The sequence below is a fragment of the Lotus japonicus genome, chromosome 1 (genome assembly GCF_012489685.1).
Source record: "Lotus japonicus ecotype B-129 chromosome 1, LjGifu_v1.2".
Lineage (NCBI taxonomy): Eukaryota > Viridiplantae > Streptophyta > Magnoliopsida > Fabales > Fabaceae > Lotus > Lotus japonicus.
The window spans coordinates 70,555,170-70,627,258 of NC_080041.1; the positions used below are offsets into that span (position 1 = coordinate 70,555,170).

The window sequence follows — 72,089 nt, forward strand, 5'->3', positions numbered from 1 at the left end:
TATCCTCTTAATATCCAACAATCCATTATTGTCGTCTTCATTGTAACACCCCGATTTCGGTGGCGTCACTTTAGTAACCGAAAAGAAAGTTTAAGCGGAAAAACGTGAATATTTTTTTTTTCGATAATACAAAATTAAATCTGAAAGAAATAGAACCTGACAACATAAGATAACAGAACTAATATACAATAATAATTACAGCCCCCGCTGTAAGTAGTAAACCACGTCACGAGTAACCCTCCAGTGACGGACAGCAAAATAGAGTAACGCCCGAAGGCAAAAGGTACAATCCAAAAGAAAAGGTTAAGTGTCTGCAACACAAACCCTCAAAATGAGAATAAGTCAGCCCAGATGGCCTAAAACAAGACCCCCTAGTCCAACCAACTCTCTGTGATTTCCGTAAAGAGAACCACAAGAAAAGCTAAAGGTCGGGGACCTACCCTGCCCAAAACGAAAGACTGAACATAAGAGCCAAGACGCTACTCCTACACTAATCCCAACTATGCATCCCCAAGATCGTCGTCTGAATCTAAATCCAAGACGACTATGTCGATGACTGCATCGGTCTCCACAGCTGGTCGAGCGGGTTCTGCACCCGATCCCAAGTCTATAGCAGCCGCGACAGTGGGTGAACTAGTGCCTGAAGAAGTCCCTCCCACAGGCACCTCCTCCGAGGGGTACTCGTCGTCCGAAGGCGACGGTGGTGGTGGCACTCCCAGTCCAGGTCCGCAGTGTACACCCGGTGGCAAGTTGAAGCTGATAGTGTAGTGCCTCCAGACTCCGTGCGTCAGGCTTGGCATCCGGTCAATGCGATCCTCCATTATTCGCCCTGAATAGATAGCTCGGTGGCCGGCGGGGTCGACCACCCATGAGCTTGGGGTGTCTTGGTCCAACATCTCAAACCTGGTCCCCCCCGAAGGGACGACCGTCTCGTACCAGTCCGCCATACTCAACTGACAATGGCGTAGTCCGCCCAAACACACACAGAAGACGCGAGGGTCAACTCCAAAGAATTATATAAATAATAAAACCAGATATATAGGGTAATAATTATTTAGCCTCTCAGGCTTATACGTTTAGGGATAACATCCTAGGGTTGCATATATCACAATGAATATAAAGATCATAATAACAATTAGCATGCCTCAAGTAGGATAAACAGGTACCAATCACACTCAACAACTAAGTCAGCATGTATGTTGCATGAAATGCAATGCTGGGTAACAAAATGCATTCCGGAAGAAGGATGGACACCATCGAGTCAACCCTAACACCGGCCAAAGTGGGACCATTCCGCTCGGGCGCCTCTTACACCACACAAAAGTAGTCAGATCAGCAGTGAACCCGTAGGTCTGCCATTCCGTCTGCTACTAAGGACCACCGTAGTGTCCTAAATATGGAAATCCGGGTCTTATGACCATTTTGGAATCCACCGAGGTCCGGTAATCCGCCGTGTATTAACCTCAAAATGAGTGCATGAATGCAAGTGATTAGCCAAACAACGTCTCCGACCTCACTCGACACGTCGTCACGTGTTCTAGCTAACTTATTGTCTCTAAAAAGCCTACCCTAAGGCAAATGTCGATTCTGCGACAAAATGAATTAATCAAAAGAAGAAGAATGTACTTGGGAACTCATGGTTCCCGGCTAAACTTTAGATAGCCAATCAATAAACTGCTCATCGAGCGAAAAGGTACCGAAGTACTTGGAAACTTATAGTTTCCGGCTAAACTTTAGATAGACAAACATTAAACTGCTCATCGAGCGAAAGAGTATAAGCATATTCGGAAACTTGTAAGTTTCCTCAAGACTTGGACTCGACGACACTTCTCATTTTTCAAAACTAATATTCGAGCCCTAAACTTTCGTCTGAGTCTTTTATCATTATATTAAGGGTTTTGAGGTTGTTTAATACATTATGGAGGTTCATTATGAAATTGTTTAAGTTTCGTCTCTAATCCTATTAGTTTCAAAGATCCCATAATTCCAATGATTCCCTGGAGAAGGTCTCAAAACAAAAGGTCCATCATCACCCAAGTAATGACCCGAGAAGTTCCCAGGTAAGCTGGCCGGGCACAATGCCTCATTAAAAGCCCTTCTTGCCTTAGACAGAACAACCCAAGTTCTTACGTGAATTCAAAAGGGGTTTATCCAATATCATTTTCAAACTCATTTTCCTTAGAGAAGGTCTTGATCCATAAAACAATAATAGGGTACGAACCTCGGTCCGTCCCATCAAACTTTCCTAAAATCTCATAATAAAATCGGCATGACATGCCCGTTATCCTCACTCTGAAGCATAACAGATATAAGTGGAGTAACATAAATAAATCAGCTCAATCAATAAACATAAACAGCATATTCCAACACATCCTAGATTAACCATTTAGCACATAACATGTGAATCATTTATCACACAATATCATGGCATCAAGTACTCAACAAGATCGGCCGAAGCCTCAGAAATCATTTCAGGCAATTAGCAATTAAGTGCATAACACATAAATCAAGTCGAATTCGTCGACACCTAAAGCATTATCTAGTAATTCAGAGAGTAGCCCTCACCTGTTGATTTTCCAGCTCGCTCCTTGAACTTTCCTTCACGATCTTCCTCCTCAAGTCCTCCGAATTCCTCAAACGAGCCTTAAAGAAATTTCACAGAAATCAATCACAATGAGTCAGAAACTCAGCAAACAATAAGTCCTAGGGTCACACGGAACACTACAACTCCGTGGTACGCCAATCTAACGCGTTAGGACAAGTTTTCGAAAAAGTCGGATTTCCTCCCCCCCTTGGTATAGCTCTCGGCCACTTTTCCTAATTGGGAGGGTCGATTTTTCTTCGATCAAACTTGGTTCCTAGGTTATCATAAGTCGTAACTAAGGCGGATCTAAGCTCGGAAAAATTTTCGGATCGAAAACTGACATAGGGGTAGTTTGGTCATTATTTTAAACTCAGAATTTCAACACTGGATTTTTGAAAAACAAATTGGATGGAGATGTCAACAACGACGTTTATGACAACTAATCCTACTAGCACTAAGCCAAGTCGAGAGTTCTAAGCTAAAAGGTTGCGACTTTGCTTAAAAATGGGTATTTGAAGCAAGAATTGATTCCGGCGGAATTTCGGCGACATCTGACAAAATCTAATCCGCAGAACACGCTCAGGAGCATGCAGGGAAGATGTTTAGACAGAGAAATCAAGCTATTTGGACAATTTTCCAAAAACCTCAAAACTTTGGACACAGAAAGACTTAGGAGAAGTCGACAGAAACGACGATCAGAAGAGGGATATAGTTTACCTACCTCAAGGTCTTCGATTAGCAACGATCGGTGAAGCAAACGGGCAAGAATTCGCGAAGATCAACTTCCTCCTCTTCTCCTCTCTTGGCCGCGGTTTTGGGGAAAGAAAATGGGTGAGTTTTGCAAAATTCTCATTTTCTAGCTTACAACCTATATATAGTGAAGGAAATGGAAGATATTTTGCAAAGTTTGGATAAGGATGCATTGGTGGATGGATAAGGATGGATAGATATTTTTGAGAAGATATTTTGGTAAAGATATTTTGTAAAGATATTTTGTAGAGATTAGATAAGGATGAGTAGATATTTATCAAGGATCGGATAAGGTTGAATAGATATTTATCAGAAATTGGATAAGAACGAATAGATATTTATCAAAGATTGGATAAGAACGAATAGATATTTATCAAAGATTGGATAAGAACGAATAGATATTTATCAAAGATTGGATAAGAATGAATAGATATTTATCAAAGACTGGATAAGAACGAATAGATATTTTAGGGAGATATTTTGAGAAGATATTTTGTAAACCGGTACAGATTAGTTTAGATACCGGAGGATTTAACTCATAGAGTTAAAATAAAAAATATAAGAATGATTCCTATTTTTCCGGCTTCATTCTCCGTGAGTTCTAAGATAGGTTTTGGCGACAGAATTCCAAAACTCAACAGAGGTTTCCTTGTATTTTAGGTGACTAACGCAAAGTCGGTGTAAAACTATTTTACCCGATAAGTTACTTTTTGCAGTGGATGTCGGATGAGAAAACTTCCTTCTGAAGAAAGATTAGAAATAACGAGAGAAATAGGCGAACGCGGGTGGAATCTTCATTTGAAGCTCCGAATAGAAAAAGTCTTCATCGTCCGTCGATCTTAGGTTTCTCGAACTATCAGGGATTCCGTTTCGGCAAACTTCCGAGAATTGGAATTTGACGTTCGTACGTTCCAGGGTTTCGCGTCGAAATACTTGTTTATAGACGAATAAGAGAAATTCTAATATTTCTCTGAGGTTTTTTTGGAATTAGTTTCCATCGTGTCCTAAAGTATAAATTAACTATTCACTAGGGTCTTCGACCTAAGATTAGGCGAACGTTAGTCGTGCTATAACTTTTATCGGTTTTGATATAATCCTTGGACTTTTCCTGAACCTTCTCTTTCATAAATTTATTTCATCCAATAAACTCTTGTATTTTATTCCCTTATCCAAAACTTAAAAACTTGGGTCTTACATTCATCCTCAAAACCTTCCTCACTCAAACCAATTTAGGCTTACTGAAATCCCTAACACTTCGCATAAATCGAGATTTATCCTCTAGAAGATCCAATCATAACTATACCTCAAGTATTCGTCTTGATACGAACACTTCCCTTTCTGTAATTTGTCCATCCTCCAATCATTCCAATACTTAGTCTCTCGATCAAAACTTGACAAGACTTCATGTCTCACGCGTTCGTGATCAAATCGATTGATCTAAAATCTAAGCCTTCACTAAGTTTGGACCTCTAATATGCTTTAACTCTCCAACATTTCTTAAATGAATATTCATTTCTTAATACGAACACTCCTTCCCAAGGAAATCAATTACTTAACACGAACTTTCCTCCCAAACCCAACAAATCCTCGATCAATCCAAATTCATCTTACACATCCCCCAATCAAAGTCCATTACCCTGATATTAAATCTCAACGATGTTTACGGAACTACACACTCTCGACATCATACGTATACTATCCATACGGAATCTCTCTAAGATTCATTCTTTAGCTTCTAGCTTCTTGTTAAACACATCGCTGCAAGACTACTTTCTAGACTTAGTGTGTTATTCTAAACCTCGTGTAACTTCTATAGTTAAAACACGAGCAGCAGTCAAATAAATTCTTAGTAGGGGTAATAACTATAAGGTCAAAGCTTAGCGGTAAAAGCAAGTTCAGGCGTGTTGCACACGCTACGGGGTAACGAAGCATATTATACTGGAATGAGAAAGAATGGTTAGAAGGTTATCATCGTTCGGTTTAGTTAAACCAACAGTTAGTACTAATCATAAGATAGCTTTTCCATAACTATACAATATGATTAAGCAATAACTTCAATCAATTCTAAGCGAAAAATCGCTTGCAGACAATCAATTTTCACTCTTTCCAAAGTCACACAACCTAGCACAGAAGACCTATTCCCCAAAGACTCCCGAAAGACTCGACAAGCTCTGATACCACAGTGTAACACCCCGATTTCGGTGGCGTCACTTTAGTAACCAAAAAGAAAGTTTAAGCGGAAAAACGTGAATATATTTTTTTTTCGATAATAGAACCAAAGACTGAAAGAAATAAACTCCCAACAAAAGATAACAGAACTAATGTATAATATAAATACAGCCCCCGCTGTAAGTAGCAAACCACGTCACGAGTAAACCTCCAGTGACGGGAAGTAGTAGAAGGTAGCGCCCGTAGGCAAAAGGTACATTCCAAAAGAAAGGTCAAGTGTCCGCAAGACAAAACCTCAAAATGAGAATAAGTCAGCCCAGATGGCCTAAAACAAGACCTCCTAAGTCCAACCAACTCTCTGTGATTCCCGTAAAGAAACCACACAAAAAGCTATAGGCGGGAAACTACCCTGTCCCCAAAGAAACAAATGATGTTCAGAGCTAAGAATCTACTCCTACACTAATCCTATCTCGAGGAGCTCACGCCAGCACTAAAACCTACGTGCTAGCATGATCGTCGTCCGAATCTGAATCCAGAACGACCAAGTCTATGTACACCATCCGTCTTCCTCTCGCAACCGCGATGCGCTCCTGTTCCAGCATCTCAACGCTAGTTCCCCCCCCCCCCGAAGGGTGAACCATCGTGAATCAGTCCGCCATGGACATCTGACAAAGGGCGTAGTCCGCCAAAGCACACACAGAAGACGCGAGGGTCAACTCCAAAGAATTATGTAAGTAATACCACCAATAGATACAAATAAGAGAATAGCCACTTAGGCTTATAGTTATAGATAACATCCTAGGGTTGCATATTCCACAATGAATATAAACGACAGTAATGACAGATAGCATGCATCAAGTAGGATTAACAAATATCAAACACACACAGCAACTAAGTCAGTATGTATGTTGCATGAAATGCAAATGACGGTTAACCCAGTTAACCAAATGCATTCCGGAAAAAGGATGGGCATCAACGGATCAGCCCTAACACCAGCCACGGTGGGACCATTTCGGCCCGGGTGCCTCTTGCACCACACAAAGGTAGCCAGATCAGCAGTGAACCCGAAGGTCTGCCATTTCGGTCTGCTACTAAGAGTCGCCTAATAGCGCTCTTACGCGGAAATCCGGGTCTTATGACCATTTTGGAATCCACCGAGGTCCGAAGTTCGTCTCGTGTTAATACCTCAAAATGTATGCATGAATGCAAAGTGATTAGCCAAACAACGTCTCCGACCTCACTCGACACGTCGCCACGTGTTCTAGCTAACTTATTGTCTCTAAAAGCATACCCTAAGGTAATAGTCGATTCTGCGACAAAATACAATTAATCATAAAATGAGTGCAACCACTCACGATAACTCTTCGAGTCATCAATGCTCCCACGAAGTCTCACGCTTCAGTGGAGTCTTATACAATCACGAAGTCTCACGCTTCAGTGAAGTTTTATGCTCTCACGAGGTCTCACGCCTCAGTGAATTTACACACTTGCACGAAGTCTCACGCTTCAGTGAAGTTCCATGCTATTCACGAGGTCTCACGCCTCAGTGAAGATCCATGCTTTTCACGAGGTCTCACGCCTCAGCGAAGTATCACGCATTCACAAGGTCTCACGCCTTAGTGAAGCTTCACGCATTCACAAGGTCTCACGCCTCAGTGAAGCTTCTCGGCTCATCCCTTGGATGGCTAAACAAACTGCTCCAAGAGCGAAGGAGTATCAACATACTCAGAACTTATCAATTTTCTCAACACTTGGATCCGACGACACTTCTCGTTTTCCACAACTAAGATTTGAATCCTAAGCTTCCTTTCGAGTTTGTTATTATTATTTGAAGATTTAGAGGTTGTTTAATGTCTTATGAATTTTCCTTATAAAATAATTTTCATTTTGTCTTATCGCAAAACTTATGAGTTTAAGGATCTCCTAATCTCAAATAACTTTCAGAGAATGTCTCAATCCACTAAAACAATAACAAGGCCCGAATCTCATTCGTCCTATCAAACTTTCCCCAAAATCTCAAAATAAAATCGGCATGACCTGCCCGCTATCCTCACTACTCAGAATCACAGATATCATTGAAAAGACATAAGTAAATCAGCACAGTCAACAAACATGCCATATATCAACACATTCTAGAATAATCATGTAGCACTTAGCATATAAAGCAGGCATCACACATCCTAGATTACCCACTTAGCACGTACCATGTAATTCAATCTCAAAAACATTCAGTAGATGAATCATCTACATTGTCAGCCGAAGCCTCAGAAAACATTTTTCCAATCAAGCACAAACAAGTGCATAAACAGTAAATCAAGTCGAAGTATCGACACCTAAGCATTAACTAAGGATTCAGTGAGTAGCCCTCACCTGTAGATTCTCCAAGGTTCCCGTCTAGCGTTCCTTCACAATCAATGCCTTGCTCTTCAGGAAATTCCTCAAAAGCACCTTTATAGCAAAACCACAGAAATCAATCACAATGAGTCAGAAACTCAGCAAACAATACTCACTAAGGTTACACGAAGTAGTATATACTCCGAGGTACGATAATCTAGCGCGAAAGGACAAGTTTTCGAAAAAGGAATTTTCCTTCCTCCCCCTAGGGTGCTCGGCCACTATTGGTAATTTGGTGGGTCGATTTTTCTTCGATCAAACTTGGTTCCTATGCTATCATTAGCCGTAACTAAGGGTATTCTAAACTCGGAAAAATTATCGGATCGAAAACTGTCGTAGGGGTATTTTGGTCAATATTTTTAGCTCAGAAATTCAAAACTGAAATTTCGAAAAGCAAATTGGATGGGGACGTCACCAACGACGTTTATGACAACTAATCCTACTAGCACTAAGCTAAGGCGATAGTTTTCAGCCCAAAGGACGAAGCTTTGCCCCAAAATGGGTATTTTAAGCAGAATTGAAACTCGACGGTAGTTTTTCGAGAATCGGCGCAGTATTATTAGCTAAACATACTCAGGAGAACGTAGGGAAGATGTTTAGAATCAAAAATGGAATTATCAGGATAGTTTTGCAAAAACCTCAAAACTATGAGCACAGAAAGACATAGAGAAAAGCTATGGAAAAGACGATCAGAGGTAAGGATTAGCGACTATACCTCGATACCTTCAAGCAGCAACTGTCGAATCAACGATCAAGCAAGAAATGAAGAAAATCTCTTCTTCCTCCTCCTTCAATGAAGCTCGCGGCCTTGGGAGAGAAAATGGTGAAGTTTTGCCATTTTTTCTCCTTTTCTTGCTATATATAGAGGTTGGCAAAACGCGGGAAAATGAAAGTTTCGCGAATCTGATTTTTCCGGCTTCATTCTCCGTGAATTCTAAGATAGGTTTTGGCGACATAAAACCAAAACTCAAAAGAGGTTTCCTTGTATTTTAAGTGGCTAATGCAAAGTCGGTGTAAAACTATTTTACCCGATAAGTTACTTTTTGCATTGAATGTCGGAAGAGAAAACTTCCTTCTGAAGAAAGATTGAAATCATCAAGAGAAATGGGTGTACGCGTGTGGAATCTTCATCTGAAGCTCCGAATAGAAAAAGTCTTCATCGTCGGTTGATTTTAGGGTTTTTGAACTACCAGGGTTTTAGTTTCGGCAAACTTCCGAGGATTGGAATCGGACGTTCGTAGATTCTAGGGTTTCGCCTCGAAACGATTGTCGTATAAGGAATAAGAGAAGTTCTAACATTTCTCTGAAGATTTTTGAAATTAATTTCCATCGTGACTTTAAGTGAAAACTAGCTATTTACTAGGGTTTCCGCCCTAGGTTTAAGCGTATATCGATCGTACTATACCTTTTATCGATTTTGATGAAATCCTTAGACTTTTCTTGAACTTTCTCCTTCACAAATTTATTTCATTTGGTAAACTCTTGTTCAGATTTTCCTTCACGATACATCAACCCTAATCGCGAATAAGAATTTATTCACTTGGTATAAACTTAAAAACTTGGGTCTTACATCGTCACCTCTTAATCGTCGATTTCGGATCTGCTTCACGTAGCACCAACGATTTCAGAGGGGGAAGGAACTTGATTTGATACACTATTATGGACGATTTGATTGTATCATTTGTTTATATTTTGGATCTGATGTTAGACACTTTGTAAAAGAACTTCTTGTACGTCTCAGTTTCTCTCCTCTCATCCTCTAAGGGTCTTAGATTCTCTTCTTTTTAAAATTTTATGGATCAACGACCCGTAACCGCCCGATTCAAACCGCCGCCCGTCAAAATCGTACCCAACGTAACGGTGGCCTTTGAACGGACGGTGGTGGATTTGGATTTTTTGCGATTTTCATCTGACGAAACCGATGTCGGCGGTCCGAAACCAACTGTAATTCGCCGATGGACAACCCTAAAAAACATAGTATGAAAACTGTTGCATGTGTTGATTGATGATCAATTTCCCTTGTATATACATAAATCATTATTGTTATGTCTTTCTTTATAAATATTCATTATCCCATTCATTCATTCATTCACTCAGGAAGTAGGTTAGGCTGCCGACAGAGGCCTATGGCTTAACTTGCTCAGGTCAGGCTAGGAAAAATTAATAAATAGACAAGGTAAAAGCTTTTTGAAAAAACCTATTTAGTTAAAAAGTTCATACTTAATTAGACCAATCAGAAAGCCTTGTGAGCATAACAGGCCGACCTATTTGAATAAATATAATTAACATGCTATACTATATACTTATTTAACCACATAAACTTTTATTGAAAAAAGCTAAGATCTATTTACTTTGACTTAGATGACATAATGATATTAGTATATTTTAGCTCGTTAACTATAAGTTTGTTGAAACGTTTACAAATAAATTTGTTGGTATAATTGAATGTCATGTAATAAAAGATGTCTTTAAATAGGCTATCAGGTCAAGACATACATTCAACAAATCAAGCTAGACGTTCAACATATTAAGCTCAGACCGAAGAAAAACGCTTGTGACAGATTACAAGTCAGATTCAGACCGTAGAATTTTTAAATAGGCCACACATATTTTTTTTAAATAGAAGAAAATATATAAATCAAAAAGTAGTTTAAAACTAAGAACATCCTTCTCAGCAAGGAAATAACATATAAAGAACTTAAACTAAAAGAAAATAGAAACACATAGCTCACGCCAACAACTAGACCAAGAGTAGAAAAACAGACTAAAAAACGCAAGAAACAGAAGCAAAGCAGAGGCAGGCAACAAAGGATCTACACTAGATCCACATAGCTCACACCAACAACTGGACCAAGACAACGTGGAGTCCCTAAAGCCAACCGATAGCTTTGTCCACTCAATCGACCACAGACGATGCAGGCTAAGTCAACCAGTACGAGACCAAAACAGAGGCACTAAAAGCAGGAAAAACAAAACCAACTACTGCATTCATATCCTTCACTGCATTGCACTTGGGTTACACCAGGGATCAAGATTTTAAGAATACAAAAGAGCCCAAATAGAAACTTGTCTATTGCAACCAGTTTTGGCTAGATAATTTGCAAGATTATTCGACTCCCTGTATATCTGTTTGATGCCAATACAGTCCACTTCGATACATAGTAGGTTGATGAGGTTAAGGTCTTGAATAAAATTCCATGGCATGTCTACTTTATTGTCTTCCCAGCCCACTACGAGGGCAGAATCACTCTTAATCAAGATATGCCTCAGATGAATGTTACTACAGAAAATCAACGCATGTAGAATGGCTTTGACTTCGGCTTCAAATTCCCACAAGTTCCCCATAGTTTTGGAGAAAAAACCCAGTATTTTCCTACTCGAATTTTACACAATTCCCCCAATCCCACTGCTCCCAGAAGTTCCGTGGGACGAGCCATCCACATTGAATTTCAGAATCCCCAACGGTGGAGGTGCCCATTAATTGGATCGGATCTTTACTTTGGAAGAATGCAGTCTCACATCCAAGAAGTTTAGTAAGAAGTCATTCCCATTATATGGGCACTCCTTCCACCATACTTTAATCCACCAAGCTATCCTTGAGATATGTAGGTCCCAAACTGTCTCTGAATTGAAGCCTTTGTCCTGGAAAATCAATTCGTTTCGTGCCAACCAAATTAAAGAGCATAGGGTAAAAGGGATCAAGTCCCAAAGAACAAGATCATATGTACCTCTCAATGCAGACCACTCTTCCATCATCCCTTGAAGAAATTGTGGGCAGCACCTGGCTAACCCTTCTCTGCTAAATACATCATCCTATAACTGTCGGGTTCTAGGACAAGTGAGCATCAAATGAGTTATAGTTTCAGTTTCTCTCCCACATAAATTTCACACGAATTCATTCTCCAGCTCCATTCCTCTGGCTAGTAAATTCGCCTTAACCGCAATCTTATTAAAGATGGTTTGCCACAAAAAAAAGCACCACTTTTGGAGGAATAATTTTTTGAAGTTGTTTGGGGATGTTCCAAGTCACATGATCCATTATTTTTAATTCCACAATCTCACAGATGGTCTTAACAGAAAATAGACCACGCTGATCACCAAGCCAGATCACCACATCTGATCCAGCACTAGGCAGGTATGAGTTAATGGCCTGATAAAATAGATCCTCCTCATCCCTCTCCCACCTGAAGGAAGTTCTCCTGAAATCAATTTTCCAAGACCAAGATCGACAGTGCATCTTCCCACATCGCATATCAGAGCATTCTTATTTATTGTCAATGCAAACATCTAAGGGAAGGACATATGCAAAGGAAGAGGATCCACCCATGGATCAGGCCAGAAGCGAACAACAGAACCCGGGCCAATAACACACCTTAATTGGTTTCGAAATTATTTTGCTAAAATGGTATCCTCTGACATGGTCTTTAGAATATCATGAACCACAATTGAGGAAGAGTTGAATCTTTTTACCACAAGGTGAAGAATTAGCAAGTTATCATCCCATCCATACTTACGCAAACCATCTTCTTTCACAGAGATCCCTTCTCCTTACCAAAGCGCCAAGCTCATTTCAAGAGTAGGGCTTTATTTCTCCAACCAAGAAAGCCAAGTCCAAGTCCTCCCAATTGGGATTTTTCGCAAATTTGCTCCCAAGAAATCCATGCTATCCTTCTTTGGACTTCATTATTTCCCTATAAGAAAGACCTCATAATCTTCTCAAATTTCCCTACAACCCCAATTAGTGCTTTGAATATCATCATGTAATAAATAGGGATTGCAGAAACGACAGATTTTAACGAAACCAATCTCCCACTAAGTGACGGGAATCTGGACCTCCATTTACCCAACTTAACTCTCATCTTTTCTATCATTGGATTCCAGAAGAGTTTCCTCCTGGGATTGTCACCTAGTGGCACCCAAGATACACAAAGGGCAGTCCCCTGACATTCACATCAAAGATTCCAATCAACTCAATTATTATGTTTTGTGAAAAATTGCACCCAATCAGATAGGTTTTGTCGAAATTAACTTTCCGCCCTGACGCCCAAAGGAAAGCTTCAAAAGCTGAAATGATTCTCCCCAATTAACTGGCATCATCTTCGCAAAAGATTAATGTATCATCTGCGAACTGCAGATGGTTAAGAGCTAGCCCATTTGTAATTGGGAAGCTGCAAGGAATCTCTTCAACAAGCAACAAATTCAGCATACATGATAGAGCATTAACATAGAGGTTGAAAAGAAGAGGAGATAACAGATCGCCTTGCCTAAGGCCTTAAGAAAATCTTAACCTAGTCTATTTCCACATTATGACAGGGCATGCCTAAGAAGTAGTTGTTCATCTTTGAAATTCATTTTGAAACTCACAGATTATTTTATTGTAATGACAAAATGCGAAGAGAAGAATTGAGAATATAAAAAATAAGCATAAAGAAACTAGTAAGAAAAATAGTATATTTCATTTGTTGTTTGATATAATAAAAATATAAAAGAAATAAAAGAAAGATGTGAATTCTTCCTATTTTGTTTGGTTGAATATAAAATGAAAAACGAGTAACATGTTCTTATGTAAAATGACATTTTTCCATATCATACAAATTTGGAAAATGGGGAAAAGATTAAAAATGGTGGGGGTGTTCATGTAAACTTTAAAATAGAGGAACACAAGGCTAAAAAAAATTCTGCTCAAAATCAGAAGATTACAAAATGTGGTGGTCTCATGAGATTTTTATTCATTCTTACCTTCTTCTTAGAAACCAAACGCAAGTGACTAGGCCGCCTTGACTCGACTTCCTCTTTGGTAAGTAATTCTTCCCCTTTTCTGCTTCTACCAAATGAAGTGTTAGTGAAAAGCTACATGGATACCTTTTTTAAGTGAGCGACGGGGCAAGAAGCCATTTGAAGACCAATGGCGTTGAAGGAAATCTCTTGTCGAGCCTCCAATCCAATCAGGTTTCTCACCCTATGTGTGCGCATCCCTGAACTTCCCAAACCACTCGTCACAAATTTCCTTAGGCTTAATTCCCATATATGTAATGTCTCCTTCCTGATACTGGAATTGGATTACAACAATAATGATTTTTGAGGCAACCTGGCAAGGAGAAAACTTGTAACCATAGTTATAAAGTTAATAGAATATATCATGAATTGATATTAACTAAGTGAAATATAGCATATCTTACATGTAGCCCTCCGAGTGAATCATTGGTAAACCTCAATGATCATAAGTAATATCAAGGCCTTATGGATGAGGAGGTTCATCGAGTCACCCTTGAGTTCAATATCATCCAATCTCTCTTCATCCTCATCATGCTCAGCAGGGCCGGTCCCGACATTTTGGAGGCCCTGAGCAAATAATAAAATGGACCCCTAATAAGTTTTTTTAAAGAACATTATCTATTTAAATTGTAAATAGCATCAACAAATTCAAAAATATGTTACACTTATTTAAGAAATTTAGCAGATAATTCGTCGCTACTTTTGTGACAAAAGTTTCCGTCACTAATTCCGTTATATAAATGTTTAAAATATAAAATTTTAAAAACATCATACAAAATGTAGCAAGTCAGATTCAAACCTGGGCACTAAGGGAGGAGAGGTTATAACTAGCCTTAATGTTGCCAACAGTACTGACATCTCTTACTTTAATAATTTAGCGTTTTTTTTATTATAAACGTTTAATGAAATTTTTTATTTTGGGGCCCTTCTTTTTGGAGGCCTTGGGCTGTGGGCCTGCTTGCACAGTTCCAGGGCCGGCCCTGAATTGCTCAGGGTCATGAGGTCGTGATGGAGCTTGGCGAGCTGAAAAGGAGGGACTACAAGAAAACTGGGTTAGCCGGCAATAACCAAATGCAACTGATAATTGATCTTGGTAGATTCTCGATCCTCCCAGTTGGGAACTGTTGTTTGGGGCTTGTGGAAGGCTCGAAACAATATTATGTTTAATCACGAAGATTTTGACTTGTAGGGGGCTTCTTAGAGCTTCACGGTTGCATGCGGAGATTGCTAGCAATTCTTCCAGTCATGCATATCTTCTTCCCAATCGGGTTCCCATTTATAGACAAGTGCCACGTTGATGGTTCAGTTAGAGGTGTTTCACGTTTGGCATATTACATTGGAGTGCGCATAGATGATTTCCATTTGGCTTTTTGGGTTTATTGTAATCTTGGAGTTGGTAGTGTTCTTCATGCTGAGCTCTAAGTGATTCTTTCTACATTAGATTTGGCCTCGCCTAAAGCTCATCTCCAGGTGGTAAATGTTAGTGAATTATTGGGTGGCTATTAATTTGCTCAATGGTATTTGTGAGCAATATCATCTGTCTGCTTCTTTAATTCTTCACATCTAGTCTCGGTTGTGAAAGGATTGGACAATTGCTTATTGCAATGCCCTTAAGGAAGCTAATTGAGTTGCATATCATCTTGCGAGCGACTCTCATGAGGGGCCTTGGAGGCTTCATGTTCATGATGTTCCTCCTCTTAGTTGTAGGGAGTTCTTTTTCCATGATTTTTCGGGCGCTTTTTTCCATACAACCATCCTCATTTGAGGTTGTTTTTTTGGGCTTCTAACCCTCCCCACTTCCAAAAAAAAAACCTTTGCCGAGTTTCTTACTCTAAGGGGGCGTTTGTTTCACGGATTGGAAAAGGATTCCCGGGAATGTTTGGGCCGGAATCTACATTCCAGTGTTTGGTAGCAGATTTGAAAAAAATATTCCTGGGTATCTTTCATTCCTGGGTAAGTCATATATCCATCCAAAAACATTTCTCATTCCCATGATGGAGAGGTGGGTAAGTTGAATCCTGAATAGAAGGGGATGTGATTTTTGGTGTGAAATCTCTGAATTGCCACTACCAACTACCCAGTACCCACTACCCATGTCTTTTACCGCGAAGGGTATTTTAAGAATTTTACTATCTATTCCCAGGAATATATATTTTGAACCAAACATATATTATAATTATACCCATGAATATTAAAAAAGATTTCCAGAAACTGATTTTGTGAACCAAATGAATTTTTTAAAGATGTCAGGGAATAACATTCCCAATTCCCATCATAACATTCCCGGGAACAAAATTCCCGGGTATCATTTTTCAATCCGTGAAACAAACACCTCCTAAGGCATTACAGGCAAAGGCTAAAAAAAACAATCAGCAAGGAATTGGCTGAAATCGTGTTGATGTAATTGGGACAGCAGGGAAGAAAGTAGTAAAAGGAGTTTGGGGATATTTTTTTTTTAGCACCGCTTGTTGTTTCTATATGAATCACCAATCAGCCCACTAAAGAAATTATTTTTCGGATCAGAAACATGATTAATTGGGTGGTGTGGGTGGAAAGCATTCAGGTTCCCAAAGTAATTCCCAGGACTTTGTGCAATATTATGTTCAGATTCCCCTGTTTTAAGGTTCAATAAGTTTTTGTTCATGATCCATTCCCTCAAATGAAAAAGAGAAAGAAATGAAACATTCGACTCATGATGTGATAGAAAAAGAAGAAAAAATTGGTATAAATGAGATAGAAAAGAAAGAATAGGGTGAATGAATCAAAACCCTTTAATTTCAGTACACTTGTGCTATTTTTTCAACACCGAAAATTTCTACCTACACTAGTAGAGGCAAGTCTCACGGCTAAATTTTCCTAAATTCTCTGTAGTCATAGCTCCATAGTCGTCTGATTTTGATTTAAAGAGACTGATTTTACACTTGAAATTAGATTTTAAATCTAAACCATCCAATCTTGATTAGGCAGTCATGAAGCTATGACTGAGGTGAATTTATAAAAGTCTTACTGTTGGGAAGCCTGATCCAGTTACGGCGAATTTGGATTTCCTGCAATTGAATTTTCCTAAATGCTGGAACCCTATTATTGGTCAGTACTAAACACCAGGACAAGATAGGAAAATGGAAACAGAATACCAAACATTATAGGCTTGGACTACATGCCATGCTGTTATGTGTGAGCAATTAGTGTTGTTGACAAAGGGAAGCAGAACTTCAAATATTGAAGCTCTGGCCTGCAAACTTGTGTTAAACCGAAATATTTAATTTCATCATGAAAAGGGTTGCAACATACATATATACTTCATATATCAAGCCACAACCACCAAGGCTAAAGAGAATAGCTGAAGTAAAACACTTCCTGTCAGCAAAATTCATCTTCCAAAACAGAAATGTGTAAGATGGTTTAGTAGTTTGATTTCAACCTTGAAAATCATAGACCAGAAAATGAATACACAATTTACTGACAATGAATTAACAGATTATCTTAATTCTTACAATTTCATTTCCAGTCACAACACCAGGAAATATAATGCAGGTGGAGAAGTAATGACAAATTTTAAACGGGCGAAGTGAAGAACTTCCTGTACAAGAGATAAACCCCAAAGAGCATGAATAAATCTACACATGATGAGTGGAAAAGAAGGGGGGATGCTACCAGTTCTCCTTAACAATTTTTGATTTCTCAAGAATGAATTTTCCTTCCTTGTATTTCTGGGATGCTTCATAAGCTCTTTCATACTTCCAACCCAGCACTTCTCGGCAATCACCGCAATAAACATCAGCAACAGTGTGTAGGCCAGTCAAGAGATGCCTGTCTTCTTTTGGCCCTGTCACAACATTCATAGCATGGGAAAACAGAAAAGCTCGGCCATTTTTTCCCTAGTTACAAAAATTATGAAAAGAATATCAGAAGATGATCCAGGCAAGCTTTTGTTAGGGATAAAACATCATACAACTAAATGAGAAAGCAATGGTCCCTTGAGAATGTTTCATAACAATTGAACAAACAAAACATATCAGCAATGTTGGTGATATTTGACTGTTATGTTAGTAAAACCAGTAGTGGATGTTAAGGGTTGAAAATCTTAATCACCTACTTTAATCAAATATGCATCATCTCTTTACCATTCCCATTTTCTTCCCATCACTTTCGAGATGCTGTTTTCCACCAAAAGTATCCACACTATTATGATAACCTTCATTGAAAATCACAGTGACAGTCACCAACAACAGACATGTATAGTGACTGTCACTTTCTGTATAGGCAAATAAGTTATTGTAAACAGAACATGTCTGCAGCATTCACACCTAAATTGTCACTATCACCCATTTGTCTCACTATACCACTTTCACCACACACTTTCTGAAATATGCAAAACTCACTACTCATTACAAGTTGGGACCTTTATTTATTCTACCAAGCATGTAATCATTACATCAAACTAAGACCACAATGCATCAGAAACTCATCAGTATTGATACATAGTATCGAATAAATTCTTTTAATTCCTATTGATAAAGAAAAAAGAATAAGGAATTACCCAAATTTGAATCTAAGATTGAATTTAAAAAGCAACTTCATTCCTTTTCAAATTAGAACTTATGACCTGAAATTCATTGCAGCCCATATTAGCATTAAAAATGTACATGTTTGGCTTTAGAAGTGAACTCAGTTGAGTCTAGTACATTGTATATGGAACAAGACCTCTTGACTTCTTGAGCCTCACCTCATTCACAGAGCATGAGCTCCAACCTTTACCCTCTCCTGAAATCACCCTAGAATTCTACACTTTACCTTTCCTCCTCACAAAACATTAGTGATGGTGCGTAAAAATCATCAAATTCAGTCCAATAATAGCTGGAAAAAAGTGTCAGAAAGGGGAATAGCCAGTTGCTGGTGGAGAAATTTTCAAGTGGGCATGTTATAGGCACTAAGTGCAATTTTAGGAATCCAATTGATTTTAAACTTTAAAGCCAAAACCAATTCCGGGTAGAAGCTTTTATGAGTAGCTTTTGGGTGTCAGAATGGACTTTTGAAAACTTTTGTCTGTCAGAATTGATTCTAAAAACAATAGAAGGTAACCCAAACATGCTATATGACCATCATAATCCAGCAAACAAGACAGTAGTTACTCAAATCGACATCATTTAAGTATTAAATGTAGAAACTGGTAACATTCTGATAAAAATGTTTGGCCCCAAAAACCACCCAGAAAAGCAAAACACAGAAAGAGAGAGCAGAAAGAGATGCTTGAATTCACCTGAAAAGCCTTGGAAATGATATCATCATGGAGAGAGACATGGTTTCTGCAATTACAGCAGCTGTACAAGCGAGGTCCAATCAGCTCCCCCATAATCAAATGGTAAAAAATTAGAAAAATTCAGATTAAACACCTCACTGCTGCAAATAAACATACACTAGTTATGATTAGAAAGAAATTAATCAGATGCAGAAAAACAAGGGGTTCCAACAGATTCAATAAAGCTAAAGAGTGAAATTTCATTACCAGAAGCAAGCTCAAGTAAAGAAGATAAGAATAAGAAGAAGGAGAAAAGAGAGTTAGCGTGCAAGAATTGGCTAGAGAATGAATTGATCACAAAATTTTGTGAAGATTCTCAATCAGAAGGTTGATTTGATTATAAAGAAAAAAAATATATATATAACTCGGTCTTCAGATAGAGACATAGCCGCTTATGGGGAAAAAAACGCCACTATATACTTGCACACTACTACAGTAACCATCATCTTAAATAAAATGAATGGTTAAAATAAAAAAACAAATCAAACACAAGGCTAGAGAAAAGCTAATTTTTTATTTTCCGTAGTTATCTCACGGTGCATTAGACTAATCACTTGATGCTTTAAATTTTAAAATCACGTCAACAAATATTTCTTCATACAAACTGTTCAAGAGTCGAATACTAATTGTTAATAGTAGAAACCTAATTTAGAAGCATGGGAATGAAATAATTATTATATTTTGCAAAATTACTATAGCCCGTAATTAATCATTACTCCCTCCGTTCCAAAATATAGGTTGTTTTAGGTTGTGCACATTGTTTAAGAGCTCATTAATTGATAATTTTTTTATTAAAATATCCCTATTTAAAGTTGTGTTATATTAAGGAGAGAGAAATGTTATTATTGGTTAAGTGAATAATGAGAGTTGTGATATGTGAAAATTGAAAGTGGTAATTAAGAGATATAATATTAAATGAGGGTATATAAGGAAGAAAGAGAAAAAAAAATGCATTGATTTTGTAAAACAACTTATATTTTGGAATACAGTACAAATTCTAAAACAACTTACATTTTAGAACGGAGGATAACATGCATTAGATACCATTAAATGGACAACTAAAAAAAATGAGAAGAAGCATGTTGTTGTGATGAATGATGATGGTGGGTTTCTTCACTCACCTTGAGTTGAGCAGCAAACGTGGAACTATACGCATTTATTGTTGTTATTTATGAATTATGATCATGATTTTGAGTTAGGTATGGTTATTAAAGAAATTGCCTATTATCAATTCTACTTTTGTTTTTTAGGAGATTATTATTTTTTGGGTCAGTTAGGTGGTGACGCCAATTCCACGCGCGCGAATCAGCATGTAACTACGTGTGCGTTTCCTAGGGGCGGTGGTTAATTTACAGAAATTGAAAATCAATTATTCAAACGGTGTAAAATAGGCGGAATCCGGTGCTTTAGAACGGCGGAGCGGTGATTCTTCAACGTGTGCCACCGTGACTGCTTCTTATGATTTTTTTTGGTTACAGAAGGAGGAATAGCTACTTATGATTGTGTCTGGTGAAAACAATTTTTTAAAAAAATTAGCCTATTGAGTATTGACTATTTGGAAATCGTACATAATAGTTTTTTTTTACGAGAGGAAGATACACAGTAGAGTACTAGAGTATTTTAAAAGGTTTTGTAAAAAAATTAAAAAATTAAATGCACTTTTTTTAAACTAATTATTTTTTTTGGTCGAATTTTAAAACTGAATTAAAAGCATTCACAAATCAGTCATATCTAGGAAAAAATTTACAGGAGTCACTAGTGGGCTTTATTGGTCGTTTGTTTGTTTTTTAGGTGGTTTTCAGGTTGCAGTCCCTTCTTCAGGCTTCTTTCGGGGCTTTTGATTTTTGTTCTCCGTTGAGGAAACTGTACTCGACCAAAAAAACGGAGGGTGTGTAATTTGACTCTTTCCTCATCAATATTGATATAAATTTTTGCTTTGACAAAAAAATTATTGCTTTCAGAAAAGAAATATACTTGGAAGTAGGGTGGAAATAAGCCAAGCCAAGTTTTGTGTGGCCCAAGCTTGGCCTGCATTGTGTTTTCATGGCCCAAGCCTGGCTTGTGGCATGTCAACAAGCCAAATTGTAAGGCTTGGCTTTGCTTATTATAAAGTCTGGCTTGGCCTACTAGCCTACTTAAAAGTCTATTTAACATACGTCAGACAATTTCATCTAAAGAATGTCGATAGACTGACGGGCTAATAGGTCGGTGAGCTAATAAGTCTTTTTTATATATCATTGCAATTCCTTTTCAAATAAATAAAAAACCTATATATCATTGCATTTCAAAGAACAAAATCTCGGTTATTTAAAACAAACTAAACAAAAATTAAACATAAACAAATCATTTAATAATAATATGTCTCACGTCTTAAACATATAAATAAAACCAATAATAATAAGTCTTAATCCCAAATAAATTCATAACAAGCAGGCCTGTCAAGCCAAATAGGCTTTTATGATAGCTTGAGCTTGACCTTTTTAATTAATTAAGCTTTTTAAAAAGCTTAAGCCCAGTTTTTTTAATAAGCGAGCCAAGCCAAGGCAAGCCTCTGACGAGTCAAGCCACAAGCCCTTGTTGGGCGGCCTGGCTTATTTCCACCCCTACTTGGAAGTCATCTAAGAGTAGAAGGGTTTCATATGTTTTAGACTTCATTTGTTATGATTTCTTATATATTATAAACTTTTATAATTTTAGTCATTTATGCTCTAAATATGAGGTGAAGGGTTAGCCATATGAATCGGCGACATACATTAGATGTCGGATGTAGTAATTTATATGTCTGATATATGGATGTAAATTATGTTTGTTCATATATAAGTGATCTATATGATATTTTGCTCTGACTACAAGTTTAATGATAGTCTTTTTTATAAACGTGCTTATTGAACACATAACAATAATATGTTTGGAAATTCATTTAAAAATTAAAGGAAAGCTAAAATCATAGTGGACATAATTTTAACATTTGTATACATGGATATATTCTTTTGCTAAAAATGGGTAGGACAAAGAGAGAATACATCCAAGCTATCGCCGTCAGTGTTGTGCTGGGGAGGCCAGCAAATGCCACTTTTGATAGGAGTGCTGAGAGATCTCCCATGAGGTTGTCAATCAACTGAGATTTTACTGGACGCAGGAAAATGCAAAACCTCAACCTATCGGGAGATGAGAGTTAAACCCCATGGGAGATGACTGCTCCCACTAAAATTGTGCGAGATACTAAAAGATTTTATTTATAACAATCGGGTTACAATAGAAAGAATAAAATAAGAAATAAGGAATAAAGATTAATATTAGAATATTCTCTGGAATAATATGAATAGCTAACATATTTTAAGAAACGTAGAACTTGTGTTAAATTGTGTCAACTTAAGTTAGCGTGTTATATATAGATATGATAATTATATGACGTACACACAACCAAATGTGCACTAAAGGTTGATTTCATGTCATGTCTAGAAAATCATATAGAAAATTATTAGGCGTGTTTGATATGTTGTGTAGTATAAAAGCTTATAGTATAAGACTAAATAATAGTAGACCTGATAGAATAAAATTTAATAAAAATGTAATATTTAACAGTGTTTGGTCCTATGTATAACTTATCATATTATTTAAATTAATATAATCTTATGTTTGGTGAAGTGTTGAAACGGGAGCGATGATGGTGACAATAGTGGAGGGTGGTTGTGGTGTAGGCAGCATTAGCGGCGGCGGTTGCGGCAAGAATGGTGGCAGAGGTGGAGGGTTGTGGCGGCGGCATGGTAGTTACAATGGATCAAATACTTTCATGTAATACATCACAATTTTATCTAATCTTATCCTGCATACATAAAGTGGATTAAACGATCTATAATTTTAATGTATTAGAGTGGATTGACAAACAAGCTTATACAATACAATGTTAACACCAAACAATGAATAAGTATATAATGTATTGTATTAGCTTATACTATCATATATAATTTGATACACCAAACAAGCCCTTAAGGTTGGAACAATTTTAATTCAACAACCCATACAGTAAGAAATGAATAATCACCGCTATAAATAATTATTATTTAGCACCACTACTATTAGTAATATATATTTCATAAAAAATAATAAAATTTATATACATTTTTATAATAGCCCACTAATTGCTAATGTCACACCCCTTAAACTACTACATTTGTGTTTTCTATTTTTAGTTTGCATATGATCTATCATAGTTATTCAATTCATGGGTGTAGATATATGCAAGTTGTCCTTTAGTGTGCACACATGGAGAGCATAGCAAGTAATTTCAAACTTTTTTTTTAAATACATTTCCTGTTGGTTTAAATAAATGAAATACATTTTCCGATATATCAAAAAAAAAAAAGATAAAACTAAAAGTGTAAATCGTGTAAGAAATAAATATAATAATTGCATAATTAAGTGATTACTCAAGAAACATATTTTATTATTTAATGTAAGTTTTTAAGACACTTCAAAGTGCTCGTTGTCATCACTAGCTAGCGAGAGGTGACCAGCTAGGTACACTTGAAAAATAACAATGGTGAGAAAAAAAATATGTATGCAATTAGATAATTAAAGTAAAAAGCTTAATATAAAAGGCCATAAGATTTTTTTTAGATAAGCCAAATTTGTATTGAAAAGGAAGTAGAAGGGGTACTTCAATCCCATTACAAGCAAAAACAAGAAAAAAACACAATAAGAAAAAAAAACAAACCAAATACAGCAGCACTACATGAAACTAAATGCAGCAACACTACATGAGTTCCTGCTGATTAAACAACCCAACTAATACACCCAACAAAAGTGCTACAACATGAAACGATTCCCCCTAAATTGAGCAGATGCACATAATAGGATTTGTACACCACTCATACATTGAATACCCAAACCCCTTCAAGTTAGCAGTATTCCATTGCCACGACCTCCACCTCACTAAGAATGGATTTTCATTTCCAATTTCTAACGTCTCAAACCTCTAAGACCAAGTTTGGTTACTTGTTCACAATCTCATCTCGGTGCAAAACTTTCTCACATCCTCATACTTATTCCAATCGGCTATGACTAATACCCTTTCATTCAACTCAACTTTTTTGCCATCGACACAAACAGTTTCTAGTTGACATACGATAGTTGGATCATTATTCAATATTGGGCATTATATGAAAATAATTATGCATCATGGACTGTCAATTTGTGATATTCAATTAAATGTGATATAATGAGCTAAGATAAGATTTCAATTAATTGGGATAATGTTGTATTTGATTAGATTTTGACATTTAACATGTAGAGACATAAATATATTTCTGTTTTAGTGATGACTTAAGATAGAAACAAAGACATAGATTATAATTTATAAATAGGGTCATGGTCCCCAAATCATAAGTGTAAAGTTTTTTTTCTTTTCCTGACATCTCATTATCACGAAAGGCTAGAGAGAAACCTAAATGACTTCTCTCACAGAACTGTTTGTTGATTTGGAAGACTAACTCCTTTTCCATTTCTTCCTTTTACCGTTTGTTATGCATTCAAGTGCGCTTCCGTACTACATGTTTTTTCTTTTCCTAACATCCTATTATCAAGTAAAGCTAGAGAAAAACCTAAAGGATTTCTAAAGGACTCCTAAAGGACTTCTCTCACGAAACCGCTTGTTGATTTGGAAGACCAACCTCTTTTCTGTTTCTTCTTTTTGCCGTTTGCTATGAACTCAAGTACGCTTCCGTAATACAGTTATTGTTCTCATTAATTTAACATGATACATCACAGAGATCATATAAAGTTTTGCAGTAATATATCAGTGCTAAAAGGTGGAAAAAAAACGCCTTCATTTGATTTGCTTAGTCCAACCATCTTGAACCAATTTATTCTCTATGTTTGATTAATCATGGCAGTAGAGACTCATAGGCACTTCCTCTTTGACTTCAAATCCTCTAAAATGATTTTAAGTTAAACATTAGAATGTGCCACTAGACTTGATTTTTAAATCCTCTAAGTCACAAGATTTCCTCTGAGAAAAGTGTAATATCTAGTAATTGATATTTAAGAAGCACAATCTTGAAAACAAATACTTCGCAGATGTTTGGTATAATCTAGTGTCATGTTTTTTTAAACAGTCATGTTTGTTCTCTAAAATTAAAACAACTACATATAAGATATTGTGTAATTAAAACACAAGTGTGGTCGAGTCTCTAGAACAATGCTAAAACAACAGAATGGGGAAGAAGACATCATTTTTTCTTTGGGGCCAATGAGTGTTCATGAATAATTTACACTTAGTCCAATTAAAACCAATTAAATAGTAGTTAATTTAAAAGACTGTGAAAACTGAAATAGCAAATGAGATTAAAGGAAATGAATGAAATGGCCAGCCAAAGGATGCATGCTTAATATTTTTTTGGTACATCGGAAAATGAAAAAAAAAAAACAACGAAAAGAACTACAAGGCTAACACCTCCCTAACCAAGATGAGAGTAATCTGCTGAGGCGAAGTCTCAAGACGAGTAAGGGAACACTAAAGGCTAGCTTCAATCCCAACAAGACAATTTGTTGCTTCGTTTGCATCTCTAGAGATGTGCTAGAGAGTAACGCTCCAATCACGATTCAATAGAAGCTGAAGGTCAAGGAACTATGAAGCTAACTCATGGAAAGATAGCATGTCATGCGCCAAAATTTCCACAATTTCCAAAAAATCCACCTCATAGATAGCCCGACGAATATTTACACTCCACAAGATTTTTAAACCATACATCAAGGCACAAAGCTCAGCCTTGAGAGGGTCACCTCCACTATGACCAGCATGAAACTCCACTATTCAATCACTTGAAGTATCTCTAATGAGACTTCCCATCCTCATTCTCTTCTGAATTGGGTCAAACGATCCATTTGTATTCAGTTTGAACTCACCAGCCGGAGGTGCCTTCCAACGAGGCGACCCAACACTCTAAGACATGACGATAACCCACTTGCATGAAACCTGTCTTGATCACTATGCTCTTTGAGAATCCAGTTCACAGAAGCCTCCACGGACCATATGTTATTGCCTAGGACAACATTGTTTCGACTCCTCCAAACTTCCCACAACGGTGCAACAAACAAGGATGAATTATGTCCCCGGACCTGCGTTTGGATCCACTCACACACATCAACAACCAGGAACCTAGGCCATGCTAGCGCACCCAACCTACTCCAAATGTCTCGTGAAAACCCGCAATCTCTTAGGCAATGCATACGGTCCTCTAACTGATGACCACACCAAGAACAAGCAGGGGAAGAAGCGAGAGAGCAGCGATAAGCCGATAATGGAGGCTGTTGACTTGAATAGCATCGTGCATGATCAACCAAACAAAGACCCGGAACTTCTCAGGCGCCTTAATCTTCCAAATCTAAGACCACGAAACAGAATTAGAAGTCACGGGACACATAGACTCAATCAGCCAAGAATAAGCTGCAGCAGCAGTATAAAAGCCCTGTCTACAATGCTTCCAAGTCCATTGATCAAGCAATCTAGCATCAATCCTTGGGGCAATCTCTAACAATTTATTCATCATATTCGAAGGGATAATAGGATAAATGTTAGAACAATTCCAAACACCACTAGAAGTAACATCTTTGAGAATCAAATAAGTGTCTGAAATATTCACATATGATACTTTAGAAGCCAAGATACCATGCTCACTCCAATCCCCATACCAAAGAGAGGTCTCACCATTCCCCACCTTAAATGAGAAACCATCCTTAAGCACATCTCTAGCCTTCAGAATACCCTTCCAAAGGGATGAAGAACTCAGATTAGCAACAACATCTAAAATAGATTCACGTCCCAAGTACTTATGTGAGAGAAATTGAGCACAAAGCTTATAAGAGTTTTGCAGGAATGACCACACCAATTTTCCAAGCACGGAGGTGTTTGCAAGGGAGGCATCATGAATACCAATTCCACCCTCTTCCTTCGGTTGAGTGATGACATCCCATTTAATACGATGCCAGCCTCTGTTCCCAAAGTTATTGGACCACACAAAACCACGAGCGGCCCTGTTAATACCATAAATAGTCCTCTGTGGTAGCCAAACAACCTGGATATAATAAGTGGGGATGACTGTGATGACAGATTTTGCAAGGAAAATTCTAAGAGCTGTACTCAATAAGCGATCCTTCCAACTTGGTCAATCTTGAAAGCCATAGAACCTTTCCTTGCAGTAGACCTATTAAGGAAATGGATAGCCTCCTGAGCCAGAATAACATTATCAATGGTCCCTCTGCCTGGCACAAAACTGGACTGAAGGGGGCCAATGAACTGGGTCAGGTGAGGCCGAAGGCGGGAGGCCAACACCTTAGTAATGACTTTGTACACCACGTTGCATAAACTAATAGGCCGAAATTCCTTCATTTGAGTGGGCACATCCACATTCAGAATTAAGACAATCAAGGTTTTCGCGAGAGAGGGGTCAATAGAACCAGAACTGAAAAGCATATCTGACCACCCTTCAGATTTCCTCCCTGAAAATGTCCTAATACTGCTTAAAGAAAACCGGTTGGAAACCATCAGGACCAGGCGCCTTCAACGACTTCATAGACATGAGAGCCCTTCTAACCCCATCCTTAATAACATGCTTTAGAAGATCCAATTAACAGACCTCGGGGATGGTGGGGATTTTTGGAACATGAAGCTTGCTCTGAGTTGACTCCGTCCTAGAACCAAAAAGGTCCATGAAGAAATCTTGAGCCTCCTGCTCTAGAGTGTCCTCATCGGAGCTCCAAATGCCATCCCTCAGCTGAAGCTTGTGAATTTTGTTTCTTTTCCTCCGAACCACTGCCTGTGTATGGAAAAAAGCTGTATTTTTGTTACCAAACCTGACCATTGCTCATGAGACTTCTGATACCAGAGGAGCTCCTCTTAACGAAGGATATCCCTGTGCTCCATCTGAAGTTGAGCCTCTTAATATGAAATTTATAAAAGATAATGTAAATGAAATTTATTTTTGGTACATATGCAAATGAAATTTATAGTGACATACATGTTTATAATTCAATCTTTAATAAATATGATTATTTTTTCCAATTTCACATGAGAACATTCGAAAAGAAAGTTATTTCTTTAAATTTATGGCTTAATATCACATTTGGTCCCCCACGAATGCGAATTGTGCAAAATGAGTCCCTAAACTATTTTTTTAGCATTCTCTGTCCCCTACGTTTTCTCCCGTTACCACAGTTAGTCCTTCTGTTAGATTTTAAACGGTTTTTTCCTACGTGGATTTTTTTAAATGACTTGGAGGAGAGAGAAGAAGGTTAATAAGTGAAAAGGCACCCATGTGCCTTGCACATGCCCCTCTTCTTCATCTTCTTCATCAAATTCATCTCCCAAACCCAGAATATAGAACCTTACATTTAATCTGCAACTAACAAGAAAAAATACTCAACCTCTCCGCTTCACAAGACCTTCCTCTCATCCTTATCTCATGCTCTTTCTCATTTTCTTTCCATCAAGAGACTAAATACCCAGCCCCATCTTCCTTTCTTCTTCCCTCACGGCAAAACAAATGCATCAACCCCTCTTTCTAGCCTTTTCCCCCACTAACTGAAAACATTATATCACTTCATTGTCCCTAATTTTAGTCTACCCAAAACAAGATCCCAACCCCTCAACAACACTTCCATTCTTTCCAATTTTGTTCGACCAATACTTCACTTTCCCGTAACATTTCTATGCAACCAACATGAAGATAACCACCAATCCTTGCATATCTAGATTTCGACCTTTTCCCTTTCTTCCAGATCCAGATTCAACCTTTTCCCTTCCTTCTAGATCCAGTATGAAGATCAATCAGGGAGAGGTGGAGAAGTTGGAGGGTTTTGATTTTTGGGTTTTTCTGGTTTATGATGAAGAACATGACCGAGTTCATCATGTTTCTGAGTTTTTTTTCTTTTATTTTTTAATCAATTTTTTTAACAGATGCCGTTAGTTTATAGACGGAAAACTATAATTGCAAACGGAGGGTAACGTCGGGGACTAAGAATGCTATTTTTAAAGTTTAGCGACTCATTTTGCACGATTCGCATTCGTGGGGACCAAATGTGCTTTTAAGCCTAAATTTATTTAACTTTTTTCTAAACATTTGATACCACTAAAAAATAAATCAGAAGTCAAAAGTGTGAAATAGAAAGGAAAGAGAAAGAACAAAGCAAATATTTATGACATAGATGAAGACAGAGATTGGGTTTTGATCAATACTTGGAGTGTGAAGTTGTTTTGTTTCGTGTTTTGTGGCGTTTCTGGTAGTTCAATTCAACCACATTCTCATTCTCTCTCATTCTCAAACACAACTAAACTCATTCATTCTCTGTCTCCGATCCATCCATCCTCATGTCCGACGCTTATTGGAGATACGCCGCCGAATCCCGCCACAACCCCTCCGCCATCGCCGCCAAGCGCGCCCGTTCCGATTACGGTAATTATCTATTCAATTTCGACCCTTCAATTTTCCGTTACTAGGTTTTCAATTCCAATGCCAAAGTTTGAAACTTTCCCCCTTTTCTATCATGGGTTCGGAGTGGTTGACCTAATCGTGGGTTAAAGCGTTGACTTTTCGCCTAATCTTCATTTTCCCTCCTCCAATTTCATTCCTTCTACTTCAATTTTATGATTGGGGATTAACCATGCACTGCTATATAACTTTGTTTGAAAATATGATTCTTAAGTTTTCTCTTCTGATGCCCATGTGTACTTGATCTGACAATTGAGTTATCTCACATGACACATGGATAACTAGTTTATACTTGTGAGTAATTCTGAGTGAATGTGTTGTGTTACTTACAAGTTACAACCCATTTGGATGCAAACCAAAGAGCACTTATGGGAGCTTATTTAGTGCATTTCCTAGTAGATAAGTTTCAATAAGCATCAATAGGCCCGGGTTCTTTGTTGTTGTTCGTATTGGTTTGTTTGGATTGAAAGGAAGTAGTCATGTGAAGTGTGTACTGGCCACTAGTTACTGATAATAATGCCTATGGTGTGCGGAACTAACGTTGGTTTTATGCACTTTCATTATTGATAATAACTGATTCTTTATTGGAGTGCCTAATTATTAGTTACAATGGGATTCTGCTGAGGTTTATGGTAGTATAAGTGCGTATGCCTAAGGGTAGCCGCCATTTTTGGATGTTCTGTGAATGCTTGCTCAATTTTATGATGTGCTGTTCTAATAAATTAGTTATTAAAAACCTAGATTCAAAGTTATTGTGTTGGGGACAGCCACCGACTAGGCAGCGGATTTCCTTGCTAGGAAGGCGAAACGGGAAGCTTCATCTCACATAGTGTGGGGACAGCCACCGACTGAGATTTATGCGTCATTGTATTTAGACGCTTGTCCTTAGTTTGTTTCTCCTCATGTAACCAAAAAAAAAAAGATTCAAAGTTATTGTAAATTGCAATCATATTTTTTACTTTTTTTTTCTTGATAACAGCGTGCCTTGGGAATCTTATTTCCAGTTTTACATGGCTTTAAGCTCTATCTCTTTTATTGGTTGAAATCTAAATGTAGAATGAAGTTAGCAAGAAATTGAATAAATATGTAGTTTGATATGTTTATAATATCTACTTCATTTGTGCATGCCATTATCTATCCATGATAGACTTTAAGTGCAGATTTCTAATTACTAATTATTGAGTAGAAAAAATGGAAAAAATATGCAGCGCTCAACTATGTAAAACAGTGGTGGATCTTGAAGAGTTGAACTACTACATTTCTCTAGAATTTAGTTTACATGCTTCATGTCTATTAAACAAATAGACTAGGTCTGATGTGGGGGCAATCTTTGGTTTGTTTAGTTTAAAAAATGTGTTCTTTTCTTTATTTTCTGGTTTCATTTGCTAATATTTAATTTCATTTTTAATTTATCTTATTACATTTTGAGATTTATGTTCAGTTGTCAGAGTTTAGAGCTGCTTGCGGTATCAAATTTTTAAGAAATGAAAATCATGGAAAGTATTTGATCAGCATATTTGGGTTGATTGTGAAACTGTTCTGATGGATTTGTGTGAGATGCCCTAGTCTTCAAACCATTGTGAATATGTCAAGTTTGAGGATGAGTTGGAAATCGGTAGATCACTGATTACGAACTGATTTTCGACTTACTTATTGTCTTCAAACTGATAAGCTTGAAATTGACACAGTTGTTATCATGTTTACTTGGTTGGAATCAAGCTTTGGTAGCTTTGTTAATAGTTAAGAAACAAACTTTTAGGGTCTCTACATAGTAATTTTACTTTCTGGTTATTTATTTTAACCGAAGCCTTGTCTTACATAATGCCACCAGAAATCATTCAACATATCTCGTATTTGAACATCACTATCAAAGTACAAATCAAAAGTTCATAGTAAGGGAATGCTGAAAGTGTTGGTTATCATAACCCTATTGCATTGAATTTGATGGACTTAAAGCCAGACATTAACTGCAGGGAACTAAAAAGTGTTGATGCCCCTCTATTAATTTGCCAAGATCCATGATTTTTCTGCCTCTCTTTATTTTCCATGATTCAAGAGATTTTCTGAATGATTTTTTTTTTTCCATTTTATTTACCGAACTTGCCATTCTGGAAATGTGGTCAATGATCTTGTTATTTTATGATCTTATTTGAAGAGTGCATGGCTGCGTGGTATTTTAGGTAGGTATAATTTTATGGGATGTATGTAAAACACAGACACGGACATCAAACATAGCACACCGACACATGCAATGTCTAAAATATAGGACACGAGTCCTTTCAACATATATACATATATGTATGTGTGTATGTATATATGTGTATGTGCGTATGTGGGGGGCATATTAGTTGAGAGAAAAAGGAGAAGTTAATCTTGCCTAACCATGTATGGTTGTTTGGTCAAAATAATCTCCTTTCACTTGCTATCTCTCATATATACACATGTTTAGGGTACATAGATAAATAAAGGAAGAAGTAGCATTCCCCAGTGAAGCATGATAGAGATCTTTCATAGCATTTTTCAGATTCTAGGTTGTTTTATTGTTTTTAATTTAAATTGACTCTTTTGAAGTTATTAAAATAATATGAAATTTCTGTGTATGTGCTATTGCTAAGTGTTTAATTGTGTCAGCTAAATGTCCAAGGCATGTTGGCTCCTTGTTGATAAAAAACAAATTTTTAATAGGATGTCTAATGAGAATTGCCTGACATGTGTTGTACATGTGTCAGTGTCGGAAATGTGTCTGACACTCCGACACCTTAAGAATAAGAAGTGTCCGTGCTTGATAGCTGTGGATCTTTTTTATGGGGAGATATATATATATTCTTCCATAGCCAAGCCATATTGATAGGCTTATATCTTGATATACTAATTTTTCTCAATCATATGATTTAATTGTTTGTCGTATATGATAGTAAATGATTCTTTTCTACCTTGCTCTTTTTGTTCTCGTGCTCATTTATTGAAAATATTATTTAATTTTGAAGATGTCTCTGGCGTTCATGACATGCCCGGTTACTATCCCCATGATGATGATAGAGGAGGGCTGCGAGTAATTAGAGATACTGAATCCCTTGATGCGTCCTATGAGCGTTACCTCCGTAGTGCGGTATTAGTTATTTTTTATTTTCTTAAGTTGCTAATTAAATATTCTATTGTTTCTTTTATGGTCCTAATTGGCATTGCGTTTTCACGTGTTCAACAACTAGGATCTATCTACCTTATCTTGTGTTTGTTTATATCAATGGATAGGATACATAATTGGTCTAGTGAATTTTTATTCCTTAAACTAATGGCTAAGTAAGTTCCAATAAATTCCATTTTAGCTCCTACTTTCTTAGAGATTTTGAGGGATTAGAAGAAATTTGAAAGGCCTTATTTTATAAGAGAAGTTCTTAGATGAATATAATAATACTCCGCCCTGTTATTACATAATTAACGCAATGTTTTAAACACTACTTTGTTCTGAAGTCTTATTCTTTCACTTTGAGCATGTGATGTGATACTGTCACTGGGTTGGTCACTCTGTTTAATCTAGGCTTACCTTGAGACAAATCTGGTGTGTAAATAAGTCTATACATGTTTTAGGTTAACTCATTCTATATGTTTCAGCAAGTTTCCTCTTTTGGTGAGGGACAGTCTACCAGAACCATCCGTGGGCGACTTCCCAGTCATTCCTTTGATGATTCACATGTCACAAGTATTGGTGGAGTAGACCGAGGACCAAGTGCAAAGGAAAAAATCCTGGGATTAAGTAGTGGAAGACCTGACCATTCTCTTCCACCTGATGCTACCAGTACACTGTTTGTAGAGGGTTTACCAACAAACTGCTCGAGACGGGAAGTAGCTCGTATCCTTTGATTTGGTTCCCCTTAGTTTAGTGTTTTTCAATTTTCATTGAAAATTCATCCTCCTTAGCTTCGAGGTACAGATATTTTCCGTCCTTTTGTTGGCTACAAGGAAGTCAGACTTGTTAGCAAGGAATCAAGACAAGTAAGTTTCTTTAAAAATTAAGAAAATTATATTATATTCATTGGTTGGTTTTTTTACTGGGATATTTTGCAGCCTGGGGGTGATCCATTGGTACTTTGTTTTGTTGATTTTGAGAGTCCAGCTCATGCTGCAACTGCCAAGGATGCATTGCAGGGTAAGATCTCTTTTTCTTTTATTCTTGCAATGACAGCTTTGTGCATGTTTTGGCCATCCAATGTTCCATTTATATCTCCCTTCAAGTGCTGAATATAAAGAAATTGCACAAGAACATTTTTTCTGGGATGTCATGTACAGAGATTGGTCAATAATGATCTGTATATGCGACTTATTTATGATTCATCTTCCTCTCGTGTTAGTGCCTCAGAGGTGTGGGACTACTCCTAGATAATATATGCATGATTGATTTTTGGTTATAGATAAAACCATTATCTCTTGTGGTAGGGCGTTAGGATGTGACTGCTTCCAGAAATGTGCATGTTGCTAATTTTTTTAATATTCCAGCAGCAACTGTGAAAGATAAGATAATGAGGAAAAGTAAGCGAGAAGAAGATAGTAGAAAGGAGATACGGAAAACAATCCTTATGGATTAACAGTCCTTCACCCTACAAACTTCAATTCTCAAATCATAATCCTAACCTTATGAGGATACTCTTATTTATACTAGTCTAAGTGTCTAACCCTACCAACCAATTAAAACAGGCCCAAATTAAATGATAAAGACAGACACAGCCAAACAGGCCTAAAAACGAACTAATAGTGTCAATTAGGACCAAGCCCAGGCCCAAACACAACACCCAGAACAAGCCCAAACGCCTCATACCCACTAATATATTATGACAATAATTTAGAACCCTAACAATACTCCCCTATAAAAACTCAATCTCAAGGTTGGAAGCTAATAAAACTGTGCCCGCTTCATAGTAGATAAAATTATCTCCTCCAGGATCCCATTGTGGGCAGCAAACATGGTGAATGTCCAAATCAGCAAGTGCTTAAGTGTCCATGTCCAGCGGGCATTGGAGGAAGCAGTTGTGTCGACATGGCGAGGGCCCATATCTCCACCCCTCTTCGTCGAGAGGCCAACTTCATTCACAAAGCCTAGTGATAAATGTGTATCTAGTTGTTTGGATGCCCTTGCTTGGCCAACCTTTTAATTCTTATCATCATTCACGTTCATTAACAACTGATCATCTACCATAGAGATTGTTCTTTCAAATTCTTAATACTAGATATGTGTGGCATATTGGCTGCATCTTCTTTGAGACCTTCAGTTTCCTTGGATCCAATCTTGGACATAAAGCACATGAGTTGGTTCATAACTTCAAACCAGTGGATAAATGGACTGAATTTAAAGATCCTTTCAGATTTGGCCGATTGCAGGTTTCCTCTACATCCCTTGATATCCCTTCACTAAATTTCTGAAGCTAGGTTTGAATAAAAGAATTCCAGGACAGCATAGGTATCTTCCTTCGCAAGGAAGGGGACCAATGTCTTGCCTCTCCTTCGTTGTTATGGAAAGCCAATGGAATCTTCTGATCTTACTTCACACGGTATACTTCCAAAAAAAAGAAATCCGCCTGAGCTTTCCAAGACAAAGGGATCCACGCCATCAAACACAGGTAACTCAACCTTCTTGGTTCAAGAACCACTTCGGGTTCGTTATTGCTCTCTGAAGTGTTGTCGGAAGAATCTTTTTGCAACCCTTTCATCTGATCCAAGTCCCCCCTCAACGGAGGTCAAGCGAGGCTCCATTGCAGCAGAGATCGCAGAGCTGAAAACAGAAAAAAGAATGCAGAACTGGTATGGAGCGCCCGGATGCGATGCGGCAGTGGCTGGTGAAGTGGCAGGGTCGCACGGTGATGCGTGGAGATGTGCAGTGATTCTAGCTGGGTTGCACAGTGATGCGCGGTGGCTGACTGGGTTGCGCGTGGTGGCTGGCTTGGTAAGCTGCAGGTCTTTATTTTTAGCGGCAGTGGCAGGTTGGACCAATTGTTAGTTTTTTTTTTATATCCCAACAGCAACAGTAAAAAAAGAAAAGATAAAAAACAAAAATAAGAGAGAAGATAGAGGATACGAAGAACAATCCTTATAGATTAACAAGAGGGAAACCTTCTTCCAAGGGTAACCCTTACAAACTTCCATACTCAAATCATAATTCTAACCTAATGAGAATATCTTATTTTTATTAGTATAGCCCTACTAACCAATTAAAACTGGTCCAAACAGGCCGAACTAATAATATTATGACAGACAGCCAAACAGGCTGATAGGTTTAGGAAGGTTTATACCAGAAGGGGAAGGGCTCGTGGGTTAAGTGACTAGAATATAAGGACTAAACTGTAATAAAGTGTTTAGCTGTTAGTGACAGCTGTTGCCAGCTGTGGCAGTTAGAATAGATATCAAGTATAAATAGGGAAATAGCTTAGAGAAGAAGTTATCGGAATTTTCGTGTTGAAAACCTGGTTGAGGAACCAGAGAGATCGTGGGATCTCTATGAAACCCTAGAATTCAGTGTTCTTCCCCAATTTCCCAATTCTCTTGTATTTTCCCCAATTTGGTAGTTCAGGTTCTGTGCATTCTCGATTGTACTCTGTTTTGGAATTCAATAAAGTTTCTGGAGATTACCAGTGTTATCACTGGTATCAGAGCACCATCCTGGTGCCTGAATCACGCGATTGTGCTACTCTGAATGGTCAAGACAAGAACCATGGCAAGAAGCGAGGGAAGCTGGAACCAGGAGCGAGAAGAATTGCGACAGGAAACCGAAGGTTTACGCACACGTCTGGAGCTGAATGAGGCGCGCACGAAGGTGGCTGAGGATCTCATTGCAGCGCTGCGAGCAAGGTTGGAGAATCACGATCGGGATTTCTCTGAGGAAGACGAAACCAATGGAAGAAGGAACAGAGAGGAGCGAAATCGAGTTCCTATCAAGAATCGATGGAGGAAATTGGAAATCCCAGTCTTTTCTGGATCTGATGCAGTTGGTTGGACTCAGAAATTGGAGCGTTATTTTGCTCTGAGGGAGGTAACTGAGGAAGAAAGGATGCAGGCAACTATGGTGGCTTTGGAAGGAAGAGCTCTCAGTTGGTTTCAATGGTGGGAGAGGTGCAATCCATCACCATCATGGGAAGCATTCAAATTGGCTGTGGTAAGAAGGTTCCAACCCTCTATGATACAAAATCCTTTTGAATTGTTGTTATCTTTGAAGCAAGTAGGTTCTTTAGATGATTACATTGATGACTTTGAAAAATATGCTGGAGCATTGAAAGAGATAGATCATGATTTCGTGAGAGGTATATTTTTGAATGGACTTAAGGAAGAAATTAAAGCTGAGGTTAGGCTTTTTGAGTTGCATACACTGGCTGAGGTCATTCAGAAGGCCATTCTTATTGAACAAAAGAATGTGGCTGTTTCCAAGAAAGGAGGTGGTTTTGTCAGGTCTGCCAATTCTTATAGACAGAATAACTACAATAAGGTGGTTACCATAGAACCACACAATAGCACAGAACAGAAACAAGACAGTGCAGGGAGTGCTGCTAGGAGTGGGTCAGGCAGTGAAATTGTGAAGGCTAGGGGAGGAGATTATAAACACTTGACTGCTGCAGAAATGAAAGAGAAAAGAGAAAAGAACCTGTGTTTTAGATGTGATGAGCCTTTTAGTAGGGATCACAAGTGTAAAAATAGGCATCTCAGAATGTTGATCATGGAGGAGGAAGATGACTTAGAGGGAGGGGAGTTTGAAGATGCTCTCTCAGGAGAATTCAATTCTTTACAACTTTCATTGTGCTCAATGGCTGGTTTTACCACTAGCAAGTCATGGAAGATGAAAGGCATTATTGAAGGTAGAGCAGTGGTTGTGCTAATTGATTGTGGAGCCTCACATAGCTTCATTTCCAAGAAACTAATTGGAGAAATGTTGCTGCCAGTGGCTAACACCCCATCTTTTACAGTGGAAGTAGGGGATGGACACAAGACCATGTGTAGGGGAAAGTGCTCTAAACTGAAGCTCATGATTCAGACCTTAGAGGTTATCCAAGACTTCTATCTTTTTGGTCTTAGTGGTGTTGACCTGGTGCTGGGGTTAGATTGGTTGGCTAGTTTGGGAGATATTAAGGCCAATTTTGGTAAGATGAGGTTGTCTCTCAGGAGAGGAGGACAATGGATCACCTTGGAGGGAGATCCTACTTTGACCAAATCTGAGTTGACCTATGGAGCACTTATGCAGGTCTTGTTGGAGGAAGGGGAAGGTTTAATGGTCCATTGTGAAAAGGGGACCAAAGGGGACAGGGAAGCCAGCACTGTTCCAGCAGATTTGTCAAAGGTTTTGGCTGCATTTGCTTCAGTTTTTCAAGATTCTCAGGGATTACCACCTAGGAGAAGGCATGACCATGCCATTCATCTGAAAGAGGGAGCTGAGATCCCAAATCTGAGGCCTTACAAATGTCCTCATTACCAAAAGAATGAGATAGAGAGGTTGGTGGCAGAAATGCTAGAGGCTGGGGTCATAAGGCCAAGTGTGAGTCCTTACTCTAGTCCCATTATCTTGGTTAAAAAGAAGGATGGAGGGTGGAGGTTCTGTGTGGATTTCAGGGCTCTTAATAAGATCACCATTCCCAACAAATTTCCTATTCCAATCATTGAGGAGTTGTTGGATGAGATTGGGGGAGCTAAGGTGTTTTCCAAGCTAGATTTAAAATCCGGATACCACCAAATCAGGATGAAGGAAGAGGATATAGAAAAGACAGCTTTTAGAACACATGAAGGGCATTATGAATTTCTGGTCATGCCTTTTGGGCTTACTAATGCACCATCTACGTTTCAAGCCCTCATGAATGAAGTTCTTAAGCCTTATTTGAGGAAGTTTGCTCTAGTGTTTTTTGATGACATTTTGGTTTACAGCCCTGATATGTCTTCTCATGCCAATCACCTACAACAAGTCTTGGCTCTTCTAGAAAAGAATTCACTCACAGCAAACCGAAAGAAGTGCACATTTGGTCAGCAGAGTTTGGAATACCTGGGCCATATTATTTCAGGGGAGGGCGTAGCAGCAGATCAATCCAAGGTTGAAGCTATGAAGGATTGGCCTATTCCCAAAGACATTAAGGGATTGAGGGGTTTTTTGGGTTTAACCGGTTATTATAGACGGTTTGTGCGGGATTATGGAAAGATTGCTAAGCCCTTGACTGAACTTTTGAAGAAAGATGGGTTTAAGTGGTCCCAAACTGCTTTGGAGGCTTTTAATCTGTTGAAAGCAGCCATGATCAACCTTCCTTTGTTAGCAGTACCTGATTTTACTAAACAATTTGTGGTGGAAACAGATGCCTCTAGTAAAGGACTTGGTGCTGTCCTCATGCAAGAAGGTAGACCTCTAGCCTTTTGGAGTCATGGCCTCTCACAAAGGGCACAACAGAAATCAGTTTATGAAAGGGAGCTTATGGCTTTAGTGCAAGCAATACAAAAATGGAGACACTATCTCATGGGGAGGCATTTTGTAATCAGAACTGATCAAAGGAGTTTGAAGTTTCTAAATGACCAAAGGCTGTTTTCTGATGAGCAGTTTAAGTGGGCTGTGAAGTTAGTGGGTTTGGATTTTGAAATCCAATATAAACCAGGAAGTGAGAATTCTGTGGCTGATGCACTTTCTAGAAAAATGATGTACTCTGCCCTCTCTATTCTTACTACTGCTGAGAAAGATGATTGGAATTTAGAGTTACACCAGGATCCCAAATTAGCTAAAGTGATTCAGGATCTGCTGATTTCTCCTACAGCTCACAAGGGGTTCAGTTTCAAGAAGGGAATTTTATACTACAAAGATAGATTGGTGTTGTCCAAAAACTCCAACAAGATTCCATTGATCATGTCTGAGTGCCATGACACTCCAATGGGGGGTCATTCTGGCCATTTTAGGACTTATAAGAAGATTGCTAGCTTTCTTTTTTGGGAGGGCATGAAATCAGATATCAGAAAATTTGTTGAAGCTTGTGACATTTGTCAAAGACAGAAGTACTCTACATTAGCTCCTGGAGGATTACTACAACCACTTCCTATTCCCACTCAAGTATGGATGGATGTGTCCATGGACTTTGTTGGTGGACTTCCCCGAGTCAAAGGCAAAGATACTATATTAGTGGTAGTGGATAGACTGTCCAAGTTTGCTCATTTCTGTGCGTTGGGGCATCCCTTCTCAGCTAAGGATGTAGCCTTGGTGTTCATCAAAGAGGTGGTGAAATTACATGGTTTCCCTACAACCATAGTTTCTGATCGAGATCCTTTGTTCCTTAGTCAGTTTTGGAAAGAGATGTTCAGAATGGCTGGCACACAACTGAAAATGAGTACTTCTTATCACCCTCAAACCGATGGCCAAACAGAGGTGGTCAATAGGTGCCTTGAGACTTATCTCAGATGCTTTGTTGGTCCTAATCCTAAGCACTGGTTGGAGTGGTTATCTTGGGCAGAGTTCTGGTTTAATACCAATTATAACAGTTCTGCTGGCATGACACCATTCAAAGCTTTGTATGGTAGAGATCCCCCTATACTCTTGAAGGCTGGAGCTATACCTTCTAGGGTTGAGGATGTTAATCAACTATTCCTACATAGAGATGAGGTTCTGGTTGAGCTGAAACAGAATTTGATCAAGGCTCAAAATCAGATGAAGGTGCAAGCTGATAAGCATCGAAGGCCAGTGGAATTTCAGGAAGGGGATTGGGTGTATCTGAAGTTGCAGCCCTACAAACTGAAGTCTTTAGCTTCTAGGCCTGTGGTCCACGATTCTATGGCCCTTATCAAGTCATTAGTAGAGTTGGAGCTGTTGCATACAAGTTGGAACTACCCCCTCATGCTCGCATTCACCCAGCTTTCCATGTTTCCTTGTTGAAGAAGGCCCTGAAACCTGATCAGCAACCACAGCCTCTCCCTCCCATGCTCAATGAGGAGTTAGAACTGGAAGTTTCTCCTGCTGAGGTGATTGCTACCAGGGAGGATGTGCAGGGCAATTTGGAGGTGCTCATCAATTGGGACACTCTTCCCTCTTGTGATAATTCTTGGGAATCAGCTGCAAGAATTCAAGACATATTTCCCCTGTTTCCCCTTGAGGACAAGGTTCGACTTTTAGGGGGGAGTATTGATAGGTTTAGGAAGGTTTATACCAGAAGGGGAAGGGCTCGTGGGTTAAGTGACTAGAATATAAGGACTAAACTGTAATAAAGTGTTTAGCTGTTAGTGACAGCTGTTGCCAGCTGTGGCAGTTAGAATAGATATCAAGTATAAATAGGGAAATAGCTTAGAGAAGAAGTTATCGGAATTTTCGTGTTGAAAACCTGGTTGAGGAACCAGAGAGATCGTGGGATCTCTATGAAACCCTAGAATTCAGTGTTCTTCCCCAATTTCCCAATTCTCTTGTATTTTCCCCAATTTGGTAGTTCAGGTTCTGTGCATTCTCGATTGTACTCTGTTTTGGAATTCAATAAAGTTTCTGGAGATTACCAGTGTTATCACAGGCCTAAAAACTAACAGTGTCAATTAGGACCAAGCCCAGGCCCAAACTCCACCAGCCAACTAATAATATTATGACTATAATTTAGAACCCTAGCAATATGCAGTGGAAAGGATATAACAAAATTATTGCAAAGACATTGAGTAAGCATCTGGATAAGAGTGGGGAGTAGAGTACTACTTGTCAGTTTTCATGATAAATTAAAAAGCAGCATCGTGGTTAACCTTATGAAACATATCTTCTTATCTATCTCACTTTTTGAGGGTGGAATGATGGGATTGGTTTGGCTCAGATAAAAATGGCACTCAAGTTTGGAAGGTTGCCAGTTTATGTAAAATCGAATGCCATGATAGCAAATTTTATCTACTCCTGACCATCTTTGCCGTTCTCGATGACAAAGCTGACTGCCATATTTTATCGTTTCTAAGCAAAAGACTATGAATGCCATCCATTTTGACATTTCCATACCATGGAGGCTGTTCCCTTCCTGGTTCTGAATTCATCTAGTATATGGATTGCTATAGAGCTTGTTTGTACATGGAATATGAGTCTGTTTGACCGAATACATGTTCTTTTAGGAGACTCTCATTCATTTATCCTTCCAACCATTGGCAGCGTGAGGATTATTTCCTCAAAACACCCTTTCATGTCACAATATTTATTTGTTCCTACTGCATAGATCTTTAAACTAGGTAGGATTTATTCTGCGAATTTCTACATTCCTTGAATGCCAAAGGCCGAGATGATCCAACAATGGAGACTCACTGAAGGTTACTCACCCTTCTTGCTCCTTCTCTTTAGTTGAAACTATAAAATTTAACCCCTGCGTATTAAGTGAGGGACTCACATTTTCACATATGTTGGCTATTGGGTTTCAACGTTTTCAGATGTATTTCAGGTTTATGATGTTTTAATCTGAGGTAAGATATAGCACACGTCATATATCATCTGCCTGCTGACACCCTAATTCGCCGTCCAGAACGTGGCTAGTTGTTCAAAGTAAAACCGTGACGCTTAATTTTGCAGGTTACAAATTTGACGAACTTGACCGCAACTCGGCCAATTTAAGGTTCCAATTTGCTCGCTATCCTGGTGCAAGGTCCGGTGGTGGTGGTGGGTTTCGTGGGAAGCGTTGAATTATGCAATATACCGGCGATTAATGCTATATATCGATGCGTTCACGCTCTGTTGTTAATCGTCATTGGTGCTGAATAAAAGCTTCAATATGAACAATTAATCATGCTGAATCGTTAAACGATAATTTATGTAGGATTCACCCATACTGGGGAGGTTATGACTTTGAGAGGCAAGTGAAACAGCCTTGCAATCGAGAATTACAGTTGCTTTATTTAGAATCAAGTCCAACGTTGTGGTATTCGTGTATGGGGGACGCTCACTAGAGATTCAGATTGTGCATTTGTTTGAGAAAATGGTCTAATTGATTTAGTATAGATTTCTGCAAATTGTCTTGTTTGGTACGACTTCAGTTTTTAAAGGTGTTCACTGCTATTGGGAATATCTAGGAATGAGAAACATGTTTCTTCTGCATATTTCTGGTGAGCCTCTTAGATATATCATTGGTTGTCAAGTTGTTAGATGAATTTAGTTATTGTGCCTAATCAGACAAATATCATTGCACTAATTCTTGATTTGTCCATAAACCAACTTATCTGCAAAATCCCGTCATCTGGATATTTTTTTAGCTTGATATGATATATTTTGTATTTTGTAGCTTATGTAAAATGTTCGTATATTTGCTTTCCTAATTAATGTTCTTCATTTTACAATAATGTTCTTTAGCCAATCTTTGAAGCATGTATCTCAAATTATATGACTTTTGGAAGCATGTATCTCTAGCCATTTGGGGGTCCTAGGTTTTTCCATGTGAGCAGTAACAGAAAAAAATAGTAGTTCTTTATTTTGGTATTGTTTTGCGTTGTCTAGTTGTCTTGGTTGTTCACAGATTCTCGTATTCTCTGCACTCTTCACGTAGTCAATGAATTTAAGTCATTCGATCAGATTGGACAACTCATATTTTATCAAAGATCAAACGGTAGAGAAAAGCTCAAACTTGGAGCTGTCTGATCTGAATTGAATGGTTCGGATTGCTTGATTGTGTGAATTTATGATTTCCCCCTAACTGTTGTAGTCCAAAGGAATCTGATTATGAGAAACTTTTTTTTTTTTGGTCAATTATTATGAGAAACTTAACACGTATGGTGAATAAAATTTCTGGATGGTTCCTGTTCTGTAACTTATGTTGGGTAATTAACTTCTGCTGGGCTTCTTATCTAATGGCCCAGATTTAAAAAGTTTTAGTTTTATCACTTTTAGTATTAATTCCGGCTTATGATATTCTAGAGTATTCTTAGTAGTGAGATTATGTCACTTGTATGACTATCATTAGTTTAAAGGTTCTACTTTAACTTAAATTGTAATATTCTATCATCGGTTGAGGATAACAAGAAAATTGGCAAAAGCCTCATTTTACTTTCTTCTCTTAATTTTCCTTTCATTTTCTCTCTTAAGTTTTGCTTGGTAGAGTTTCTCTCTACCAATTTGGTGTTTTCATCGATGATCTCCATGCTTCCTTTCGCGGATCCAACAGTTTAGCCTACTGTGTTTGCTGCCATGAATGGCAAGCTCACGCCCCAAGCCTACTAGATACACTACGGCTGTGATTTCCACATTTCTCATATTTCTAGGTTCATGGATCTCCCCAACGGTCTCCCATTCATACCACCACAACCACTTCCTGCGTCATTCACCTACACCCATTACCCTACAATTCCTTATCACTACCACTATGATCCATACTATCATCAACCCCAAACGGATCCAAATTCTCCTCCATTGCTCACCATATTTTCCGGATCTTGTCCTATTTTGTGGCTACTGAACTAGCTTCTCGCTGCACCCATGTCCACTACAAACCCGCTTTCAGCTTGTCACACTCGATCTATAGGGGAAGGCTCTAACAAGGTTCAGATTGACACACACTCAGCTCCACACATGGGAGGCATTCAAAACTGTATTCAAGTTGCAGTTTGGAGCTAGCAAATCTGACCATATCAGAGATTGTTCTGTGGATTGTTTTGAGATTGTTATGTTAGATCCGTGAAAGGAGGCATGAAGTTCATCGATGAAAGCACCAAATTGGTAGAAAGAAACTCTACCAAGTAAAATTTAAAAGAGAAAATTAAAAGAAAATTAAGAGAAGAAAGTCAAATGAGGTTTTTGCTAATTTTCTTGTTATCCTTAACAAATGATAGAAGGTTGCGTATTTAAGGTAGGATCATTAAGCTAAGTGACATCATTTCACTACTAAGAATACTCTAGAATATAATAAGCAGGAATTAATAATAAAAGTGATAAAACTAAAAGTTATTAAATCTGGCCCATTAGATTAGTAGCCTAAAGCTTCTATCATTTTTTTCAGTATTACTATTTCCTTAGTATATACTACATCCCTTATGACAATGTTTTTTTTTATAGGCAAATGTTAGTGGTTAGAAATGTTAGTAAATTAATCCCTCATTCGGGTTCGAACCCGAGACCCTTTACCCTCACCCCACCCAACCCTTATGTCCCTAGTTCTTACCACTTGAGCTATCCTTCGGGGACATCCCTTATGACAATGTTGCCTGTTCTTATATTGATAGTTTTGTTTTTTGAAATTTTGAGTAAAAAAGAAAGTGATGAGATACAGGATACTAGGTAGAAGAGGGAAAAATGTGCCCAGACAGCCGTAACATGTATAGATATTTAGGATGGATAATTACCAATAGTAATTATTCATATCTTGATCATAAGCTAATAATAGATGGGCAATTCTAACTTGCAACAAAAGAAAGCTATTCCCGAAAATTAAAAAGAAACATGAAAATGAGACTAAAGAAGAGCATTCGACTTTACATAAATCGCATGCTATCATAACATTAGTTTCTTTCTTCTTGATAAATCTTTGTAAAGGCAAGGACAAAAACAATGTTTACAAATAACTTTTTTTTTGTCGAGCGTGGTCGGAGGGGTGGATTTTCCACTTGCAAGGTTCGAATTCTGCTTCCGAGAGATGCCTCACAGTCACAGCTCTTTTATGACGTGAGCTATCTTGGGAGGATATTCACAAATAACTCCAAAATACACATGATATATGTAAAAAAGTTGTAGTAGACATGCAAGTCTGCACGGTAATCCAGCATGTTTGAAGAGCTAAGGAGACAGGAGTGGCTCCTCAAAAGATGTCTAGAAGGCACTGTGACGATCGCAAGATGAGTCATCTGGTTTCACAATTGTCAAAGTTCAAATTGGAGGTGAAGATTCTCATTGCTAATGGACTAAGACGAAGATATATGACTTCTGAGTTTCCAAAGTACCAGCAACTAGAATGGTGTGATGTTTATGTGGACAAATTCAGGCACTACACATCCCAACCGCAAGGGGTATTAAGTTTTGTTAAATCTGGCTAAATCCCAAACTGTTTTGATGAGGACAACCGTATGAATATGTTTTTGAAGTATAAAGAATATTTGTCTGTGTGTGCAAGTTTTGTTTATGTGTTTTTTCTGAAGACCCTATGCTTACAATGTCACAAGAGCCATACATTTAATACAAATTCAGAATGTCGCTTTTGAAGAAGCCATGTGTCTAACAAACATTTCATCAAGAGTACTACATATATGGTTAGAAGAAAGAAGAACCATCAAGTTATTAAAATGATTAAGTCTAACAGTCGTGATTTATTCTCATTTTCTCACATAAAATCACCTTGTTCATAAAATACATCACACACATACACATACACACACACACACACATATATATATATATATATATATATATATATATATATGATGTATCAAGTGAGAGCAATGTTTATTGTGAGAGATAAGAGTATCAAATCCTAACCATTAAATCTAACATAAATGATCAAAATTAAACCATAAAGTCACATTAAATCCATTGTAATATATATATATATATATATATATATATATATATATATATTACCGTGGATACTTAAACTTCATATTTTGAAATATTGTGGAATGTTAGGGAATAGTAAAAGCAAAATTATTCATACTCAATTCCAACTGGGGAGTGAAATCATGGAAGTCTATATGGTGAGTCAGAAAAGTGAACTCCTGGAAGTCTATATCTACTGAAAGCTTGAAACATAGACCCCAAGTTCTAACACAAACATGTGACACCCGAGGTTGACGAGGGCGAAGAGTGAACGCTGATGCAATGAGGCACGAAAAAGGAGTGATTCTAGGCCGACTTATAGGCGGAGGGACACATGAATGAACCGATCTCACACCCGAATAAGAGATATTCCGAGATTGTATAGGTATAAGATTATACAGTCGATGAGGACAAAAAAATTTGATTGGTACTACTAATGACAACAAGATGCATCTTCTTTTCGGGAACCCAGCTCACAAAACTCCAACGTTAAGTATACTTGCCTTGGAGCAAGATTGAGATGGGTGACCTTCTGAGAAGTTTTCCCGAGAAGCACGTGAGTGAGGACAAAACGTGCTGGAAAGACTCGTGTTGTTACCGTGAGGCCAGTCGTCAGATTAGGATGTTACAAAACTCAAACAAGAGAGAGAAAGGAAGCAGGATCTATTAGCGGTGAAGGGTTTGTCGGCGCCATCGGAGGGTTTTTTGCTACCTTCCACGACCAACTTCCATGAGATCAAAAGTGTGGCGGCTCATGGACTCAGTGATGGCAATATGAGAGCGAGAATTGTTCGATTTGGAGTGACGAAAACTCGATACGAAGTGACGACGATTGTGAGATGTAAGTAAATAACACAAGAAAGGGGAGTTTGAATTGTGTTATATTAAAAATCAGTTTTTCGAAAAGAATATAAGTTTTTGAGAGCTTTTCGTAAACGTTTAGTGCAGCGGAAATATAAGCAGAGTTATCAAACGATCAGCACACACAGATTTATACTGGTACACCCTTGAACGATGGGCTACGTCCAGTACTTGGCCACTACCAAGATTTTTACTAGCAAGTATCAAGGACTTCTCCAATACAAGTATTCTCCAGAACTTCTCCTACAAGTATTCTACATGACTTCTCCTACAAGTATTGTCCAGGACTTCTCCTACAATCTTTACACAGATCGTTTGGTTCTACAAAGTTTCTTTTCTTACAAGGGTTATGGTAGAGAATTTATAACACTGAAACTCTAAGTGTCTTGGTTCAGATTTGACTTTGGATCACTCAAGAGTTCTGAATCTAGAGAGGAATAAATGAAGAGGTTTGACTCTTTAAGGTACTAGGTTCTTTCTCTCTTTCAGCAGATTTGGTGGTTAAGTATTTGACACTTAAGAAATTTCTGCTTTGAGCTTGAAGAGCTTTGAATGCTTAGAAGAATGAAGAAATGAATGTTTTAATGTTCTTGTTCTTTTTTCCGTTTTACTCTTCTGTTCTTCTTTCTTCAGATCTGCCTTAAATACTTGCTTGCAATGTTTGTAGCCGTTGAGAGATAAATCTGGTTGTTGTTCTAGCCGTTGTGTGATAAGATATGGTTGTTGATTCAAATACCTCGGTTGGTAGATGCATTGAATGCATGAAACTGTTCAAGTTTTTCCTTTAGCTCAAAATAAAGGTGATGCTTGTCAGCTAGTAGGTGGCAATAAACTTTGGCTACTTTTCAGATATGAGACAATTGAGAAATATGATGTTGACATGTTGTCCTTTTCCCTCGTTGGTGAGCGCACTATAAGGAAAGATAAATTCTTCACGTGATCTCATTTGAATATTTAGCAATTAGTTACATTCTGACTTTGTCTTTGGCGCCTAGAATTTTGTCTTCAACTTTTCTGAATAATGAGCTTGCATTGGACGGTCAGGAGCGAATGTGCCTTGACTTGTGTTGTATGCGTGCCAGACACTCTTATGAATTCTGAATCTTTTTCCCTTTTGAAATGATTTGACGTTGAAGTTTTGTTCAATTGAATATACCCTGGAATTCAAATTAATTGAAAAGTTTAGTTTACATTAAAGTGCTTCTAGATAAAAATATAGATTTTAAAATGATATGATATGTTTGAACTTAATTAACAGATTGATCAATAACGATAGAGGCTCGATATGAAGCGACGACAACTTGATTTGGAGCGAACAACTCAATCTTCTTCTCAGTTTCATCATATCTCTATTTCTTCTCTTCGTTGTTGGTTCGATCTCGAATAAGTTTTATATGGAATATGGTGTTTGTTGGATGTCTTGTCCTATCTTCTTCTCAGTTTCAACATTTATTCATTGCTTATGGTGTTCAGGATAAAAGTTAAGGGTTTTAGAAATTTGAAAAAGAGAGATGAAGATGATGTCGTATTTGATCTGTGTCCTAGAAAAAGTAAAAATAAATGATTTTTAAGTATTCAAAAAATAAAAATTAATTATATTTAAAAAAATAAATTACAAAATTGCATGCAACCGACTCACCCCACCCTTATGCAAGTTTACACAAACAAACAAAAATGTGCAGATGATTAACCCTTCCATTGGAACCCAATCACGTTCTTTGCTTGATTCCGCCGCCAACGGCAACTCACCGGTCACTACTACTTCTACACCTTCTTGAGCTCTCTTTAAGTTGCAACGCATGAACTGATGGTGATTGATTCTTGACTATTATACCAATGCTTGTCTCTTACGGCCAATTTTTTTTTTTCCAGTTATTGATTCTTGAATATGATACCAAATTACCAATGCTTAGTTTTTCTTGATTGACGGGTGGTTAGTTTTGTTTTGTTTCTCTTGATTGATTAATTTATTGTGTTTATTTTACTCTTTACTTTTTTGCATGTATCTTTGTCGAAACTACCTTACTACTAATCAATTAATTCGCTCGCATTCTTTGTTTTGTATCGTTGTCCAACCAAAGTATAACCTTTTGCTCCTTTTTTTTTTAAATGAAATTAATTTACTTACATTTTTAGTTTATAGTTAGTTACAATTATATCCTATATCATTTTTATGAACTATTTTTTTATGTTGAGGCTTGTGTCTCATAGCTGGTAGCTGTGAGATTGATTCTTCATTTTACAATGAACACTAAGCAATAAGAAGTTAGTCAATGAATTTTCTAATACACAAGAACTAGGAATCAAACATCCAGCCCCTTATTTAAGGGATGAAATGTTAAAAATCACCTCATGTAACACTCTCAAATTTTAAAATTTTAAGAGAGATATTTATAAATTAATGTGATTAAATCATTATGTTCTATCCAAGAACATTGAGATGAGATATAGTACATAGAGTGTAAGGAACGTGATGTGGGATTCCTAGATAGAATGAGAGCGTAACCGCTTAAGAGAGAGAAAGTACCTAAATTTCAATCTTGTTATTTCTCAAATGAGCTAAGAGTCCCTTACAATTGGTGTTCATCCCCTATTTATAGATGTGGGGTTGGGCTTGGCGCCTCTAACCCTTCTTATTGGGCCGGTTGGGCCTTTAGGAGGAGGCCCAAATCCCTGGGCCGCTCGTCGCCCCAAGCTGGCGCTCCTGGGCGAGGGACCCTGGGGTCTCGCCCAGTCCACAAGTCCACAAGACACCGAGTTCGAAGCATGAGAGCTAAGTGTGTCTTTAAGTAGAAAACTAGGGCGACAACCATGAGAAGCAAATTAACGCTAAAACTTGAGGTCTAGCAACAAAGAATAATGGCCAACATGGCTTGGTAATTAAAACTTTAAAATTAACATAATTAACATTCTGAACGTCTTGCCACGTTCCCTTGGCGGCCCAAGTCCATAAGCGGGCTTGCGGCGATGACGCTTGGTTTCCTCGCCCTGATTTTAGCTGTGGCCGCCGGAGTCCACGATGCCTTGACGCGTGTGCACCACATGTAATGTGCTGAAACGATGCAAATGTCAATGAATCTGCAGAATCTCAACTGCTATTCCTGAAATATCCCTTCAAATCTCAATTGAACCTGTCGATTTGATTTTGAACCAATGAGCTTCAACCGTTGTAACCCTCCGCTTAACGCGTCGTCCCCACTTCCCGAAATTCACATCACACTCCTCCGAGCAATCATTTTATCTTGTCACGTCAAGGCTCGATTTCCCAACTGCTATTCCCCCTAGCCTTTAAATTCTTCCTCCTTCCATCACTCATTGTCAACACATCTCCAATCCTTGTCAACTGTTCTCATATTGGTTCCTTTCGCTGATCTTGCAAACTCCAAGCTCCGGTCCTTCTTGCTCCTCTTCTCACAGTCTCTCCCTGGTTAGTTTCTCATCCCTTCTTTCCTCTTCCATTTTTACGATGCCCACTGCTGGGGCCCTTTCCTCTCTAGAGGAGATCAAAGCTCATCGCTTGGCAACCTTCGCCTCTCTCCCCTCCCCCATCTCAGAAGCTCCTGAACAGGGGATCCTTGATCAACCATCAGAGCTTTCTACCAGCGGCTCTATCTCCGACCTTGCTCGCAGGGTTGGCCGGTTTTGCTGTTCCCCGTCGTTAGAGGATCTTCTTCGTACCACCAGATGTCGGGGGCAAGACCGCCCTTGGCAACATCGCGTGTTCAATGATCCCAAGTACTCCCCCTTCTTCTTCGTATATGGATACTTGTTTCTTGATCTTGGCGTTAAACTCCCTTTCTCACCCTTTCTAACCCAAGTGTTGTGCGATATCAACGTTTCTCCCTGCCAACTTCACCCCAGCTCCTGGACCTACCTGAGGTGCTTTGAGATTCTCTGCCGTAGTGTTGATATGGCGCCTTCCCCTGCCCTCTTTTACTTTTTCTTCGAAACAGACTCTCGATCTCCGAAGACCCACAGTTGGGTCGTTATGGTGCCCCGGCCGGGTCGAGAACGGCTTGCACCCTATCAGGTTGGCTCCGAATCGTACTTGGCCCGCCGGTACTTTCAGGTCGTCGTTCACCCTGCGTACCCCTCATCATTCACACAGAGGGAAGGGAGAGCCCTTTTTCCCTTTTATTGGACACAGTGTCCCAAACCCATATCTGATTCTCTCAAAACGTCCTCCCTTTCTGGAGAAAGTTTTGCCATTGGGGTCTTATCCCGGCTTCCCTTTTTCAGTTGCGCTGAACTACTTGGCGCTCCTCCGGGCTCCAAGCTGTTCCCTCGATTAGGTTTTCCGTTTTACCGTTTTCTTCATATCTTCCCCTGAATCTCTTCGTTTCTGATGATTTTCCCTTTTGCTTTTCAGGAAATATGAAGTTCTCTACTGCCGATCTGCTGGAAGCCTTCCTCTCTGGGAATGTTAAGGCACCCTCGCCGGCTCAGGTTGGAGAGAAAAGGCGAAGCTCACCGGTGGGCGATGGTTCTCCCAAGAAGAGGAAGCTAGGCGAGCCAGGCTCCCCAGTTGCACCTTTGACCATCCCGGGCGATGGGTCCACCGCGCCCGACTCCACTGTTCCGAACAACGCACACTATTCCTTGGCGCCCGATCAGCACGGCGAGGTGAGCGCTCCCCCAGCTGTGGGTACCTCTCGCCCTCTGGCCTCAATGGCGGGCCAGCAGCCAGCGTCCTCTGTCCACTCTCCGTCTCCTCCGCCCGTCAAGACTACTCATGGTTCATCAGCCCTTAGCTCTCCTAGGGTTGGTGGCGGGGAGGAAAATCTTTCCTCAGACCGCCCAGAGGACCCTTCCAGCAACTCTTCTACCGACCCTTTTTCCTTCTTGCTTTCTCACCCTTATCTTGAAAAATTGAGGGAAGTGCCCAACCAAAACCCGCAGGACGTTGCCCAAGAAGCTGTGTCAAATCTTCTCCGCGCCGGCTGTCTGTTCGCCCAAGTGGCTTGGCAAGCTCGGCCCCTTACCGGAATTGCAGAGCTTCGCCGGGAGGTGGAAAAACTGCATGCTATCAACCTTCAGGCCAACAAGACCTGCTCCAGTTTGTCCAACCAGTTGGCGTCTGAGGTGGATAAGACAAAGAAGATGCAGAAGAAACTCTCAGAAGCGAAGCTTGCTCAGATAACGGCGGACGAGAAAGAGAGGAAGCTTCAAGTCCAGGTCGAGGAGCTCCGTAAGGACCTTGGCATCAAGGAGGCCATCAATGCTTCTCAGGAGGAAACCCTTGCTGCTAAGGACAAGGAGATTGCTGATTTGCGCGAAAAACTGGCGGACAAAGGTAAGATACTTGCTGAGACCCAGTCGGATTTGGAATCGAAATGCAAACTCTTGGCTGAGAAGGATGCCCAGGCCATCGCCTTGGAGAAGCAAATAAGGAAGGAGGTTGCTCACGCGGCGGCTAATGAGTGTATCCGTGGCTTCCTAATTGCCAAGGCTCAAGTCAAGTACCTCCATCCTACTATTAACCTTGACCTCCTGGGGGCTTTCAAGAAGGTTATCCCCACCGGACTGGTGGGTCCAGAAGATCCGCCGAAAGTTGCTTGCGTTGACCTTGGAGACGCTGTACAACAAGAGAAAAATATATAATGTTAACCCATTTCGAGTTATTGTAACGCTTAGTACTTCTTTTCTTCATTTAAACTTTTTATTTGTATTTTACTTTCAAGTTATTCAATTTCATCTTTACTTCTTTATGTTTTATGCTTGTTTTAGCGCTTTTTAGAGTTTTTCTCTCTCGCACTCCCATAGTTCCCTTGTTCCTGAATTACGTCTGACGACATTGATGATGTGCCTTGTTTAACTAGGACTTTTGCTCGGTTTTTGAACCGAGACTTTGTCCACACCATATTTCCCGTAAGAGTAGGTGCGGCCTCGCCAGTTTTATCCTGTCAAGGACTTATTGCTGCTAGGGACCCAATGGCCATATAGGTTTACCCAGACTTATGCCTAGTTAGGTCCGCTAGCCCATATTTCGGGGAGGTTTTTAGGATAAGAAGCTTATCCGCACACATCGCCAACGAGTGAGAGCGAGCTGCATCGGCTTTTCCGGAGCAATCCCCAGACATCAAGGTCGTGTTGGGATCGCCACCTTTAGGGAATTTTTCCCACCTAGCTCTCGCCGCAATTCAGTGTGATTGAAATTACTGGATACAATTTTTGTATTTTCAATCAGACGTGATAGTCAACAAACTCCCGAGATGGAGAACAAGAACGTGTCTTTGTTTTTACCATTTAGGCGCTTTGGCCAACAAACTCTCGAAATGGAGAACAAGAACATGTCTTTGTTTTTACACCTTCAATCTTCGCGAGACGCGCCTAGCCGATCATCCTTCCGCCGAAACCAGCTCCCTGTCAATCCTTTAGCTATAATAATATTTCAGGCTCGCCGCGTTCCAGGAACGTGGCACTCGCCTTCCGTCTAAGATCTCCAGGTGATAAGCCCCCTTCCCTAAGGCCTTCAAAATCCTGTAGGGGCCTTCCCAGATTGGACTCAACTTATTCCCAATGCTCCCGGTTCGTTTCTTTAGCACCAGGTCGCCCTTCTACATCGCCCTCGGTCGCACTTTCGAGTCATACTTCGCCGCAGCTCGCTGCTTCATCGCAGCCTCTCTGATGCGAGCCTCATCGTGTGTTTCCGACAACAAATCTAACTCCACCGCCATGTTGGAAGAATTCTCGCCCTCAAACCACGGCGCTGTTCGCCAAGAACTGTTGTCTATTTCTACGGGCAACATAGCGTCCGCCCCATAGGCCATCCTGAATGGAGTTTCCCCAGTGGTTGAGTGCTGCGTTGTGTTGTAGGACCAGATTACAACCGGGAGTTCATCCAACCAGGCTCCCTTCGCGTCCCAGAGCCGGCGCTTCAAACCTCGCAAGATTACCTTATTCGCCGACTCTGCTTGCCTGTTAGTTTGAGGATGTTCCACTGAAGAGAACCTTCTCTGAATACCCATCTCTTCACAGAATTCTCTTGTTTGGTTACTTGCAAACTGCGTCTCATTATCTGAAACGATCGCCCTTGGTACCCCAAATCGGTATACGATTCTTTTCTAGTAAAAACTTACGATCTTGGCCGCAGTGATGCTGGCGAGGGGCTCGGCTTCCACCCATTTGGTGAAGTAATCTACTGCGACGAGGATGAACTTCATCTGTGACCTGGCGGTGGGGAAAGGCCCGACGAGGTCAACTCCCCACATGGCGAAGGGCCATGGGGAGCTAATCGTGGCCAATTGTTCCGGCGGGGCCCTGGGCAAGTCTGCAAATGCCTGACACTTTTCGCATTTCTTCATGAACTCTGCACAGTCTTTTCTTATTTTGGGCCAATAAAAACCTGCCTTGAGGACTTTGCTTGCCAAAGACCTTCCTCCGATGTGACTAGCGCAAACCCCCCCGCGAACCTCTGCCATAACAGCCTCATATTTCCCAGGCGGAAGACACCTCAGGAGGGGCGAACTAAATCCTCGTCGAAAGAGTATCCCATCGAGTAATGTGTAGTGTCCCGCCTCTCTCCTTTGTTCCTTTGAGTACTTCACTACCTCACTTTGTTCTCCAGTCAAGATGTCTACGATGGGGCCCATCCAAGTTTCTTGGCGGTCAACTGAGGCCACCAACTCTCCTTCTATGCTAGGATTGGCGAGCGTCTCTTGGATCACACTTCGATTATTTCCAGGCTTCCGAGTGCTTGCTAATTTTGCCAGGGCGTCCGCCCTTTGATTCTGTGCCCTTGGCACGAACTCAACTACGACCTCTTGCAAATAACTCATCAATAGCCGTACGCGTTCCAGATATTTTATCTGGAATTCCCCATTTACTTGGTTTGCTACTAACAACAAGTCCGTTCTAACCAGCAAACTATCAATTTGCACCTCAATTGCTAGCTTTAGACCTACGATCAGAGCCTCATACTCTGCCTGATTATTGCTGGCTTTAAACTGGAACCTGAGGGACTGCTCTAACACTAGCTCCCCAGGCCCTTGTAGCGTGACCCCTGCTCCACTTCCGTTGTCGTTTGATGACCCATCAATAAATAGTGTCCATTGCGTGCTTACCTTCTCGCCGTCCTCGGGTGTTAGCTCTACCACAAAATCAGCTAAAGTCTGCGCACCGACCTTCCCCCTTTTGTCATATTGCAAACCATATTTCGATAACTCAACTGACCACGCGACGAGTCTTCCTGACAAGTCTGGCTTCTGCAACACCTGTCTCAGAGGAAGATCAGTCCTTATTTTTACCTGAAAGCTTTGAAAGTAAGGTCTTAAGCGTCTGGCGGTAACGAGGATGGCGAGCGCCGCCTTCTCTATCTTATGATACCTGATTTCCGCCCCTTGGAGTGTCTGGCTTACAAAGTAAACTATTTTTTGTTCTCCGTCTACCTCTTGGAGGATTACCGAGCTGATCGCACGATCGCTGACGGAAAAATACTAGTGCAAAGGAAGACCCTGGACAGGCTTCGATAGAACGGGCGGTGCGGACAACATTTCTTTAAGGCGGTTAAAGGCTTCTTCGCATTCCGAACTCCATTCAAACGTCGTGTTCTTCTTGAGGCATTTGAAGAACGAAGCCGATATGTCGCCCGAATGAGGGAGAAAGCTGGATAGGGCTGCAATCCGCCCCGTCAGGCGTCGCACCTCCTTCACGCTACTTGGGCTCTTCATTTCCTGGATCGCCTTACACTTATCTGGGTTGATCTCAATTCCTCTCGACGTAATCATGAAGCCTAGGAACTTCCCGCCCTGTATACCAAAAGAACACTTCTCCGGATTGTGCCTCATGTTATGCTTTCGGAGCCTGCCAAAAGCTTCTGTTAAATCCTCGTGATGGCTCGATCCCAAAACCGACTTTACGATCATATCATCAACGTAGACCTCCATGTTCCTTCCTACTTGGCCCTCGAATACCCAATCCATCAACCGCTGATATGTCGCCCCTGCATTCTTCAGTCCGAAAGGCATGGTCTGATAACGGTAGTTTACCCTGGTGGTCATAAAGGCCGTTTTATCTTCATCCGATGGGTCCATCTTGATTTGGTGATATCCTGAATAGGCATCCATTTGACTCAACAGCTCATTTCCGGACGCCCCATCCACTAACTTGCCTATGCTTGGTAATGGGTAAGAATCTTTTGGACATGCCTTGTTCAGGTGTGTGTTGTCCACACACATTCGCCATTTCCCATTCGCCTTCTTTACCATCACCACATTCGCCAGCCAGGTAGGATACTTAATCTCCCGGATAAAGTCTGCCGCCAGTAATTTATTTACCTCTTTTTGGATTGCTTTCTCCTTTTCATCGCCCATTCGTCGGCGTGTCTGGGTCACTGGTTTAATTCCGGGATTTAGCGCCAGCCTGTGGCAAATGAAGTCCGGGTCTATTCCTGGCATGTCCTTGTGACTCCAAGCAAAAAGATCCAAATCCTCGCCCAACAGCTTTGATAATCTCTGTTCTTGGACCTCAGTCAGTCTGGTCCCTATTTTGAGCACTTTCTCGCCAAATTTCAGTTCCTTGGTTTCTTCGATTGGCGTGGGCCTGTTGACTCGCCCTTCGCCCCTCGGATCTAGGTTTTCTTCTGGCGCCTCGACCTCGTTGCATCGGTGTCCTACCGAGGCGCTCCTTTTACCGTACCCATCTACCGCGTTGCAGTAGCACTCCCTTGCAGCCTTCTGGTCCACAACAACTCTCCCGATTCATCCATTTGGCAAAGAGTATTTAACCGCCAAATGTGACGTCGAGATCACGGTGCACATTCGGTTTAAGGTGTTTCTGCCAATTATCATGTTGTAAGATCCCTCCGCTCCTAGGATTAAGTATCTCACCTTCAGCTTCCTAGCGTTCTCTCGCTCGCCAAATGTGGTGTCAAGGTCAAGGACGCCTCTCACCCATACTTGCTCGCCCGCAAATCCCACCAGAGTCCCTGCATAAGGAGTGAGGTCTCCCTCATTCAAACTGAGCCGATCAAACGCTCCGCCGTAAATGATGTCCGCTGAACTCCCTTGATCCAAAAGTACTCGTTGTACATTGAGTTGGTTGACGCGAAGGAGGATTACAATCGGATCGTCCAGATGCGGCTTTACTTCGAAGAAGTCATCGGATGAAAAGGTAATGTCTGCGTGTGAAAAGCCGAAAGGAACCTCCGTGATTGCATTCACCGCCCTGGCGTAGCGCTTTCTAGCTGCACTGGTGACTCCTCCTCTTCCAAACCCTCCAGCGATCGTGTTTACTCCTTTAGGTATCAAAGCATTACCGCCCTGTGTTCTAATAGGTTCTCCTGCCGCTATCAGCTTTCTCACCTCGCGCTGCAACGTGCGGCATTCCTTTGTGAGGTGGCCCATGGCCTGGTGATAAGCGCACCATTCACCTCCCGGTTTGCCGCTCATTCGCATCACTCGCGGTTCCTGGAGATTCTCTGCTTCGCTCAATCTGTCCAAGCACGCTAGCTTTCCTTTTGGAGACGAATTCCTCCACTCCCTCGAGGATTTCCAATAGCTTTTCCTTTGCAATGTCCAAGGCTCCGCTGCTGTATTCGCCCTTCGGACCTCCGTCTCCTGCTGCTTCAGGCGACTATTGACGTCAGGAGTTAGCCACCTCCAATCCTTGCGAGCGTCCAACGGCTTAGGTGATGGCGGTCTTTCTCCTGAAGGTTTCAACAAGGAGACTGAGGACTCCGCTTCCTCACCGTGCCGCCTCCCATACGCGCGGCACGAATCACGCGCGTGTTTCATCCTTCTTTTACTTCATCGATGTTGCGCTTCCATCAAGTGTCACTAGCGAATCAAGAATTTAGTCGAAAATCAAGAAACCAAAGAGAATTGGAAGTCGAACTTCTTTCAGCCAAATCACAATCCACGTAGTCCGGGAATCGAAATATACCGATCCCCACAGACGACGCCAAATGTTCTATCCATGAACATTGAGATGAGGTATAGTATCTAGAGTGTAAGGAACGTGATGTGAGTTTCCTAGAGAGAATGAGAGCGTAACCGCTTTAGAGAGAGAAAGTAACTGAATTTCAATCTTGTTATTTCTCAAATGAGCTAAGAGTCATTTACAATTGGTATTCATCCCCTATTTATAGATGTGGAGTTGGGCTTGGCGCCTCTAACCCTCCCTAATGGGCCGGTTGGGCCTCTGGGAGGAGGCCCAAGTCCTTGGTCCGCCCGTCGCCCTAAGCTGGCGCTCCTGGGCGAGGGACCCTGGGGTCTCGCCCAGTCCAAAGAAGATTTTGTCATTTTGGGTGATGAGTTGGTACTTAATTATAGAGCGTCAGGGAAGTGAGCCACAAGATGTTTTGACTAAAGCGAGGTGCACCATACTCATGGGGAAAAGATGTGGCATGGTTTATGAGTGCTCTGATGAGGTTGCGCTTCAAGGCCTCGTAGCTCATATTAGCTCTCGCTGATTGAGTTCAGGATTGAGAGGTAGAGTAAGGAGCTGTCTTGCTATGTTTTTGGGAAATTTGTTCTCTTTGATTTTTGGGAGGCAAAAGGGATTTGGCCTTTTTGGGTGGTTTTGTGATCCTCTGCTTTCTTTGGTCTCCTATAATTACTCTGGGGTTTTGCTTGAGTTGGGGGTTTGCAGTTGTGGTCTTTTGGGAGTGTTTAGCTAGGTTGTTTGTGAAGTTGATCAAAGTAGCTAGGTTGTTTGTGCAGTCTGAATGAACAACTTTAGTAGACCAGGTAGGAGAGGATTTTTCTCTGTCAGTCAGCCTTACACTTAGAGCTTCAGCAACCTCATTTACAGAGATGTGAGCGGTCTGATTGTTCACGTGTTGCATGTTTGTAGAACTCCTTGACCAGAGGCACACAAACTTCTCTTTTAGTTATTGTATAGACATTTTCCCAATCCTGATGAAATAGATCAGAGATCCCTGCGATCTTGACATGGAGAAATACTTCCGTTTCCAGATAACTTGGGGAGAGGATAAAATTTTCTCCAAGGATTGATCATCTTGTTTTCGCAGTTGGTTTTGCTTCATTGCTTCTAGGCTTGACCGATTTGGCTTTTCTTCTAGTGATAACATTCTGTTCCTTATTCGAGTGGTTAAACTTGGTATTTTTCCTTTCGAAATTTTTGCTGATTGGAGATCCTGCCATGAAGGAGTATCTGAGGTTTGAAAAAAATTTAGACAGAGAGATTTTTTTCCTAAACTATCCAGTGACAAAGGGATTACCAGAATGACGATAGGATTAATGGAAGGTTTGGTGTAGAGATATCTTTGAATTTGAACTGGAAGGGATTCTTGAAGGTAGTGTAAGTTCTTCCCTGATATTCAAGATGACAGTGGTAGGGAGCTGTTGATTTGTCGAGAAGAAAGGCAAGTTTTTTCATCTTATAGGTGCTTGAGTAGTTCTAAATCTTCATATAGTTTGACTTGACTTTTTCCTTCCGTTGTTGATAGGATGCGTGCAGATGACGTCATGGCGTTTGAGATCTTAGTGACCCAATGAATGCGGTCAGACAAAAAGACAGTTGTACAGTTCTTTCAGTTGACAGTTCTCCACCAGACTTTACTTTCAATAGACTTTGCAGGTTTAGATGATCTCTTATGCACAATTCCTACAGTACTTGGTTAGCGCAATAAAACACTTGATTCATAAAGCAGAAGACATACTGATGTTTCTCTAGTGAAGCAAGTTGAGTATCGTTTGATGTCGTTATAGAGCATCTGCATGTCGTCCTTTAGGATTTAGTGATCTCCTGGCTTTGACTTAATTCTGCACTCAGCTTCATCTTCATCTTTGGCTTGACCAACTTTCTTGATTGATTATGGACAGGCCGGAAGTAGTGACAATGTCAGTAATTAAATATCACATCTTGATTTATTTGCCTGTGAGATCTAGCCTTGGTGACATCCTTTTCCCACTGTGAGGTCTTCCTTGAATCATCAGGTTGTGCTAGGCTCTTCCTTTGACTTGTTCTTCCTGATCGAGCACTTGGAAGTTTCTGGAAGTATGACTTGGTACAGGCTTAGCTTCGAAGAAACTTCTTGAAACTTCCCCATTGATCTTTACTCCACACCTGTTAAGGTGTCAGTATTCGGAGACTTTGTTCAGATACCACTTGAAGTTGATCATAATAGCACAATAAAATGGGGTTTGAATTGTGCAGCGAAAATATGTAAGCACGGAAGAAGATGATGCACACCAGCAAATTTATCCTGGTTCACCCCCAGAATGATAGGGCTACGTCCAGTCCTTGGTAGCACCAAGATTTCACTATAGCTCAAGTATCAAAGACTTCTCCATGCAAGTATTATTTGAACCCTGCCTCTTCAAGCAACTTGAGTATTCTTTGGACCCTGCCTCTTCAAGTCGTTGAGTTTTCTTTGGCCACTGCCTCTCCAGGCATTGTTGAGTATTCCTTTGCCCCTGCCTCACCAGGCACAAGTATTCGAATGACTTCTCCTTACAAGTATTATTAGTACTCCTCCTTACTAAGTATTAGAAGGACTCCTCCTTTACAACAAGTATTATACATGACTTCTCCCAAAGGAATCTTTCTCAAGATTGCTTTCTTTTACTCTAAATCTCTTCTTCTAAGAGGGATAGTAGATCGATTAAGCCTATCAATTATAAAGTATTGTTTGTCAAATTTGAGTCTTGAGCATATACTTTATGTTCAGTTACATGATAGAGGTAGAAAGAATTTGACTCTAAAGAATATATACTCTTCATGTTGAAGCAGGCGATGATATAAGATTGTTCATTGAAGTGTATCATCAGGATCTCTCATGATGAGCTCTAAGAGCTTTTGGGCTTGATTGCTTGTGAGCTTGAAAGTTGAGTGGGCTTCGCCAACTTTTCAAAGTCTCCAGTTCTATCTTCTGATACAACAGTCTTCATATGATAGACGTTGGTTGCTTCAGACGTTCTCGTTGGAGTTTTTTTTTGTTGGGATTTTTTTTAATTTCACTAAGATGAAGGAGTGAGAACCATCAACCCCAACATTTGTGAGATGAAGAAGATGTAGACAAAAATGAAGAAGAATATATTTTTTTTATTTAATTTTTCAGGGTTTGTGATGGAGAAGATGATGGAAGAAGGTGATGAAGATAATGAAGGTTGTTGGGTTTTTTTTTATAATTATTTTTTAAGCTAAAACTGTTAAATTTTTATCGGAATTGGATGGAAAATCAAAATTACAAATGACAGTATATGAGTAGGACGAAAAGTGAAATTCTTAAACTTTAGGAGCCAAAATTACGCAGAGGGTCTAAGAGAAAGACCAAAAGTGCAATTAAATCTAATAGAACATCTTCAAAAAAAATATTAGATGAGCCAAGCTAAGAATTAAAAGATAATATAAAGTACGTATAGTCCTTAAAAAAATTAAAATCTTGGGGTCGTTACCCCTACAATCCCACTTAGATACGCCCTTGAACCTTACATTAGCGTATTAATGATTATTTGTATTCATAATTATATTAAATACTAATTATAAAACCTCTTGTACATAAAAATAAAATTCAGATATTAAATATTTATCAAAAAAATTATTGCATTAACGATAATACTAATTAATTAGTAATAAATTTTATAACGGTAATTATAAATTTTCATATATTATATTATATATTAATAAATTTTTATAATGAAAATTATATCAACCAAAATTATTGCATTAAGGATAATACTAAAAATCAAAGTTTTAAATGACATAATATGGTATTTACTTTAAAATTTTATGTATTTGTATATTATTTGAATAATAATTTAAATACATAAAATAAGCATAAAATAATATAGCAAAGTTAATTCGAGAAAACATAGTAAAATGAATTAATCAACTTAGGTTAAAAAACTATTTAGTGATATTTTGTGTTTTGAAATTTAAAAATTATCACAGGGATCAAATATGTTTTTGTTGCTTAGAATATATCCCTTTTTCTTAGTCTTGCAATTGTTTTTGTGTTTTTCGTCCATCTAAAATTACCAATTTCGATTTTACAGTGACCCTAACGTTAAATTTTCCATACAACATTTACAGAAGTCCATGTGGACCTTTACTTTATTACATTTTGTTGGTTAATAATAAATTGAGGTGTAGAGATTATCGCGTGGATCGACTGAGAAACTAACTTAATGATTACCTAAACAAGCAATTACATGAGGAAAAGATAGTGTTCCCAATTCACCTGCAACTCCCATCATATGAAATGGGTTCAATATCCAATTACGAAACCCTTGGAAAAAACGAGCAATCAGAGATAAAACACGAACCCAAATTTTGTGAACAATCCAGGGTAGAATTTATGGATCTAATTGATTGTAGATTTTTGAAAAAAAAAAGACTAGAAAGAAGAAGAGGTATTTTCATAATGTCTGTAAGACACTCCAAAAATATCGTAGTGATTTCTATTAAGAGTCAGGGTACAAGGAGTCGGTTAATTTACGCTCGCTGTGGATGAGCCCACCGAGTTTTGGCCAAAGTTTGTTCCAAAGACAGATTTGAAAACAAGGTAGTTGAATATAGCTAAAGTGATGGTGAACTTTTACAATTTTCTCTATAAGTTTTTTTTTTGAAAGGTAAAAGTATATAAATAGATTATCACAAAAAACCCCTAAGGACAGGACCCTCAGGGGGCGAAGATCACAATTTTCTCTATAAATTTTCTCTATAAGTTTATACAATTTTCTCTAAAAAATTTAAGGTCCAAATTTAAATAAAAACTTTCCCTTCTAGTTTGTAGTGCTAGGGTTGCATCTGGTTCATCCACGGCGCTGTCGCCGCCTTTCTTGTGTGAAGGCGACGCCTCCCTTTGTTTCAGGGCAGAGTACTTGGCCTTTGAGAATTTGTACTGGGTTGAAATCAAATAACATAGCAAGTTTCCTTTGGATTTTTTATCGTTCCCCTTCTCTCCACCACCTTGCAATTTTGTTGTTGTCTACTCTACACTAAGCCATCCACCGCTATGTCGCCGTTATGCCTCTTCCTTTGCTTCGATCTACTTATCTCATTTGTCTATCTCTCGCACTCGACCCAAGTATGAGGCTCTTGCGTTTGATGGAGATTTGAGTTTGTTTCTGGGTAGGGGAAGGGTTTGGTGTGGAGGAAGGGCATGATTAGGAGGTCCAGGTTGAGTGGCAGCTCTATTTTTTGTCCTTATTTTCTACATTTTCAGGGGTGGTATTGGTTGGTCCAATGGCGTTTCCTACTAGCATGAGTCTTTGCAGTCGGAGGAGGTTCTTCGTTGGGTGTTTAATCTTAGGTTTGGCCCGGTTGGGGGTTTGCTATATAGGGTTTAGTTTAGGTTAAGGTTTTCTCGCTTGGTTGAACTTGTGCTGCCTCTCATTTATTGAGTTGCGGTTGATGAATTCCTGTTTGGTTGAGCCTGTGCTGCTTCTTGATTTCGTGGGGTGACCTTCTAGTGGTAGTTGGATCGCATATAGATAGGTGACAACTTTTGAAGGGTTGATTTGTGGTTGTTCTCATTTTGTTGGGATGTGGTTGGCTACGGGTTTTGACTCTCATTCTCAGGATGACTTGTAATATGGTGGCTGTCTTTGAGGATGGTGTCTCTGAGCATCACGTTCTGGATCAGTAGCAGGGTGAGTGTTGGAGACATTGAAGTTTAAGATAGTGATGCTACTTCAGAGCGACGCTCTTATCACTGTGTTGGTGTTTTGATGTTGTTCTTGCGGGTTTTCTTTGCTAGAAAGTGTATCTGTTTGTTGTTAGCTTTGGTGCGGAATGATAGGATCCTTTTTGTATGAAATTGTTGCTTCCCTTTGTTACCAAATGGAGGCTTTCTCCTAGTGGTTTGGTTTGCTGGTGCTCATTTTTGGGGGGTTTCTTATTCTAAGGTTTGTTTGTTTGGCTTTAAGCATGTGTTCATGCTGGCAGGGTTTTCGATGGTTGGGTTCTTGCTCAGTGTTTCATGGGTCTTTTCGGGGCTTTGTAGTTCTTTTAGCATTTTATCATTTGTGGTTGTTGTTTGTGTCCGACCTACGTTGTAGATTGTGATTTATTGGGACTTTGAACTTTATAATCTTTTCCAAGATTGTGCTTTATAAATATATTTCATTTTCCTTTCGGAAAAAAGATAAAGTAATGATGAAAAGAGAATAACAAACAATTGAAATGGCTAAATAGTAAAGCATAAACTCAAAGTGAAGACTGAAATAATAAAAAAAGATTTGAAAAGGTAAAGGAAATAAAAAGAGAAATGTCGTAAATCTGTATGTTTGATTGGTGATTTTTATTGTCTCTCATACAAATAAGCCTCTCCCTATTTTTAGGGAAAATTAGGCTAACTACAATCGTTGTTCAAGCATCTACTCACTAACCCATGTCCTTAGAAGATTCCTCTGTTTTTTATAGCAAATTCTAAAAGAACAGAAAAAGAAGCAAAAAACACCGCTTACTCCCTAAGTAAAGTCGTCCCTAGGCTATCAACAAGCAAGACATAAGTCATGTCCGCCAGAGACTCCTTCCACACCACCAAGGGCGACGGTGAACCAACACCCAACTTTTCCAGGAAATCCATTGTTGCTTTCCCTTCACGAAGCAAGTGATGGCAAGCCACATCCCAACCCCAATGCAACAACCACTTAACTCGATTAACAGTAGACGCATAACTATGGAAAGCAAGACGAGTGTTTGAAAAAAGCCCCATAGCCAGAGTCGAGTATGAGAATAGATCCACCCACCGCCATGCTGCCAACTGATTTCCATACCATGACAAATTGCTAACAGCTCCGCACGGAGACACTCAGAAACCCCAATATGACCAGCATACCCAATCAATCAAGTTCCACCACTTGAACGCACAACACCCCCAAAGCCTAAAGGACCATGATTCCTAAGAGAGCTACCATCAGTATTCAACCCAACGAATCTGTCTCGAGGTGGCTTCCATTGCACTCGCTGTACAACTGAACGCAGTCGTTTGATCTTCCTTGTATCAGCTAGCTCCTTGTAACAATTGCTCCTATTTTAAAAGAGATAATCAATATCCAATATTCCACGTGACTAAAACCTACATTCTTTTTTTTGGTTACAAATGAGAGGCTAGGCCTCAAAGAAACAAGAAACTAAAGGCTAGGAGGCCCAACCGGAGCGGGAGAGGAAAGCTCAAAATCCCGCTTGAGTAGAGAATGACACTCGCCAAAAGGAGAATCAAACGTGTGCGTTCCATACGGTAGAGATAAACCCACCTTGGCCAGATAATCAGCCAGGCAATTAGAGTCCCTAGGGGCATAACAAATGGCAGTGGATCCATGCTTTGAGATCAGGTGGAGGATGTCTTGAGCAATCAGCCCATACTGGTGAGAAGATGTATCCTGACCTTGTAGTAGATTCACCACGTCTTGGGAGTCACTCTCGATTATCACTTGATGAAGATCCCAGTTAATAACAAGTTCCATGGCCATCTACACAACAAGCAGCTCAACGAGGAAAGTATTCGATATGATCATGTCACCAAGATTCCGACTAAACCCCATTATCCAACCTCTGGTTGAGTTTCTGATTGCTCCGCCACAACTAGCATTCTGAGTTAGAGAGAAGGCACCGTCAACGTTCAGCTTAAGCCATCCATCAGGAGGTCTAACCCAATGCTGCAGAGAAGACCTCGAGCTCGTCCCAGTACTTAAAATTCCACCTTGCCCTGGTAGAAAATCAAGCAGCGGACCTAGTGTCGCTTCAGATGCGGTTTCCTCAATGCCCAGCGATCGCACAAAACTCCAAATGCGAGATGGGCTATGGGTGGCACCATTGAACACCATGTCGTTCCTCAACCTCCATATGGCAGAGATAGCTGATGAGAAGAAACCTTGCCAGTCCATCCTGAGTTAATGTTGGTCAATCTGCAAGTGTACAGAATCTACCCGGTTTTAATTTATCGAACCACAGGGAATTGGAATGCGAATTCGGTTTAAGAATGAATCAAGTTCCAGGTTGGAAAGCAAATAAAATTTAGTTTTAAGGATTGATTGTTGAGTTGATTAATTATAAAGCTAACAAAGATAAGTGTGTGAAGATCAATGGTGAGAATGCCTTGGGTTCTTGCTTAACTAATTCAGTTTTAGTCAACCTATTCTATCCACAAAACTCTGAGTCTCTCCTTGATGCTCTAGCCTAATTAATCATCTATCGATGCCTCGCATAGACAATCCTCTCAAGCCAAAAGATAGGCACAATTCCTTGACAACCTAAACATTTGCTAAAGGCACTAAGCATGCAATTCAGGCCAACAAACCCCAACCCTTCCTCTAGTCCTAGTAGCAAGCAAAGAAGGGGTAATCCCACAACAAGTCCCTAATCTATAACAAACTTCCGTTATGATTATAGAAAAGCATAAAGCTAGCACGTGTTCAAGCTTAAAAGATGAAGCAAAGATATGAGATTCAAGGGTTTACTCAGAAAATTCATGAATAGAAATAGGAATTAAGATTAAAACATCATAAGTCTTACAAAGAACCCAAAGCAAAAGGGGTTTAGCCAAGCATGGCTATAGAACCCATTCATGAAAGAAAGGATAAAACCTGGAACATGGACTTGGAGAAAGCTTCTCCTCAAGCTCCAGAGCCTAACCTTACTTCTAACTTATTTAGGAATGTATAGAAATGACAAAAGTTACAAAAGAAATGACAAAAAGCCTATTTATAGGCAAACAAGTCGAGTCTGGGCGCTCAGACGTCAATTAAGCATGCCTGAGCGCCAATTCAGAGTGAAAAAAGTAGCTTCTGGAGGTAATTGGCGCTCAACAGGAGCGCTCAGGCGCCAATTCCTCTCTAGCATGATGTAAACATCTAACCAATTGGCGCTCAGGCGCTCTACACGAGCGCCTGAGCGCTCTCTTCATGCTAGAAAGCCTCTTGACCTTCTTCTTAACTCCCCTTTAAGCCTCCCTTCAATTTTCCAAGCCTTTTGACCTTCTTTCTTCATCATTTTTCAGACCTAGATGGTTGGGAACAAAGCAAGGAAAATATCTAGGATTTCCAAGAGTTTAAAAGATCCTCAATTCAAGTAGAAAAGATATGCAAGTCCTAAACTTACTTAAAATGCAAGAAAGGTCCCTATAAAACTACAAAATTACCAAAACAAAGTAAAAACACAAATAAAGATAAAAATGCATGAGAATGCATGAAACACTACATGAGACTCAACAAAAAGACTCAAAACTAACAAATAAATGACCCTAAAAACACTACTAAACTAGGGTCATCAGTTAACCATGAACTTATCAGAAATATTCCCCGCCAACCAATGATTCCAATCCGAAGAGAAGAAGGAAGGGTCACCCTCTCCAGCCAAAGCTGCACTCCAAAAGGGCCGGACCGCACTGCACTCCCTAAAGAGATGTAAATAATCCTCTGCAGACGTCTGGCACAGTGGGCACACATCTGAGGAACACATGTGACGACGAAGCCGGACTGCGTTTGTTTGGACTCCATTATTAAGTAACTTCCACATAAAAATTCTCACACGTTGTGGGACATTTAACTTCCAAACCATCCTCCATATGTTCCCCAATAAGTCATTTCTTGGCTAGCTGTTGGTCTTGTGTCTATAGGTTTTTGGGTTTGCTTTGGGGTCGTAGGTGGGTTTGCCTTGGTTTCTTTCTTCTTTGTGGGGTGGCCTATGAATGATTCTGGGTTAGCTTTTTGGTGTACTAACCCTCACTTCCCCTTTGTACTTCTTTTGGCTTGGCTTGCCAAATATTGATTAATAAATAATTCCTTTTGCTGTCAAAAAAAATGTTCTCATCTTGTCTGTTAATTGCTAAAACCTACATTCTGATTATATTTTTGAAAATATCTTTCCTTTCAAACTTAAGTTGATGTATTTGTCTATAAATCTCGTCTAGATACCTGATGCTTTCTTAAATGGCTAATTTACACTTTTCAAGCCAACTACTAGCTAGTTTCTAAGTATTGTAATGATGTTTTATATTTAAAAATTAACTCAAGGAAATATAATAAAATAATTAATCAACTCATTGAAAAATTGGCTTTTATGGAAAAAAATTGACTCTTTGAAAATTATTTAATGTTGATTAATCTTTTGAAATTTATAATATCAGAACTTTAAATGATTTTTTTTAAAAGCAACTCTTTGAAAATTATGGTCAAGAAATGAAAAATATTTATATTTTCTAGTATAACTTATTGTAAATAAATTTCTGTATGTAACCTACGGACATAGTAATAATATTTATAAAAGGTTCAATGTTGATTCCCAGACTATTTATGGTGTTCAGACACTCAGTTTGTAGCAGTTTTTGTTTTCCGGAATGAAAAAATAAAAAGTTTATAGCATTTTTAGACTGTCACAAAATTTAATTAAACGCGTTTTGCAGCAGTTTTTTTAAACACTCATTTTCTACATGCGTGTGAGCTACAAATCATTTTTGATTTTCAAATGTATACCCACAACGGAGGGTAACGAGACTAATCCTCAAAACTCAAAAAGCACCTTAAATGGTAAACTGATATGCATATGTCAGCCACAAATCATTTTTTATTGCAATTAAATGTATACCTACCTACAAATATGATTATCTTCTTCCATACGGTTGGCTCAGTGCCCAAAATGTCCAAAACGCTACTCCGGTGCATTTATGATATTGACATTTTAGTGGTGTTTCTTCCTTTTTTGCAATGTGCATGAATTTGAATTAGGCTCAGAAAATGGGATAGAATCAAAACTCCAAAATTAAATGCCTGATACTGTCTTTATGTGCGTGACATATTCCTCACTCTGTCACATTTTCCTTATATATATTACTCTACCGTGAATTCAATCAGCATATATTATCACACTATTGTCCTTTATCTCTTCCTCACGTTCTTGTGAATTTGAATTTTCCTATAGTGAATTTGTGAGCAGTGACCATGGCTTCAAGGCTTGAGATTGAAGGAAGTGAGAATGAGCATGGAGAAGAAGAAGAAGAAGAGTGCCCGGTGAAACAAGTGGAACTCACTGTGCCAAAAACTGATGACCCTAGTTTGGACATTCTCACGTTCAGAATGTGGGTTCTAGGCATTCTTTCTTGCGTGTTACTCTCCTTTGTGAACCAGTTCTTTTGGTACAGAACTGAGCCTTTGACAGTGACATCAATTTCTGCCCAGATTGCTGTGGTTCCCATAGGCCATTTCATGGCGAGAACGTTGCCGACTCGCGTGTTCTTCAAGGGAAGGCGCTTTGAGTTCTCGCTCAATAGAGGGCCATTCAATATCAAGGAGCATGTTCTCATCACCATCTTTGCAAATTCTGGTGCTGGAACTGTCTATTCTACGCATATTTTGACTGCAGTGAAGCTCATATATAGAAGAAAACTGGATTTCCTTCCAGCCATATTGCTCATGTTCACCACTCAGGTTCTATTCTATTCTATCCATTTTCTCATTTCTGGGTAGCTTAAAAGTTACTTTACTTGTGCTTTAAGAATCTTCATATTCTTAACTGTTGAATGTTATGGGACTAATGAGTGCGTGTTTGGAAATCGTTTTTCAATTGATTCTAACGTCAGAATCAATTTTGAGGAGAATTTTATGTGGGTAGCTTTCGAATTTCAGAGTGGATTCTAGCTCTAGGGAAAGAAAAGTTGATCCAAACATGCTATGAATAGTGAAATTGGTGGAGAAAGTCACACAATCTTGTTAAATGGTGACAACTTGTCAACATAAGCGTTAAATGATTTTTCAATTACAAGTCATCTTATGAAGAATTTTATCACTACATTACTTTTGTAGATTTTAAGGGAGTACCTACCACTCAGAAAAACCTAGAGAGAAATGATTCTTGATATTTTCACTAGATAAAAAAAGTTGAAATTTTAACCTGCATTCAATCCTGCCCCCAACAAATCTGCTAATTCATCTTTGACCCTGGGATTATTTGGTAAGGGTTGATTTCGGATACTTGAATAATTTTTTATTTATTCTGACATTTGAAACTATGTTATGTGGAAATTATTGTCACAATCAGCTAATTCTTTCACCTAACTCATATGAAAGGTATGATGCAGAATATTGTCTCATGCTATGTATTCAATTTTAGGTTCTGGGATTTGGTTGGGCAGGACTGTTCAGGAAATATCTGGTTGAGCCAGGGGAGATGTGGTGGCCTAATAATCTAGTGCAGGTCTCATTATTCAGGTAAGTTTTTTTTTTTCAACCAATGTGTTATTCAATCATCAGCTACTTCTTAAAGAATGCAACTATGCTAATAGCATGTTTGGATCAGCTTCTTTGTTCTTAAAATCAATTCTCACACCCAGAAGCTACTCACACAAGCTTCTCTCCATAGTTAATTTTGACAGAAGATTCAGTGCTAGAAGAGTTTCCAAACACGCAATAAGCGAGTTTATTGTAATGCAGGGCTCTACATGAGAAAGACAAGAGATCAAAAGGAGGCACAACTCGTACTCAATTTTTTCTCCTTGTTTTGATCTCTTCCTTGGCATACTATGTGTTTCCCGGTTACATGTTTAAAATGCTGACATCTTTCTCTTGGGTATGTTGGCTTGCTCCCAAGTCTATCCTAGTCCAACAACTTGGTTCTGGCATGCGGGGTCTTGGCATTGCTGCACTGGGATTTGATTGGTCTACAATTTCTTCTTACCTTGGTAGTCCACTAGCTAGTCCATGGTTTGCCACTGCCAACATTGCTGTTGGATTTGTTTTTGTCATGTATGTGATGACACCAATTACTTACTGGTCAAATGCCTATGGTGCCAAGAAGTTTCCAATATTTTCAAGTGGCCTTTTTATGGGAAATGGCTCGGAATATGAAATTTTGTCTATTGTGAACTCCAATTTCCATCTTGATCGTGAGGCTTATTCAAAGAACGGGCCTTTACATCTCAGTACATTCTTTGCAATGACTTATGGCCTTGGATTCGCGGCGCTTTCTGCTACGGTAGTGCATGTTCTGCTCTTTCATGGAAGGTAGCCACCCTGTGCTTCATTTTATTTTATCATCAATATGCCATGTTTAAGGATTTTACATATTATGAACATCCCCCAATTTTAAAATTTATTTATGCAGCTCTTGAATAGACCTCTCCTGAACTTATATATCAAAGAGCTTCAATTTATACATTCATTTCTAGTAGAAATTTCTGAATTTAAATTAACTTACAAGACATAGATATAGATTAGCGCATATTATAATTCAATAGTGTAGTGATGTTATGAGTAATTGCATTCCAGGTATGATTCTCTAAACTTGATTTCCATATACTGATGTTATCAGTTACTATGGTGAGTTATGCTTGTATGATGTTTGGATCAAATTGGCATGCTTTCACATCCTAGAACTACAAGAGTTTTTCTTATATTCCAATCTAGTATGATCACAGATTTCTTCTGTTTGAATAAAGTCAAGATGTTCTTGTTAGGACATAATATGAAAGTCTGCAACAGTCCTCAACATATTCCAATTTATTTTTTGGACAACTGTGTGATGTCTTGCAAAACTTTAATTTCATTTGCAATTACCATATTTTTTCAGGGAAATATGGATGCAGAGTAAAAGGGCCTTTGAAGATAGTAAAAAAATTGACATACACACAAGACTTATGAGGAGGTACAAATCAGTCCCCCAGTGGTGGTTTCACATCATTCTAGTGGCGAACATAGCTCTGATTATTTTTATCTGTCAGTACTACAACGAATCACTTCAATTACCTTGGTGGGGTGTGTTGCTAGCTTGTGCAATTGCCATTTCCTTCACTCTACCAATCGGTATTATATCAGCCACTACAAATCAGGTACCTTGACATTATATTAACATGTTTGGATTCGCATTCAAATCTTTTAGAATCACTTCTCCTCCCATAAAAGTCATTTGGAGTAGCTTCTCCCAGAATCAAATCTCCCGTGTATCCTAACAATCACTTACGTAATGAGCTTGCTATTTCTATAATGGAGCTAAGGAGAACTGTCTAAGACTTTGTCACTTTCTTCTTAACAGCAACCAGGTTTGAACATTATAACAGAATATATCATTGGCTACATGTATCCGGAGTTCCCTGTGGCTAACATGTGCTTTAAGGTGTATGGTTACATTAGCATGGCTCAAGCACTAACGTTTTTGTCAGACTTCAAACTCGGTCACTACATGAAGATTCCACCAAGAACAATGTTCTTGGCACAGGTCAGTTATGATTCATTTTATTCCTCTCTCATTTCAAATTTGAGCCATAAGGGTCCTAAAATTATGATTAGTGGACACCAGCACGAACATACATTAGTTTTCAGAGGTGTCACAATGCGCTGGTGTCCATGAATCATTAATCAAAACCTAAAGCTGAATTCACTTTATGCAGGTGGTAGGAACAATCATATCAGTAATTGTGTA

The 72,089-nt window shown here is 39.3% G+C and overlaps 3 protein-coding genes and 1 long non-coding RNA gene across 5 annotated transcripts in view; 2 read left to right on the forward strand and 2 right to left on the reverse strand.

The window, feature by feature from the left end:
* Window positions 1-17,106: 17,106 nt before the first annotated feature.
* On the reverse strand, window positions 17,107-19,352 carry LOC130744984 (protein yippee-like At4g27745). Of its 2 annotated transcripts, none has more exons than XM_057597142.1 (3): window positions 19,179-19,352; window positions 18,933-19,072; window positions 17,107-17,550 (listed from the first exon to the last, which is right to left on the reverse strand). In XM_057597142.1, the coding sequence occupies exons 2-3, from the start codon at window positions 19,023-19,025 to the stop codon at window positions 17,323-17,325; spliced, it is 321 nt and encodes a 106-aa protein (XP_057453125.1). In that variant the 5' UTR covers window positions 19,026-19,072; window positions 19,179-19,352; the 3' UTR covers window positions 17,107-17,322. The 2 variants fall into 2 exon arrangements, with proteins under 2 accessions (XP_057453125.1, XP_057453129.1); XM_057597146.1 differs by having other exon boundaries at window positions 18,933-19,069; window positions 19,179-19,339.
* On the reverse strand, window positions 17,764-18,926 carry LOC130744997 (uncharacterized). Its single transcript, XR_009021517.1, has 2 exons — window positions 18,358-18,926; window positions 17,764-18,278 (listed from the first exon to the last, which is right to left on the reverse strand). It is a non-coding gene; the product is annotated as an uncharacterized LOC130744997 (long non-coding RNA).
* Window positions 19,353-29,115: 9,763 nt separating the features above from the next.
* On the forward strand, window positions 29,116-42,493 carry LOC130745023 (RNA-binding protein 2-like). The gene is made up of 6 exons (XM_057597178.1): window positions 29,116-29,422; window positions 32,446-32,567; window positions 33,071-33,308; window positions 33,390-33,451; window positions 33,524-33,605; window positions 41,970-42,493. The coding sequence occupies exons 1-6, from the start codon at window positions 29,338-29,340 to the stop codon at window positions 42,077-42,079; spliced, it is 699 nt and encodes a 232-aa protein (XP_057453161.1). The 5' UTR covers window positions 29,116-29,337; the 3' UTR covers window positions 42,080-42,493.
* A 26,015-nt stretch (window positions 42,494-68,508) lies between these two features.
* The window catches only part of LOC130745054 (oligopeptide transporter 6-like), a 4,924-nt gene continuing 1,343 nt past the window's right edge, over window positions 68,509-72,089 (forward strand). The window contains exons 1-6 of the mRNA XM_057597202.1: window positions 68,509-69,103; window positions 69,786-69,883; window positions 70,106-70,675; window positions 71,241-71,499; window positions 71,703-71,885; window positions 72,058-72,089. The exon at window positions 72,058-72,089 is cut by the window's right edge and continues 1,343 nt beyond it. Of these exons, the coding sequence (XP_057453185.1) occupies window positions 68,618-69,103; window positions 69,786-69,883; window positions 70,106-70,675; window positions 71,241-71,499; window positions 71,703-71,885; window positions 72,058-72,089 (1,628 nt within the window). The 5' untranslated portion in view covers window positions 68,509-68,617. The remainder of the gene's footprint in view (window positions 69,104-69,785; window positions 69,884-70,105; window positions 70,676-71,240; window positions 71,500-71,702; window positions 71,886-72,057) is intronic.

Excerpts from the sequence above, each read along its gene's own strand:
- LOC130744984 (XM_057597142.1), bottom strand. The coding sequence starts at position 19,025 with ATGGGGGAGCTGATTGGACCTCGCTTGTACAGCTGCTGTAATTGCAGA. Across the intron at positions 17,551-18,932 it reads TCATTTCCAAGGCTTTTCAG|GGAAAAAATGGCCGAGCTTT; the intron begins GTGAATTCAAGC and ends TTTTGTAACTAG.
- LOC130745023 (XM_057597178.1), top strand. The coding sequence starts at position 29,338 with ATGTCCGACGCTTATTGGAGATACGCCGCCGAATCCCGCCACAACCCC. Across the intron at positions 29,423-32,445 it reads GCGCGCCCGTTCCGATTACG|ATGTCTCTGGCGTTCATGAC; the intron begins GTAATTATCTAT and ends TTAATTTTGAAG. Across the intron at positions 33,606-41,969 it reads TGCCAAGGATGCATTGCAGG|GTTACAAATTTGACGAACTT; the intron begins GTAAGATCTCTT and ends TTAATTTTGCAG.